Source organism: Citrus clementina, unplaced genomic scaffold, assembly GCF_000493195.1.
Source record: "Citrus clementina cultivar Clemenules unplaced genomic scaffold, Citrus_clementina_v1.0 scaffold_9, whole genome shotgun sequence".
Classification (NCBI taxonomy): domain Eukaryota; kingdom Viridiplantae; phylum Streptophyta; class Magnoliopsida; order Sapindales; family Rutaceae; genus Citrus; species Citrus x clementina.
The window spans coordinates 25,254,003-25,326,091 of NW_006261964.1; the positions used below are offsets into that span (position 1 = coordinate 25,254,003).

At 33.6% G+C, this 72,089-nt stretch overlaps 6 protein-coding genes across 8 annotated transcripts; 1 reads left to right on the forward strand and 5 right to left on the reverse strand.

The window, feature by feature from the left end:
* Positions 1–1,728: 1,728 nt before the first annotated feature.
* On the reverse strand, positions 1,729–5,090 carry LOC18031442 (wall-associated receptor kinase 2). The gene is made up of 3 exons (XM_024184625.1): positions 4,184–5,090; positions 3,917–4,081; positions 1,729–2,878 (listed from the first exon to the last, which is right to left on the reverse strand). Exons 1-3 carry the CDS (start codon positions 5,088–5,090, stop codon positions 1,734–1,736), a joined length of 2,217 nt encoding a protein of 738 aa, XP_024040393.1. The 3' UTR covers positions 1,729–1,733.
* A 13,523-nt stretch (positions 5,091–18,613) lies between these two features.
* On the reverse strand, positions 18,614–21,962 carry LOC18031635 (wall-associated receptor kinase 2). Its single transcript, XM_024189841.1, has 3 exons — positions 21,053–21,962; positions 20,792–20,956; positions 18,614–19,818 (listed from the first exon to the last, which is right to left on the reverse strand). The coding sequence occupies exons 1-3, from the start codon at positions 21,960–21,962 to the stop codon at positions 18,614–18,616; spliced, it is 2,280 nt and encodes a 759-aa protein (XP_024045609.1).
* A 9,169-nt stretch (positions 21,963–31,131) lies between these two features.
* LOC18031945 (G-type lectin S-receptor-like serine/threonine-protein kinase SD3-1) lies at positions 31,132–34,416 on the reverse strand. The gene is made up of 2 exons (XM_006421372.2): positions 34,208–34,416; positions 31,132–33,833 (listed from the first exon to the last, which is right to left on the reverse strand). Exon 2 carries the CDS (start codon positions 33,820–33,822, stop codon positions 31,498–31,500), a length of 2,325 nt encoding a protein of 774 aa, XP_006421435.1. The 5' UTR covers positions 33,823–33,833; positions 34,208–34,416; the 3' UTR covers positions 31,132–31,497.
* Positions 34,417–51,941: 17,525 nt separating this feature from the next.
* On the forward strand, positions 51,942–55,938 carry LOC18031399 (zinc finger CCCH domain-containing protein 30). Of its 2 annotated transcripts, none has more exons than XM_006421373.2 (2): positions 51,942–52,143; positions 53,320–55,938. In XM_006421373.2, the coding sequence occupies exon 2, from the start codon at positions 53,345–53,347 to the stop codon at positions 55,538–55,540; it is 2,196 nt and encodes a 731-aa protein (XP_006421436.1). In that variant the 5' UTR covers positions 51,942–52,143; positions 53,320–53,344; the 3' UTR covers positions 55,541–55,938. The 2 variants fall into 2 exon arrangements, with proteins under 2 accessions (XP_006421436.1, XP_024036574.1); XM_024180806.1 differs by having other exon boundaries at positions 53,344–55,938.
* A 3,750-nt stretch (positions 55,939–59,688) lies between these two features.
* On the reverse strand, positions 59,689–65,217 carry LOC18031637 (protein DETOXIFICATION 42). Of its 2 annotated transcripts, XM_024179975.1 has the most exons (13): positions 64,816–65,217; positions 64,535–64,656; positions 63,598–63,807; positions 63,246–63,421; positions 62,896–63,031; positions 62,077–62,173; positions 61,894–61,994; positions 61,153–61,316; positions 60,788–60,859; positions 60,575–60,691; positions 60,379–60,474; positions 60,098–60,219; positions 59,689–59,935 (listed from the first exon to the last, which is right to left on the reverse strand). In XM_024179975.1, exons 1-13 carry the CDS (start codon positions 64,854–64,856, stop codon positions 59,893–59,895), a joined length of 1,497 nt encoding a protein of 498 aa, XP_024035743.1. In that variant the 5' UTR covers positions 64,857–65,217; the 3' UTR covers positions 59,689–59,892. The 2 variants fall into 2 exon arrangements, with proteins under 2 accessions (XP_024035743.1, XP_024035744.1); XM_024179976.1 differs by lacking the exons at positions 59,689–59,935; positions 60,098–60,219 and having other exon boundaries at positions 60,377–60,464.
* Positions 65,218–66,759: 1,542 nt separating this feature from the next.
* LOC18032796 (putative pentatricopeptide repeat-containing protein At5g52630) lies at positions 66,760–68,716 on the reverse strand. The gene has a single exon (XM_006421375.2). It carries the CDS (start codon positions 68,691–68,693, stop codon positions 66,861–66,863), a length of 1,833 nt encoding a protein of 610 aa, XP_006421438.2. The 5' UTR covers positions 68,694–68,716; the 3' UTR covers positions 66,760–66,860.
* Between the last annotated feature and the right edge of the window lie 3,373 nt (positions 68,717–72,089).

The following is a 72,089-nucleotide window of genomic DNA, read 5'->3' on the forward strand; positions in this document are numbered from 1 at the left end:
AAACCCGAGGGGGCTGCAAGTTTATGCGTGATTGCATTAGAAAAAATATGAAACAAAATTCCTTCTCTTCAGAACACGATCCTTCCCTTCTCTTCAAAGCATGAAATCTTTCTTCCTCACCTAATCCATCTCCAACACCAGAAAAGCCGTCGTCAAGGACTCCGGTGGGACGCCAGAGCTATTGCTCCACCACCTCTGCCGTGTTACTGCACCATCATCTCCTCGCCGCGCGACATCAGCACTATTATTCTAGCTTCATCGCACTTTATCTTCACCACCAGAATCATCAAGCAAAAGGTTAGTACTAGATTTGTGATTTTCTGAATTAACTTATGATTAGAGTTTGTTATGGAACGTATCAAGGTTAGATTTGAATTATTGCTTTGGGTTTGATTTTAATTGTTGACTTAATTCTAAATTGAAATTTAATTGATTTATAGTGTTGGTCCACGTCTTTCCCTTCTCAAGCTTTAGAGCCCAGGTTTGATGTTCGAACATATACTCTATTTTGATTGGGGGTCTCATTTATAATTATTGCTTTATTTTATCTTGATAAGTTTAGTTCATTTGGTTCATTAGTAGTTATATCTTATGGCTTAGGTAGAGATGACATTTTGGGTAATTATCTTGCAATTGGCAGTTAAATGGTACCAGTAGCAACGTGACTAAACAAGTAGAATTTCCCAGAAGTTTCTATCTTGTCCTCTGTTCTGCACATTTTATACTTCTCTCTATCACAATTGTTTCTATTTTCATGTTCCTATTCGATTCAGAAGTTATTTATCATTTCAATCCATATCAATACATTCTGTTTATTCTGTATTTTGTATGTTTGATGCTTTTTATTTTGTGTGTTTTGTTATTAGATGTTTTAGAATCTTTTGTTGGAAACTTAAGGGTGTCATGTTATGAATTTCTTCACCCTTTGTCTACTTAATTGTGATTTCTTGAGATGCCAAAACTAAAACATAGATGCTAGATCTTTTTGAATTGGCAACAACATTGATATGCATTCATATAGTATACACGTGCTAGGCGTTTAATATTTTTTTTATTTAATATATTTCTAAGTATTAAATAAATATTCTTTTCTAAATATGTAATTTAAAATAATCATGAAAAAAATTAATACAACTTAGTACAGCACTAAATATAATATAATTAAAAATTAATACAATATAATATAGCATCAATCACCATACACATTATTATATTACAATATTAATGTAATAACATATAATATGATACACCTGCATTAAAATAATATATTTTTTTTATTTTTGACCACGAGGTATCCTGGGGAGGGCCCCGACTGTGGAAGGCATCTTTAAGCCCGTACCATTTTATTTTTGACCACGAGGTATCCTGGGGAGGGTCCCGACTGTGGAAGGCATCTTTAAGCCCGTACCACAACCCAGAGTAGAAGTCCCTGCTCGAATCGAGAGGCACAGGTTCGCCCAACAAAGACGACTTCCTTGGTTCGCCCAACAAAGACGACTTCCTTGGTTCGCCCAACAAAGACGACTTCCTTGCGACTCGAACTGGGGAGCAAACCCAGTTAAGTTACTTAAGGGGACTTCATTGCCAGTGGAGCCAACACTTTGTTGGTTGCATTAATATAATATAATATAATGTATCCAACACTCCTCGTTTTTCCAAGTACTACATATTTACGTTACTTATTAAATCCTTAAAGACACAATAGAGTAACCAAAGACAGCATGCAGTACCAATCATCTTCCATCATCAAACGCCATCAGTTCGAGTTGCTGCATACTGTCGTATCCATCTGTCGGAGTTGTATGGCTACCAATACCATCTCGACATTCATAAAAAGTAGAAGTAAAGTATTCAGTCTCTTGGGCACCATTGGATTCAACATTATCCCGCAAGTAGTACTGGCCGTTCGACATCAGGCTCAGTCGTCCTTGTAATTCCAACGCTACTTCCTTCATTGTAGGCCTTTCCTCACCTCTTACATTTATGCACCTGGCCGCTAGCTCGGCCACTACCTTGAGCTGCTGCTTATTGCCATCGTTTACAATACGATTATCAAGAATCTCAAGCAAACGATTCTGTTTCAATGAAGAAAGAAAATTCATAGCCAGACTCCTCTCCTCCTCAGGCTTATCTGACAAAAGCGCCATCTTTCCTGTCAGCAGCTCCACAAGAACAACCCCAAAGCTGTAGACATCACTTTTGTCTGTGTAATTTTGAATTGCATCAATTGGAACCAATTTTGAAGCACCAAAATCAGAAACCTTTGGGGTGTAATTCTCATCCAAGAGTATGTTAGCAGATTTGACGTCTCTGTGAATTATTGGAACATTAGTTTCAGAATGTAAATACGAAAGCACTCCTGCAGTTTCTGCTGCAATCCTCAAACGCCTTTCCCAGGAAAGGTTCCCATTCTTATGAATATGCTCAAAGAGGGTGCCATTTCCGACAAATTCGTAAACTAGTAAAGGCACTTGTGTCTCCAAACAGCAACCTAATAACCTCACCACATTCCTGCGGTTGATCTGCGAGACCACAACCAGTTCATTGATGAATTCATCGATTTTTGTTTGATCAACGATTTTGGACTTCTTTACGGCAACTGGAGTTCTGTCTGGTAAAAATCCTTTGTATACGTTGCCAGAACCTCCGCAGCCAATCACGTCGGCATAGTTGTTTGTCACCGTCTTGATTTCTTCTTCAATGAAAATTTTTGCTTTTTCAGAAGATCGACCTTGCAATTTAGACAGCTCCTGTCGTAGAATACTTCCACCATTTTGCTTAAAGAATTTTTCTTTAAGTTTCATGTGTCTTCTTCTCGTCCACAGAAAGTGAAGCCAAGAGATGCTCATAATCGCAACTACAAAGCTTATGCCAATCCCTACATGTAAAAACATGCAAATTCAAATAGTAGCGAGCAAGAGAAACTAAATTTAAGAGTATAATATACAACCTTAATTAACACTCGTGTCCGTGGCTGCTTAAACATGCACTTAAGCTACATTTTAGGCAAACAATTATGCTTCGAATTAGAAACATGTTCTTGAAACCAAAACATCATTGATTATGTATATAATTCTAGAGCACAGGATTAAAGCTAGCATAGACCAATTTTGATCAATTCCTCCTCAAACCAATCTTGAAGGGATAAGTAATTAAATTTCTCAAATTTAAAAGACAAAATTTAATATTTAAGGACAAATTTTAACCCCTAGTATGAAACTTGCACCCGGATTGTTCTATTGGACCTAACTGTAAGGCCAAGTTAACTTAGGGTCAAAACTGCATTTAAAAAACTTCGAATGCAAGCTGAATATAAATTTAGGTGAAAAGTACAATTTTAAAAATTAGAACCTGGCCTTAACTAATAAAAGAATGACATAAATTTGGATCATACAAGTTCCAATAATCGGAATTTATCTGGTTAAATCCGGCCCACTCCTGGGGATCAATATTGGTGCCGCCACACACAGTACACCTTGAAACTATTCAACACATCTCTCAGTAATGGTATTTGTACAAAATTTGGACATGCTTAAAAGCAAAAGATTTTACCTACCCTAACCACAAAATAAATAAATATTTAATTACAATCATATGACTTTTGAATTCTGTGTGACTTCAACAAACTCAGGAGGTGTGCCAAAAGTACCCAGTTATTAGTACCTGGCTTTTGTTTTTAGTTTAAAATATATTATCATTTTAAGACCTTACTCAAAGTATATGAAAAAGAAAACAATAATTTTTTTTTAATTTAAATATTTTATTCTCTTAAAACATCATCATTAACTACAGTTGGATTTTGTCCACATCTATTAAAAAAAAAATAATAAATAAGATGTTAAAGGCCAGCAAATTATGTCAAAAGGTTCTCAAACATGCAATAAAAAATATAGGAGAAGGTGTGTGTACTAATTACCTAGAGCGACTTTAATCACAGTATATTGATTGGGTGTACAACCTCCTCCATCTTTTCTTCCGTCTCCATGAAACCCCTTGCGGCAGCGACATGTGTAACTTCCTGGTATGTTATCACATGTGTGCGTGCAGTTATTGAGGCTTGGGTCTTCGCATTCATTAATATCTGCAATTAAATAATTGTTTTAAATATTAATTAATTAAAAATGATTTTAAAAATTAGAAAACGAACATCCGCACGTGAGTGAGAATGATTAAAGATTTATACCTTGGCAACCATCAGAGAGGTATGGATTGCCTTCGTAACCTTTGTTGCATTTGCAATGATAGCCGGAAGAAGTATTGTTGTTATCCTTGGGTTTATCGCAGGATGCATTCAGCCCACATACTTTTGCTTCTTCACATGTTTCATTTGTGGTTATTTCCCAATCGAGCACTATAGGAAGCTGCTCTGGTATGCCCCCGGCTTCAAGATAATTGGAGGCGAAATGGAACTGGCTTTGATCAACAACAAACGCATAAGTGCATGGATTGAATGATGACACGTTTGTGTGATTGTTATAGCTGTGTGCAACCACGTCGAGTCCTTTCAGCCCTGTAGGAATCTCAATCTGGCAACATCCAATGCCGACGCAGGATCCGTTGGTGACAAAGTCAAAGCTGTCGCACAAGGACATGCAACCGGCTCTGTATCTGTTCTCACCTAAGTAGCCGCGAACGTAAGCGTAACTGTCACAGCCAATGACTACAAACCTGTTTTCTGTGTTAGAGACGGTGAAATTGGACAAAGTGATGGAAGGCACGTTGCTGTCTACCGAATATCCCTTAGCATTGTAGCAGTCTTTCGCGGTGTATTGCAGGACATTCAAGTGACCGTCGATGGATATGTTGACAACGTGGATATTTGACTCCCCTAAGAATGGTTTGGGTGGGTTGAATGTGTCGTTACAAGTGATGAGAAAGTCTTTGTTCAGAAAACAACCACGCTTTGTACCGAACGGATACGGGATCTCGACGTCTCCACAGCGGTTGGGGCAGCGGGGCTTGGCCTGAGCATGAGCAGCAGCTGCAGTGCTTGTTCTTGAAGTACTGCATAGGCAGCCCATTGCTAGTAGTAGCAGCAGCACTAGCACCACCAGCATAATAAGTCGGATTAGCATTTTGAGGAATCCCATAATTATTTCCCCGGTAGCTAGCTAGTTTGGTTTATAGGAAAGATCATTAGGAATTAAATTGGATTTTATAATGATAGAGGAGTTCAGCTGCTATAGTTTACTTTGAGAATTCTTAAAACGCGTTCTTAAATAATGTTTCGTATTCATTAACTATAATTTAAAAGTTAAAAGGAGATAATCAAGCAGGTTAACTCCCAAAGGAGATAATCAAGCAGGTTAACTCCCATGAAGAGAGTTGTGCTGAGGGTCTTACAGTTCTCTTCATAAAACTTAATCACGACCACGTGGCTCTTCTGACTAAAATTTTAAAAAATATAATATTAAAGTATTTATTAAATATGTACAAATTATAAATTAAAAGTTGAGTTAATTTATTTTTACATTTATACAATGAAAAATTATAATTGATTAATTATTCTTATATTTAAAAATTATATTTATTATATATTATTAATTTTTATTTTATAAATATAATTTTTTTCTATAATAAAGATGCCACAAAACTCAATTCCAATCAATGCCTCCAAAGAGTATCAAAATAAGCGCACCGTCAAACACTCAAAACCAATAAATGGATTTGGTCAACTCATTATGACTCAATCAATGAAGTCTTCCTGCTTTGTCCAAACATTTTATTTTTCCAACAGTAACAACAATAAAACAAACCCATCAATGAACCCCACCCTTCCATCTCTCAAACGGATCGATCAATTCCTAGTCGGGGGTCCCACGTAAATTTATTAATTGTTTTGACAAATTCAAGGAACACTTTTCTCCAGAAAATTATTAGTTGTTAAGTAAGGAAAAAAAATCCAAATATTGTCCGAAGACATCTACATTAACAAATATGATAACGAATCTTAATGGTGACACAATAGTAATCAAAATAACCATAAAATTGTACAGCATTAATTTTTTTACTTAATATTAAAATACTATATAATTTTATAATTATTTTATCACCATTATGTCAAATATTTCGATTCAAGTATCAATACTCTTGTATATTTATTTTATTCTCTAGCAAAAAAGCTTATTTGGAGAGTATTTTAATTTTTCTTACGATTTTGTTTTATTAATTATATATTTTAAGTAAATACGATTCTTAACATACAAATTAATATTAACTGCAAGCCCACATGACAGAGGAGTTCAGCTGCTATAGTTTACTTTGAAAAATCTGATGATGTAGTCTTAAGTTTTGTTTGGTATTCATCAAATTAGATAGTTGTATCTTAAAAGTTACAAAAGATAATTAAACGTTGTTAGCTCTCATGAAAAAAGCTATATTGTGAGTCTTATAATTCTTTTCACAAGAGTTAGCCACGTGGGATTGACTCTCCTAATTAAAATTTTAAAAGGTACAATATTAAAGTATTTAGTAAACACTTACAATTATAAATTGAAAGTTAAGTTAATTTACTTCTACATTTGAACAATTAAAAACATGTAATATATTAATCATTTTTGTCATGTTATTATTTAAAAATTATATTTATTATATATTATAAATTTTTATTTTATAAATATATTTTTTTTTTTATAATAACTGTAATTTAAAAAATATAAAAAACTCAATTCCAATAAGTGCCTCCGGAGAGTATCAAAATAAGCGCACCGTCAAAACACTCAAGTCCAATAATAATGCATTTGGTCTACTCATAAAGAGTCAGTCAATGAGTCTTTGTACATTGTCTAAACGTTTTATTTTTCCAATAATAACAATGATGAAACTAACAGATCAACGAACCCCACCCTACGTCTCTCAAATGGATCGATCAATTCCTAGTCCCAAGTCCCACGTAAATTCATTTAATTGTTTTGACAAATTCAAGGAGCAATTTACTCAAAAGAATTCTTAGTTTTTTTTTTAATACTGTTATACAGGACTTTTACTGATATGACATCAGATATTACAATTAATATTTATAAACAGACTCTATAATTAAGATCTTCGTCATGGCATGTACTCCTCAAAAGAGCTGCCCAAATTCTTTAAACCCTCTCAAATATTCGAGAGCTGTCTACTCCACTCACATTTCGTGAGGGATTTCGTGAGGAATAGACTGGCTTCACTCAATTATTTGATAATTGAGGGAGGATTGTAAATAACCCTCATAAATATTTTTATGAAGACTCAAACTCTTACACTCAACATTGTAAGTGTAAGGGCTCTTCCACTGAACCAAATGCCCATTGGTGAATTCTTAGTTGTTAAGTAAGCAAAAAAGAATCTAAATACTGTTCGAAGACATCTACGCCTGGCCGCCTGCGTTTGGGGCAGCAGCTGCAATTATTCTAGGAGAACATTCCCTAGAATGTAGGGATGCAGAGTAGCTGCGCTGCCCCCAAACGCTTTCTACATTAAGAAATATGATAAAGAATATTAACGGTGACACCATGGTAATAAAAATAACCATAAAACTGTGCAGCATTAATTTTTTACTTAACATTATAATATTATATAATTTTATAAGTATTTTATCACCATTGGATCAAATATTTCAATTCAAGTATCAATGCTTCTGTATACTGGTTTTATTCTCTCAAAAAAAGAAAAAAAAAATTGGGGGGAGTATTTTAATTTTTTCTAAGGATTTTTTTATTACTTATATATTTTTAGTAAATACAATTCTTAATATACAAACTAATATTATAAAAAAAAAAGGAACTTGCTCGGAGATTTTTACCCCACGTGAAACCCGAAACCAATGTAAATTTTGCGTGGGGTTGGCTCAAACAAAGTACAAAGAGTAATGTTACTTGCATACAAAATTACAAGTAATCGCCAAAAATTAAATAAATAAATTCATTTACTTTATTAATTATCTTTATGTAAAAGTATCGTCGTGTGTAACTTTATGTACGAGTGCCGTTTTTTAATTGGCTTAAAGAGACAAAATGCAAAATTTAGGTGCGTTTCGCGTTTCACATGGTTGTCATAGTAAGACCATCACACATAATCAAAATAATATTCGAAAACATCTAGTTCCATAATATTTATCGGTTTAGTTATATTACAGTTTTTAGATCTATTACAAATTTTTTCTGCTTCTGAGTCGACACATTTATTCTCTTTCTTATTTGATAATTCTCCTCAAATAATTGAAACAATTATTAATTTCCTTGTTTCAATTTCTTCCACGTCTCATAGTTACAATTGCGGTGGGAAGTAACCACTCAATAAGTGATGGTGCATGACTGATGTTTTTATTTTTTATTTTTTCTTCTCCCTCCTTTAGTTACTTTTTCATTTTTGGATTTTTCTTTGTTCTCTTTATTTTATATGCTAGAGATTTATTGTTACAGTATGTTATGTACTCTCACCCAAAAAAAAAAAAAAATTCATATTGAACTTATTTCTATAAGTATTGTTAATTGTCGTGAAAACAAAATTTTGGTTTAAGAGAGTCAAACTAAATAAACTGCAAATTTCATAAAGTCACAATAAAATCCATAAATATAAGTGTCAAACGTAAGCTTTTTTTAATTAAATGGCTAAATTTCGATTAGGACTCCCAAGATTTTCCAAAAATTCTTACTGAGAAAATTTTATCCAGACATCATCAAAATGGGATCAGGATTCTCTCATAATCTGATCATGTCCTAGGTAAATAATGCAATTGTTAATTAGTAGTTAACAAATAAAAAAAATAAAAGAAGTTGAATCTTACCCGTATACTACTATTAAAAAAAGTTGAATCATGTCCTAAATAAATAATACAATTATTAATTAGTAGTTAATAAATAAAAAAATTAAAAAAAGTTAAATTTTAACCGTATACTATTACTAAAAGAAACATGAAAAAAAAATCTTGAAAAACTCATAAAAAAACTCAAATCGGTAAAGGATCATTTCCATCAAAATGATGTGTGGGTCCCATACTTTTACTTCTCCCCCACAAATACCAATTCTTAGCTATAAATCATTGTTATTATTATTATTATTTAATTGGAGAAGAAATTTCTCACGTGCTTCCTCTGAATGTTCAGTCACCTAATTAATGCAGTTCTTTAAGGTTGTCTGAAGCGAACCACAAAAAGATATTGTCTCCAAGACTCCATGAATTGGCAATACCATATGCTACTGGGCTTGCATGGAAAATGGTATCTTATAGTATTTTATAGTATGAATTGGCGGTCCTGTATGCTAGAGATTCGTTACCATATATAGTATTTTAGTCGAATTTTGCAAATGAAAAACAAACAAAATCACAAAGAAGCTTTGTACCTCGGCAAGACGGCAACCCAGCCAGAGAGGTACAAGTGGATTCCCCTCATTAGCTCTTGTTGCTTTTGGCAAAATGATACATTGACGATTGACCCCCAACAAACTCAACAATTAAATGCATTTACTCATGAAGACTTAAGGACACTGCGACAATTGACGCACGCCACTCCACACGTTAACAAAGTGGAATCTTATCATTCAATTATACCGAGTTTCAGCTTTATTTTATCTAGTTGATCTTCATATTCGGCTATAAATAATAACATTTTGTTATATTCCAATTATTTTCTTTATTTTATTATTATTATATCTTTGTTTTTATTTTTATTTTTATTCTTTGTTTTGGGAAATTCTAAAAAGAATTTTATCAAGTTGATCTTAAAATATAAGAAAAGTGATTATACCTTAAACCTCGACAAAATTCTAATAAAAGCACTCCCGAAACGACGTTAAATAAAAAGAATTAAACTTATCTAAAATAATATCGTTTTGAGTTTATTATTTCTATCAAAATATTGTTAGGATTTAGTCCCATATTGATTCTCTTGTTTTATTTACTTACTTGACGGCCATAATGGAAAAAGAGAAAAAATGAGTCACGTAGCTAGCCTTCTTATAACTAGCGAGAAAATAATGGTTGACCGTCGACCTCAAGTCATCGCTTAGTTTCTACTTGATTAATTTCCAACTTCGATACTTGACTTCATTAAAAATGGTTTGGGTGGGTTGTAATGAGTTTCGTTGCCAGTTATAAGAAAGACTTTGTTCAGAAAACAACCCGGCCTTGTACCGAATGGATACGGGATCTCGACATCTCCACAACGGTGGGGGCAGCGGGCTTGGTTTGAGCATGAGCAGCAGCTGCACTTGCTCATAGCAGTACTAGCAGCAGCGCCACCAGCTTTATTATTATAAGTCGGAAAGGCATTTCAAGATTACTTGATTAATTGGCCAGCATTACCACAAGGGTTTCTAGCTAGCTATTTTTCTCTATAGGAAAATTAATTCACTACAAACCGATAATTTTTAAAGCATTAGATATAATAATGAAGGAAAAATAACTTGAATTTTGGGATGAGATAATATATGATAGAGGCGTACTTCGTCAGTTTATTAGTTAACGCGGTCTTAGAAAACGTGCATACCGTCAAACAAACTCACTCTCAATAATTTGAATGCATTTATTCATAAAGATTTTAAGACCCGTTAGACACATCGGTCTAAGTCCAGAAGAAGGTCTTTCATACACATGGAAGATTGCATTTTGTTTATTCATTACATATATGTTATCATGAATAGTTGAAGATTACATATGACAAATTAAGAATGAATGGGAAAGTGGGTAATTTTTAAAAACCTCCCCTAAGGTTTGGACTTGTTACAAGTAGATGGCGAGAATTTATTTATTTGTAAAAAACCTCCTACCGTCGGTTAACTTTAACATTGACCGTTAGTTGACTATGCAAAGACAATATTACCCTTAACAACAATTTGTAGACGGAAATAACTAAAAAAAAAATTAAAATTGTTGGCTATTTTACCCTCTTTAAATTATTGATATTTTCTTAAAGTTCTTACAAGAAAGATAAAATTAAAAATTTGAAAAATTCTCTTTAAATTATTGATATTTTCTTAAAGTTCCTACAAAAAAGATAAAATTAAAAACTTGAAAATGAAATAGTTATAATCTTTACCTATGATAGTGTAAATCTTTAGAATTGACAAGGATAAAATTGTCAAAAAATAGGGTTTGTGCTTTTCGCGCCAACAATTTTAATTTTTTTTTTAGTTATTTTTGTCTACAAACTGTTGTTAAGGGTAATATTGTCTTTGCACAGTCAACTAACGGTCAATGTTAAAGTTAACTGACGGTAGGAAATTTTTTATAAATAAATAAATTCTCGCCATCTACTTGCAACAAGTCCAAACCTCAGGAGAGATTTTTAAAAATTACCCATGGGAAAGCAGCAGTACTTCAGAAACACCCTCGACTTTTCCCTAGTCCACACGTTAACAAAATGGATATCTTATCTTTATGTGTAAGGACGTTTGAACTTTATTTTTGTTGATGCGAGATTCTGGTTGTCCTCGTTCTACGACCAGGGTCTCTGCTCGATCAACTTCACCACGACCAGGATCTCTCCTCGTAAAACTTCTTCTCCAGAGGTTCCTGCGCACACAGACAGGTCAGAGTACGCCGGTTGTTTTCCCGGCGCAAACCCTCCGACGCTTAAGTCAGATATGAAGGTTCGGGGAACGCTTGCCACAAATCTTATGGCTGTTAGGTTGTTTTCTCTCTTTTAGAATTGCTTTTATCTCTCTTCTAATCTCAAAATCGCTAACCCTTTTACCTTCGTTGGCTACCTTTTTATAGGCTTCCTCTGAATCCCAGTTTTCCGCAGTCTACGCCCGTTATCCTTCCACCTCTCGAACGTGGATTCCCCATTTCCGTAGTCGTGGGTGGTTGCGTGGCCTTCGTGCCTAGATTCTTGGGCTGGAGAGCATGCCTCGCCAATTGTCGTTGACCGGGTCTCCTCGAATCAACCCTTAGCAAGAATACAGCAGGAATGGCTTTACGCTTCTTACAGGAAATTGGCCTCGCGGATGACATGCTCGTGGATGAGCAGGATATTCCTGCCCCTGTTCCCCTGCTACCTGGCTCTTACAGGACACACCTGCTCGCAGACTTCTGCCACCAAACATCTGCTCATCACGTCTGGTCTCGTAGGAGTATTTCCCTCAAACAATTTTATCAAGTTGAATTTCATTTTTGTCTATGAATGGTAAGAGTTTTGTTCATATTCCAATTATTTTCAAAAGTTTTACGAAGTTCCTATTAAGATGTTTCATTTACTTGACGCACACGATTGGAAAAAAAGAAAAGAGAAAAAGAAAAATGATATAAGAGAGTAGAAAGTTAATGGAATCTTCGTCTGTCGAGAAAATAATTGTCAGCCTCAGGTCATCAATCAATCCTATGCCTCACGCCAGGATTAGTTCAAACAAATAGCAATATTATTTCCACATAATAAATTCATTCGCTTTATTAATTGTCTTTGCGCAAAAACATACTCATGTGCAATTTTATGTATGGATGCCATTTTTTGACTTGGCTTACAGAGACAAAACGCAAAATGTGGATGCCCTTTTCGTTCGAACAGAGGTTGATTTGGTTGTTTTGGCTGGTTGATCACGCTTAATGAAAGCCGGTGGCTCTGAGACAGCAAACAAGGATCAATTTTCTACAGAGAAATTATTAATTGTTGAGTAAGCAGAAAAGAATTCAAAGACTATGAGAAGGCATATGGGAGTTTATTTTTTCATTTCTGAAAGGGAGATTTCATGTTTCATTCCTCATATATGTCATATTTATCATTTCTATTTTTATTAAATTTGTAATTACTTATTTCATCCCTCCAGTTGAGAGATAACAAGATTTATTGTAAAAATAAGGGCAAAACAATCATTCAAAATGTGATATTTTAAAAACTAAATTAATATCTGACACAACTTACTAAGATTAAAAAATAAAAAATGCAAATGCTCTCATCTTTTCTTTAATTTTGGTGCCAAACTATTTAGAAATGTCATAAAATTCTCTGAGGATGGGTAGAATAGTAAATGAATAAAAAAAATGTCAACTTTATATGTTATCTCTTAATTGGAAGAATGAAGCAAATAATTAAACATATAGTAGGGATGTAAGTAGTAAATATAACATCTGTTAGAGATGAAATATGTATTCTCTCTTCTAAAAAACAGTTAAATTCATTTGGAGGGGACAGTGACTCGTTTTTTTTTTTTTTTATTTATCACTTAGATCTTTCCAAAACTTTAATATCGTATGTAATTCCGAACATTAAATTGTTAAAAGAAAACATTTAGGGTTCAAAGAGAAAATTGAGTTTTAACAGAAAAATTGATATAAGAAAAAAAAAAAACAGCATTGTTTGCAAATTAAAATCGATTACACAAACATAGTATGTCATTGGTTTTAGCAACAACGTCTTTGTTGTAATTTATTCTATTAACAGAGTGGGATTATACAAATGATTAGGAGAAAGTAGATTCAAATTGTGAATCCTATTCAACATAAAAGTCTATTATAACATTTAATAAATTTGAAGAATGTAGAACCAAGATGAGTTGTTAAAATTTATTAATTTGAATCATTCAATCCAGCAATGCAAGATGTTAGCGTCCACTATAATGTATGAGGTTGAGATGTTTTTTTTAAATTATGATTGTAACATTTAATATCTTGTCAATTCATTTAGTTTTTTCTTTTAATGAAAATAACCCTTATATAGCTGAAAACATCAAGTTACAGTAGTTCAGCTACATCAAGTTACAGTAAATCATTCGCTGCGTTGCAATTTTCAAATCCATATTTGACTTATAATTTCTTTCTATTTCTGAGATGATACATTTATTCTTCAGCTTGATAATTTTCCTCAAATAATTGAAACAATTATTAATTTCTTTATTTTAATTTCTTCCACCATCTCGTTGGCTACAATTGCGATTGGAAGTAACCACCCAATAAGTGACGATGGCGAGTGACCGATGTTTCTATTTGTTTTTTCTTCTTCTCCCTTTTTCCTTGCTTCTTTCTTTTTTTCTTTTTTTTTTTTGTGCTATAAGATTTTATTTTTATCTTTTGTTTTCACTCTTTATTTTATATGCTAGATATTCATTGTTATAGTATGCTATGTAACTCTGACAGAAAATAGCTACCCACTGTTCGTATTGAGCTTATTTCCGTAAGTACTGTTGATTGTGGTGAAGCCAAAATTTTGGTTTAACATAATTGAAATAAATAAACTACAAATTTGATGTGCTCATAATCAGTGGCAGTGCCAGAAAGTTAATTTAGGGGGGCTAAATTTAAATAATAATATAGTTCAAAAAAGTCAACAAGTAACAAATACTAAATTAAAAAATTCATTAATATATTTAATTCAATACATTTATAACTGACCTCGACTTGTTTTCATATGTTAAAAAAAATTAAAGAACAACCTTATCATCAAGAATACAAAACAAATCTTTTTTTATATATACAACAATAATATCACTCAATCATTGATCTCTTATATGATTTCATAGATGATTTTTCACAAAATTCATAGCCAAAAATGCTTTTTTGACTATAGTGATGAGAACTAGTAAAAACAATAAATGAATTAATGAATATAATTAATCCTTTTTAGTATCAACTATTTTTCTTATTAGCTTATCAATTCCTTTCAAATTTCAAAAATTTGTTATCAGAACTCACTTCTATAATGTAAATATTAAGTTGAATTCTAAGTGCTATAAGACTCATTAAAGAAAAATCATTGGAATAAACTCAATGACGTGAAATAGTTTCTTTTTTTTTTTGTGTGTGTGTGATGAGAGTTAGGGCCGGAGAAACTTCAAAATACAATGTTTCTTTGTGGGTTGGAAGTATAAAAATAAATACTTAATATATTGTTTATTTTTTAATTTTAACATGGACTTTCTTAGTAAATTAAATTCAAAATGAGACAAATACCTAACTAAATTTGTAAATTTTAAAAAGTCAAGGGGGGGCACTCCAATGTGGCGCCGCCAGTGCTCATAATATAAAATCTAAAAATATAAGGGTCAAAATGATGGCGTAAATTATTGATATACTTCCCACTCTAATTTCATTTTTTTTTTAATTTTGTTTATCTATATATATTTTTTAATTAAGTTATTTTATTGGACACGGTACAAATTGAAGCATGACGTAAATGGTTTAAATCCAAAAGGATTCTTTTAATTTGAGTTGGTAAATGAAAAAGAATCGTACGTTTGTTTGGATAATCAATTTTCTCCAAAGAATAAGCAAAAAAGAACTCGAATACCGTGAGATGACTTTTACAGAATGGAAGTTTTTCATCAATGTGGCCAGTGGAATCCACCCCTGAAAATTGGCTAAAGATACAGCCACGGATTCATTGAAAAAGATTGCTGGCTTGGGGCCTATAATCAAGAATGCTGATGGAGAGATTATGGCGGCAATTAAACAAGCTCTTGAAGCATTGTAGAGTTCAAACGAAATGGTTGCCGCCAAAACTACTTCTTTGAGGCATTTCGTCGAACAGTATGACAGAACCATCAAACACCTTCATTTTTTAACTAATAACAAAAGCTATGCTTCCAGAAACCGCATCCTTTTAAATTAGCACTTGGCCTCGCTATAAGTACATCGATGTATGAAAATAATGTTCTGACCTGCATGTTACAAGCTAATTAAATAAGAAAAATCACAAAGAACACTTATACATAGAGACAGTTCTTTTTTTTTTTACCGTGCAAGTAGTACGTATTCATGTTACGTAATCTGTATTCCTTAACAATACAACAGCTTAACTTCTAAGAGAAATGCAGGTCACACAAACAATGCTTGCAGTACCAATCATCTCCCATCATCAAATGGCATCAGTCCAGATGGTTCTTGCACGCCATCTCTCTCCCGTTTCAGAGATGGGTTGTTGATCTCAGACATGGATTTGAACCTATGCAGGCAGCTGAAAGACAAGTGGGGATTCCGAATGACTGCTCGTTATGAATTATACGCAGAAATGCTGGCAAATTATTCGAAGGCAGATTATGAGCCACAGGTCATATCCGATCCCTTGTTACATAAGAAGTCTCCTTAAGTTCCCAATCATACGATCATTTAGAACCTGTAACCATTTCAAGTGCATAAACACAATCATACTCCGAACATAGTCTATTCAAAAAAGATTTATGCTACACTACAACCTCATATATACAAGCTACGATGGTCAGTGAAATTCTAAAAAAATGAGCTCTGTTATTTCTGGCAACACATTGGGAACCTAAAACCAGCTAGCAATTAACCACAGCCCACTGAACAAGGGCAATGACAAGGAGAATTTTCTTCTCAGGCTCTCCCTTTAACACGTGTAGGATAACATACTATTGAGTAAGAAAGAAATTACCTCAAAGATGGAATTTTGGAGATCCATTATCCTACAGCAAATGCCACTGCATGAAATGTCAAATATCAGAAGAACCAATTAAAGACCCTCTTGGATAGAATCTGACTTTGGTTGATTGCAAGAGGGCTACCAATGCACAATGAGGTACCATAGCAACAAATGACATCACAGGTCGAATAAAAATCACAACTGTTTTTGCATAAGCATTTGAGTCGAAGGCCACGAGCAACTGAACTAAAACAACCTGCAAAGTGACACCAAAAATTTCAAACATCAGGTGATGACCCAAAAGGAATGAACCAATTCAAGCATATCTTTCTGTCCTCCTAAAGCACTCATTACCTGGAATATTGACCTGGACAAGGAAACACCATCAACTGGCACAACAGAAGCAATAAGAAGGCCTATTAAAACAAGGGTTACGAGAACTTTCTAGCCACAGTCTTCAAGTAGCTTTCTCAGGACAATCAACATAGACAAATGCCATCGTGGTGTCAATTTCAGACAAGGAGCTTCCCCAAGTTCTCCATTTAAGATTCATAAGCACCAACAACAGTTCTAGAATTATGGGGTGTGGAATTGACAAATTACAAATAGTTATCCCTGTGAAAAAACAAAGTAAAGCAAAACGTACCCATAGATTAAATTTTCACGAGGGGGAAAGATAAACTAAAATAGATCAAAAAATGTGCAATATAACAACTGTGAATACTAAAAATTAACCAAAGAGGAGTCTACAAAAGTTCCAGAAAAATTTCATCATCAGGCAGGTTACATAAAAACTGGCCCAAATAAAAGAATAATAACAATCAAGGCCATCCATGCGTACAAAGTAAAATGTTAAAGTTTCTACTCAGGTTCATTTGATTCTTTTCACATGTGGCATTCTAGCAAAAGATCCTGCTTACATTAAGGTGAGAGGGGAAAAGGACGGGTATACAACATACTGCTCCTATTTAATCTAAAATAATAGTACCACCAGGAGTAGCACCAGGAATCGCCAAGGGATGGAGAGATCATATCCATCTGTTGGAGTTGTATGGCTACCAATACCATCTCCACATTCATCATAAGTGGAAGTAAAGTACTCGGTCTCTTGGACACGATTGGATTCAACATTATCCCGAAAGTAGTACTGGCCGGTCAGCATCAGGCTTAGAAGTCCATGGTGGTTGTTGTTAGTAATGCAAATGTGAACTCAGAATCTTTAAGTGCGGTGCAGCAGAAAATTATAGTGGATAAACTGCTTCAAATATTTTAATCCCCACACTAATTTTCTGGTCAGTCTTGAACATTTTCTGTTGGCTTTCATTTTATGGATGTCGACTAAAGTTTCAGTGGTTTTATGCAGCTTGTGAATTAAAATCAAGACGCTTTGTAGGGGTTCATTGCATTGGAGGAGGAGACTACCAAAATCCATGACCGGCAACTTATGTTCTTGTGAGAAACGTATACAAATCTCTCTGAATCAGTTTTGCCCTTCTGTTATATAACCGCATGCAAGAGTTATTAGAGACTTTGCTGGAAACACTATAAATTGTGGTTTGAAATGGGATTTTTGTACCAGATCTTTGATGTTGTGCAGCAAATCTTTGAGCTTTGAGTTGTATCAACTTCTTTGTAAAAAAAAAGAAGTTATTGTCAAAAAAAAAATTATTTCCCTTTTCACTCGGTAATTGACTGAATTTATTCGACCAATCACAATATCCAAAATGGTTCTTGCTCTCTCTTCTTTTAATTCTCTATAGTCAATTCTCATGGTACAAAACAAGTATGCGAACAAAATTACACACAAAAAATAAATGTTTGCAAATCTTGTTGATAAAAGTTGAAAATGAAATAATTATAGTCATAATGAATCTGTTATGCAGTCGAAAATTTTAAGAATTTTGTTAATTTTAAATTATAATTTTTTTTAATTTTTAATGAAAATAATGTAAAAGCTTTTAGATTTAAAACTTTTATATTTAGTATATTTCTAAGTATTAAATAAATATTGTTTTCTAAATATATAATTTAAAATAGTCATGAAAAAAATTAATACAACGCAGTGTAGCACTAAATATAGTATAATTAAAAATTAATACAGTATAATATAGCATCAAACAGCATACAATTTTATTTTATTACAATGTTAATGTAATACCACATAAGATAATACACCTACATTAAAATAATGTAATACAATATAATGTGTCTAATTGCACCATAGGTCGTTTTTCCAAGTACTACATATTTACGTCATTAAATCCTTACAGACACAGTAGGGTAACCAAAGACATAGGTGACACAAACACAGCCTACAGCACCAATCATCTCTCATCATCAAACGCCATCAGTTCGGGTTGCTGCATACTGTCGTATCCATCTGTCGGAGTTGTATGGCTACCAATACCATCTCGACATTCATAAAAAGTAGCAGTAAAGTATTCGGTCTCTTGGGCACCATTGGATTCAACATTATCCCGCAAGTAGTACTGGCCGTTCGACATCAGGCTCAGTCGTCCTTGTAATTCGAACGCTACTTCCTTCATAGTAGGCCTTTCCTCACCTCTTACACTTATGCACCTAGCCGCTAGCTTTGCCACTTCCTTCAGCTGCTGCTTATTGCCATCGTTTACAATACGGTTATCAAGAATCTCAAGCAAACGATTCTGTTTCAATGAAGAAAGGAAATTCATAGCCAGACTCCTTTCCTCCTCAGGCTTATCTGACAAAAGCGCCATCTTTCCTGTCAGTAGCTCCGCAAGAACAACTCCAAAGCTGTAGACATCACTTTTGTCTGTCAACTTGCAAGTCTGCAAGTACTCAGGATCTACGTACCCAAGAGTTCCTTGCACCACTGTGTAATTTTGAATTGCATCAATTGGAACCAATTTTGAAGCACCAAAATCAGAAACCTTTGGAGTGTAATTTTCATCCAATAGTATGTTGGCAGATTTGACGTCTCTGTGAATTATTGGAACATTAGTTTCAGAATGCAAATACGAAAGCACTCCTGCAGTTTCTGCTGCAATCCTCAAGCGCCTTTCCCAGGAAAGGTTCCCATTCTTATGAATTTGCTCAAAGAGGTTGCCATTTCCGACAAATTCGTAAACAAGTAAAGGCACTTGTGTCTCCAAACAGCAACCTAATAACCTTACCACATTCCTGCGGTTGATCTGCGAGACCACAACCAGTTCATTGATGAATTCATCAATTTTTGTTTGATCAACGATTTTGGACTTCTTTACGGCAACTGGAGTTTTGTTTGGTAAAAATCCTTTGTATACCAAGCCAGAGCCTCCGCGACCAATCACGTTGGCATAGTTGTTTGTCACCGTCTTGATTTCTTCTTCAGTGAAAATTTTTGCTTTTTCAGAAGATCGACCTTGCAATTTGGAGAGCTCCTGTTGTAGAGAACTTCCACCATTTTGCTCAAAGAATTTTTCTTTGAGTTTCATGTGCTTTCTTCTCTTCCACAGAAAGTGAAGCCAAGAGATGCTCATAACTGCAACTACAAAGCTTATGCCAACCCCTACATGTAAATTAACCCATCATTATTTTATAACTTTAGGCTTGTGTTTGGCTGCTTGAACATGCACTTAACTTATATTTTAGGCAAACAATTATGCTCTGAAGTAGAAACATGTACTTGAAATAAAAACTTCATTGATTATGTATATAATTCTAGAGCACAGGATTATAGCTAGGATAGACCAATCTTGATTAATTTCCCCTCACACCAACCAATCTTGGAGGGATAATTAATTAAATATCTCAAAATTAAAATACAAAATTTAATATTTAAGGACAAAATTTTAACCCCTAGTATAAAACTTGCACCCGGATTTTTTTTATTGGACCTAATTGTAAGACTAAGTTACTTATGGTCAAAACTGCAATTTAAAAAGTTTAGAATGTAAGCTTAAAATAAATTTGGGTGAAAAGTACAATTTTAAAAATTAGAACCTGGCCTTAATTATAAAAGAATGACATAAATTTGGATCATCCAAGTTTCAATAATCGGAATTTATCTGGTGAAACCCGACCCACTCCTGGGGATCAATGTTGGTACCACCACCCACAGGTGTAAAACTATTCAACACATCTAGACATGCTTAAATACAAAAGATTTTACCTACCTCTACCATAAAATAAATAAATATTTAATTACAATCATATGGCTTTTGAATTCTGTGCGACTTCAATAAACCTGAGAGGTGTGCTAGAAACACCCAATTATTAACACCTGATTTTTGTTTCGTTTACGTTAAAACATGTTATTCTTTTAAGACCTTATTCAATGTATATGGAAAAGAAACAATAAATAATTTTTTTTTGGTTTAAATATTTTTATTCTCTTGAAACATAATCATTAACCATAGTTGGATTTTCTCCCATATCTATTAGAAAAAAAATTAATAAAAAATATTAAAGGGCAGCAAATTATGTCAAAAGGTTCTCAAAGATGCAATAAATATATATTAGAAAGTTCGTGTACTACTTACCTAGAGTGACCTTAATCACAGTATGTTGATTGGGTGTACAACCTCCTCCATATTTTCTCCCATCCCCATGAAACCCCTTGGGGCAGTGACATGTATAACTTCCTTCTGTGTTTACGCATATTTCTTTGCAGTCATGAAGTTTTGGATCATTGCACTCATTAACATCTACAATTAAACAATTTTAAAAAAAAATTAATTAAAAAATTATTTTAAAAATTAAAAAATGGACATCCACCTGTGAGAATGATTAAAGATTTATACCTTGACAACCATCAGGGAGGTATGGATTGCCTTCATAACCTTTGTTGCATTTGCAATGATAGCCGGACGAAGTAGTGGTGTCATCCTTGGATTTATCGCAGGATGCATTAGGTCCACATATTTTTGCTTCTTCACATGTTTCATTTGTGGTTATTTCCCAATCAAGCACTATAGGAAACTCGTCTGGCATGCCCCCCAAAGCAAGATAATTGGAGGTGAAATGGAACTCGCTTTGATCAACAACAAACGCATAAGTGCATGGATTGAATGATGACACATTTGTGTGATTATTAAAGCTGTATGCCTCCACGTCGAGTTGTTTCAGCCCACTAGGAATCTCAATCTGGCAACATCCAATGCCGACGCAGGATCCGTTGGTGACATAGTCAAGGCTGTTGCACGTGCTCCTGCAGCCGGATTCGTAGCTGTCCTCACCCAAGAAACCACTACTTACGAAAGCGAAGCTGTCACAGCCAATGACTACGAACTTGTTTCCCTTAGAGACAGACAATTTGGACAAATTGAGTGTAGGCCAGTTGCTGTCTACCGAATTTCCCTTGGCACCGTAGCAGTCTTTTGCGGTGAATTGCATGACATTCAAGTGACCGTCGATGGATATGTTGACAATTTCGACATTTGACTCCCCTAAGAATGGTTTGGGTGGGTTGAAATGAGTGTCCTTACAAGTGATGCGAAAGTCTTCGTTCAGGAAACAACCAGGCTCTGTACCGAATGGATACGGGATCTCGACGTCTCCACAACGATTGAGGCAGCCAGGCTTGGCTTGAGCATGAGCAGCAGAGGCAGTACTTGCTCTAGAAGTACAGCAGTGGCAGCTCATTGCTAGTAGTAGCAGCTGCACTAGCACCACCAGCACAATAAGTCGGAAAGGCATTTTGAGGAATCCCATAATTATTTCCTAGGTAGCTAGCCAGTTCGCTTTATAGGAAAGATCATTACGAATTAATTTGGATTTTATAACGATAAGAGGAGTTCAGCTGCTATAGTTTACTTTGAAAATTCTTAAAATGCGGTATTAAATCCTGTTTGGTATTCATTAGTTATAGTTTGAAAGTTATAAGTCAGGTCAACTCTCATGAAGAGAGTTATGGTGAGGTCTTACAGTTCTCTTTATAAGAGTTAGCCAGGTGGCCGTGACTCTTCTGATTAAAATTTTAAAAGGTATAATATTAAAATATTTAGTAAATATTTACAAACTATAAATTAAAAGTTAATTTAATTTAATTTTATATTTATACAATGAAAAATAATAATTTATTAATTATTTTTATTAAATTATTATTTAAAAATTATATTCATTATATACTGTTAATTTTTATTTTATAAATATAATTTTTTCCATAATAATTATAATTAAAAAATTCAACAAAATCCAATTCCAATCGGACCCTCCAGAGACCATCAAAACATGCGCACCGGCAAACACTCAAACCCAGTAAATGCATTTGGTCGACTCATGAAGAATCAATCAATGAAGTCTTCGTCTCTCAAATGGATCGATCAATTCCTAGTCCGGGGTCCCACATAAATTTATTTAATTGTTTTGACAAATTCAAGGAACAATTTTCTGTTAAGTAAGCGAAAAAAAATCCAAATACTGTTCGAAGACATCTACATCAACAAATATGATAAAGAATCTTAATGGTGACACAAAGGTAATAAAATAACCATAAAATTGTGCAGCATTAATTTTTTACTTAACATTATAATACTTTATAATTTTATAATTATTTTATCACCATTATATCAAATATTTCGATTCGAGTATCAATACTTCTGTATACTTGTTTTATTCTCCAAAAAAAAAACTTATTTCGAGAGTATTTTAATTTTTCTTAGGATTTTGTTTTATTACTTATATATTTTAAGTAAATACGATTCTTAACATACAAATTAATATTATAAAAAAACTTGTTCAAAGACTGTTACCCCATGAGGATTCCAAAACCAACTTAAATTTTGCATGGGGTTGGCTCAAACAAAGTACTAAGAGTAATGTTATTTGCATAAAAAATCACACGTAATCACTAAAAATTAAAAAATAAATCATTAAAAAATAAATCACCTAGGGTTGCTCAATCATTAAATTTTCGGTTGATCTGATTGTTTTGATTGGTTGATCACGCTTCATGAAAGTCGCCGATGGTTTTAAGACATCAAACAAGAATTAATTTTCTACGGAGAATTATTAATTATTGAGTAATATGAGATATATCAAGAATGAAACATTCATTTTCTTTTCTCGAGAAAACGTAAATTTATATGGAGGGGGACAATGACTCATTTTTCTTTGATTTTTTTTATCACTTAGATCTTTCTAAAATTTTAATAACTTATGTAATTGCTAACATTAAATCGTTAAAGAAAAAAATGAGTTTTGACATACAAATTGATATTAGAAAAATAATTCAACATTGTTTTATAAATTGAAATCAATTAATCAAATATATAGTATGTCATTCGTTTTAGCAACATTGTCTTTGTTGTAATTTATTCTATTAATAGGGCGTGATTACACAAATGATTGGGAGAATGTAGATTCAAATTGTGAATTCTATTCAACATAAAAGTCTATTATAACATTTAATATATTGGGAGAATATAGAACCACGATGACTTGTTAAAATTTATTAATTTGAATAAGTCAATTTGCTGAGGCAAGATGTTGGCGTCCACTATAAAATATGAGGTTGTGATTTTTTTAATTATAATTTATAACATTTAATATCTTGTCAATTCGATCATTTAGTTTTTTCTTTTAATGAAAATAACATTATATAGCTGAAAACATCAAATTACAGTTTTGTGTGGAGATCTATAATATAAAATCTATAACTATAAAGATCAAAATGACGGCATAAATTATTGATAGATTTTCCATTCTAATTTCATATTTTTTTTAATTTTCTTTTATTTAAATTTTTTGTCAATTAAATTATTTTATTGGGCAGGGTACAAATTGAAGTTTAAGATGTAAATGTGCATAAAGAATCGAATCCTGAAAGAAATAAAGATAAAATGGAAACAAATGAAATTGATGGGCACGGATAGGGATGGCAAAAATCCCCACGGGGACGGGTACCCTTGGGGATTTTCCCCATTCGGGGAGGGTATGAGAATAATTTCATACCCAATTTCTTATTCGGGGAAGGGACGGGGACATTTTTTTACCCAATTTCTTATTCGGGGAGGGGACGGGGATGAGGTTGAAATACAAGTATGCAACCCAATAGGGGGGGTGAATTGGGATTCTAAAAAATTATTCAATTTATAAAGAAAAACTTAAAGCAAATATAATCCAAGTTCAAAGCAATAACAATTAAGTTGATCACAATGTAAAAAGATAAGGGAAGAGAAATTCAAACACAGAGATTTTTACGTGGTTCGGCCAACCTCGCCTACGTCCACGCCTCCAAGCTTTCCGGGCTTGAGGATTCCACTAAGCAAGCCTCCAAGGCTTCAAATGCTTACACTTGACTTCCAATGTGTCAATAACCTTTACAACAAGAGATTATCTCAATCTCTTTAACCCAAGTATATCCCAACACTTACAATCACTCAAAACAAAAGATTTCAAATTTGTTTTGCCTCTCACAATATATAAGATTACACAATGATGCCCAATATGTGAATAGATGAAGCAAGAATGTGTTCTAAGCTCTATGAAGATTGTATTCTCGAATATAAGCTCAATAGTCGTGTTGTGATCAATCTTCTTTGAATTTGAATGAGCTTATTTATATTTGGAGCTGAAAAACTAGTCGTTAATAACTGTCGGCCCGAAAACGGTTCGCCGTTAACCATTAACGGTTAACCGTTTAGGGTGGTCAAAAGTTACCGTTGGGCCAAAATTCAAATAAACGGTGTGCCGTTTATGGTTACCCTTTCGCCGTTAAATTCCAGAGACCTGCAAGATGAACATCAGTTATCCGTTTAAATAAAACGGTTAAGGAGTTGCATGAAGTGACTTCTCTGGATATTATCGGTTAACCGTTTGTAATAAACAGTTCGCCGTTTGTTTCCAGTAACCTGCAAAATAATTTAGTCTTATCCGGTTTTGTTAATCAGTGCCAGAGGAGGACAACCTTCAATTCTGGATGTTATCGGTTAACCGTTTAAATAAACGGTTCACCGTTAAATTCCAGTAGCCTTCCCATTTTTTTTGTGTTTTCAGTTTTTCATAAACGGTTAGAGCTTAGGCAATATGTTGTTCTCTAGTATTAATCGGTTAACCGTTTAAGAGAAAACGGTTCACCGTTTATTTCCAGAATCACATTTTAAACCAGATTTTGCAGAGAATCTTTTTCTAAGTTGAAAGTCCAACTTTTATGAATAAGAATGGAATGATTGTTAAGGCTTTCGTTTATTAAGGAATAGCTCCAACATTTTTATCAAACAAAAACCATTTAAAATTTGTTATCATCAAAATCAATATTATTAACATATACATGTTAACAGAGGTAGAATCCCCATCCCCTACCCATTTCCCCATTTTAATTTTAAATTTTATTTTTATTTTTTAAAATTACTAGTAAATAAATTATAAAATTTGAATTATAAAATTATAAATATTGGTAAAAATAACAAATATCAAAATATTTATATTATTAAACTTTTAGGCCTAATTAACTAATTAAAGTTCTAAATTTTTATTTAGCACATTAAAAAAACCGGGTAAATTCTATTAGCCCAAAAATTTTGTTTTAATTTTAATATTCATTAAATGTTTTAAACTTAAATCTATTTTTTATTTATTTTTAGATGTTATAATTGCCCACAGCGAATCACAATTTTAATATCTAATCTAATCTAATATAATCTAATTTAATCTAATATTTGCTCTTGATTTGCTCCGACTTAACTATTGTGCTGTAAAGGGAATAGTCCACATTTATAAAGTGCCCACGCCACCATTGAAAAAGTTAATTTTGAATCTAAATTCGATTTTATTTGTAACAATTTTGTATTAGACTATTAATTTATTCACGATAGTTTGTAAAAGAAGTTTATATCCCGTACATGCTGCGTTACTTACTAATTTAATGTATGTGACTTTTGTAATGAATATTAATGTAAGATATATTTCAAACTTTACTTTTATTTAAATTTTTTATTTAAATATGATTAACTCAAAATCGAAAACAAAAAAAAATATTAGTTATTCGGGGATCAGGGACCATCGGGGATCCCCTGTTATTATTCGGGAAGAAAATGGAGATTCTCTCAAGTAATTATGACGGGGACGGGGAGGGGACGGAGACATACGTAAAATATCAGAGATGGGTACAGAGAGATTGGTCCCCTCTCCTCCTCTCCCCATTGCCATCCCTAGGCACGGATTGGGAAATTGTGTGGAGAGCGTAAGAAAATATGGAAGATTTGGTGGTCACCGGCTTTGTCATTCATGAAGCGTAAGGAAAGCCACCGAGAGGGGTCAAGAAAAATAAAAGCAATTAATGGTTAAATTACGTTATTTTGATGGAAATGTACGCAAGTGAATTAGAATTTAATAAAGATTTGTGGCTTAACACGCATGGCGGCTGACTTCTAACATATATAAAAAATAAATAAAAAGCCATTGGCTTTTGAAAGGGGAAGCGGACCAAAGTTGGGGAACCACCTTTAGCAGAGCAGAAGCCACGGCTTGGAGAAGAGCCAGCCGCTTCGATTAATTCTCATGATTGGTTTTATCTTTTGTTTTTTATTCTTAGTAACTAAACTTCTGTCCTAGAGTCAAGGATCGTACCTTATTGAATGAGATAAATTACTTTCTATTCAATTAATTCCTTATATGTGTGTTTTTAATGTTTATGATTCTTATTTCACATGTTTGGTTGAATATTATTAAATATTTTTATTAATTTTATCATGTATTATTAATTATTAGGATTAATATTTGATTGAATTTATATTTGGATCCATGAAGTTTGTATATGATTATTTTTTTATTCTATATCTTTTATTGAATTGTTTACAAAGAGTACTTAAAAAATTTTTGACTCTTTGTTATTTAATATTTTTTATATGGAATGCTTAGATAATGTATTATTAAACAAAAAAATAATATATATAAGATTAATTTTAATTGGACTCAATTGTTATGTTCATGAGTGGACTTAAATTGATATCTAGCTATCATTCTAAAATTAGGAATTGATTGGTAATTAGATAATTGATAAGTTAAATTATGGTGGATTTTGAAACCTCAATAACTTCAATCTCTTGAGTTCTTGCATTACTTTACTCATTTTAAATTTACTTGCGTCTGAGTTTTAGTTTTCTCAAACAAAATAGTTTTCTTTTTAGTTAGGATAGAGTTATAATTAACTTAAATTAGATTTTATTTTCTAAAATTGACAATTTCTGTAGATTCGACCTCATTATTCATAATCTATACTTCAACAAACTCATGCGTTTATAAGTACATTAAAATTTGCACAAACATAAAACGTAAAACTTTTCTAAATTAAATGGCTAAATTTCATTTGGGACTAATTATTTTCGGCTTGGGGTTTCTCAAATCATATAACCTGTAAAGTTTCGCTCCAATGGAATTGGCTTCAGTCATCAACAAATGCTTTTAATGCTGGGATTGAAAAATGATACATTGATGATTGATCAATAACAAACTTAGTATTTTTTTTTTTAACAAACTCAGTACTTTTTTATAAAAGGTAAAACAAACAACAAACTCAAGAATTAAATGCATTAATTTGGACTGATTTAGACAATAGGCACACAACACTCCCCACATTAATAAAATGAAATATTATCATCTATGTACCAAATGAAATATTATCATCTATGTACCGATTTTTACAATTTTATTGTATCACGTTGACTATAAAAAAAAAAAAAGTTGATTCTCACGTTTAGTTGTAGCTCATTGGTAACCCACGCGCCCAATAAATAGTTTCATCTTTTATCAATTATGGATTGATAATTAAATAATTGGTAATTCATGTTTTGCCACTTATCAACCTTGGGCGCATGGTTGTTAAGACTCAACTCCTCTCTTATATATGAGTTTATCTGTCTCTCTGTATTTGAAATAGACTAGATCTCTCTCCAGTATTAATGTAAGGGTAGGTTTTCCTTTAGAATTAAGTGAGGGTTGACTTTTGGACTGTGCCATAATAAAATTATTAAGGAAAGTTCCGACCAAATTCTAATTGTACATATCAGTTAAGCTCTTATTGTTATATATCAGTGTATCAAAAAATTTTTATTCTCATATTCGGGCTATTGTATATAAATGGTAGCGTTTTGTTATATTCCAATAATTTCCTTTCTTTTTATTTTGGGAAATTCTGTAAAGAATTTTATCAAGTTGCCCTTAAGATGTAAGAAAAATTATTAGGAATCTAAACTCCGACAAAATCATGAGAAAAATACACTAAAACAAAAAATTAAACTCCCCCAAAACGACATTATATTATATTACGTGTATTTTTATCAAAATTTCATCAGGATTTAATTCTCATATCAATTCTCTCGGTCTATTTGCTTGACCGTTGACCCCAAGTCAGCAATCGTGTCTACCCGTAGCTTTGTCTGTCCATAGAATTGAAGGCTCATTTGATTGTTCTGATTTGATCATCACGTTGAAACCCAGTGCATGTCTCAAAGTTCATGCACAGTTAAAAAAACAATTGGCTGAATTCTTGAAGTTGAATTTATGTTCTAACGATAAAGAGAGTGAAAAGATAATTAGGGACAAGAAATGAGGATCAATTTTCTTCGTAGAATTAGCAGGGTCAAGTGAGGATTTTTCTCTGTAGATTCGATCTCATTATTCATAGCTATACTTCAACAGGCTTGTGCACTTACAAATACATTAAAATTGCACAAACATGAAACGTAGAACTTTTCTAAATTAAATGGCTAAATTTCAATTGGGACTAATTATTTTCGACTTGGGGTTTCTCAAATCATATAACCTCTAAAGTGTCGCTCCAATGGAATTGGCTTCAGTCATCAACAAATGCATTTAATGCTCGGTTTGAAAAATGATACATTGATGATTGATCAATAACAAACTCATTACTTATTTTTAAAAAGGTGAAACAAACAACAAACTCAAGAATTAAATGCATTAACTTGGACTGATTTGGACAACATGCACACAACTCTCCACACATTAATAAAATGGAATCGTGTCATCTATGTACCGATTTTCACAATTTTATTGTATAAGTTGATTCTCATGTTTTGCCAATCCATGCACCCAATAACTAATTTTATCTTTTGCCAATTATGGATTGATAGTTAGATAATTGGTAATCCATATTTTACCGTGTATTAACCTTAGGCACATACTTGTTAGGACTCAACTTCCCTCTTATGTAGAGGTTTACCTGTCTCTCTGCATTTGAAATAGAATATATCTCTCTCCAGTATTAAAATAAGGGTAGATTTTCCTCTAGTACCAAGTGAAGATTGACCTTCAGGCTATGTCATAATAAGATTATTAAGGAGAGTCTCTACTGATCTCTGATTGTACATATTAGTTGAGTTCTGATTATAATATATCAGTATATCAAAAAAAGAAATTAATTCTCATGTTCGGGCTATTGTATATAAATGGTAGCGTTTTGTTATATTCCAATTATTTTCTTTCTTTTTATTTTGGGAAATTCTGAAAAGAATTTTATCAAGTTGCCCTTGAGATGTGAGAAAAATTATTAGGAATCTAAACTCTAACAAAATCATGAGAAAAATACACTAAAACAAAAAATTAAACTCCTCCAAAACGACATTATATATATTACATTACGTGTGTTTTTATCAAAATTTCATCATGATTTAATTATCATATCAATTCTCTCAGTCTATTTGCTTGACCGTTGACCTCAAGTCAACAATTATGTCTACCAGTAGCTCCGTCTGTCCACAGAATTGAAGATTCATTTGATTGTTCTAATTTGATCATCACGTTGAAACTCAGTGCATGGCTCATAGTTCATGCACAGATTAAAAAAAAAAAATGGTTGAATTCTTGAAGTTGATTTTATGTTCTAACGATAAAGAGAGTGAAAAGATAATAAGGACAAGAAATGAGGATCAATTTTCTCCGTAGAATTATTAGTTGTCGACAGGGGCCAAGTGAGGATTTTTCTTTTTGAAGGTTGGGCTAAAGACATTTCACTTTACTATAACTATGTATTTATTTTAAAGGCCTAATTACTACAATATTTAACTAATTAAATTTCAAATAACGTTTCATTAATAGGTAAGAAAAAGAATATGCACTTAATCTAGGAAGGATATAGATAATATACATTACCCAACAATATTCAATTTTTATTATACAAATACAAATACAAAACAAAATTAAGTACTATCGAAATTACGCCTGACATTACTCTAAAATGTAAAACTGATGGGTCTTGATGCGACTTCACAAAATATTACAAGAAGTTAAATATTTTGTGAATTTAACTTCTTGAATCAGAAAAGTAATAAACTAAAAATAAATAGATTTAAAATGAGTAGTAAATTCTTTGCCCTCACAAATTCCATGAGAGAAATGAAGAGAAAATTGGAGATGAAGAAATTATAGGAAAGGGATGAAAATTAAATTATAAAATTAGAAGAACAACCCTCTAATAAATTATGTGGCAATTTTGTAATAACTGGAAAAAAAATAGTAATTGTGTAAGTAGCCATAACTTGAAAAAACGACAGGTCAGTTGATTGTGAAAATAATTCCAACTTGTGACATATAATTTAAAATTTTAACAAGTCAGACAGGCAACAATTAAAAATAGAGCATCATAACACAGATTTTATAGAAAATAAATGTATAATATAATAAGGTCCTTTTGCATAATTTTTGGAGTTAAGACAGACATTTCACTCGGTATATCTTGATATTCATTGGAGGTCATTATTCATTTTGTATGCCTGGCCGTAGTCCTATTGCTACTTCATAGTGTTCCCACAAGCTACAATAGATATTGCCGAAACTTTTTTTTTTTTAATTTACAAAAGGAAATCAACAACAATAAGCTAAAAATTAAAGTAGTATGGTAAATCGCAAAACTTTTTAATTCAAACCTATGAAGAGTACTTGAGGTTGCTGCTTCAATATCTGTAGTTCTAAGTTTGGCATCACAAATAGCTGTCACAGCTTCACTGTCAAGTGCGGTCAAAACTTCACTAATGCATACGCATAGCGAAAGAAGGCTGGAAATGATGGCCAAAACTTAAGTGAAGAGTATTGGACAGATGAATGAGGATACACGATTGTGCATATGGAAATATATGTATTCAGGAAAATTTCACTCAGAAATAGATTTTGCATTCGCATCAATAGGAGGTAAAATGAACAAATGAGCAGAGGCCAAGTTGTCAGTCCCAAGCATGGTCAGTTCTACTATTCACAAAATGAGATTGAAAAATCAACAAAATGTATCAGGCTTTCAATGTTCAGTTGCACTATATGACTCCAAGCTTGACTCGTATGAGTCTTCTTCCTCCACTGGCCTTCGGCATGCAAAAGGAAATGGAGGAGGATCAACTGTCAATGTGCCCTCTAGTACATTCAGTACCTCACCCATGGAAGGTCTCATTCGTTCATCATTTTGAAGACACCAAAATGCGATTCTCAGAACACGCTCCAACTTCGCTGGATCCACCCCACCAACGATTCTTTTATCTATTATTGTCTCTGGCCGCCCCTCCATCCACTCATTGTATGCCCATTCACAAACATCTTCAACTTCTCGAGACCCGTTTACTAATATCAACACCATCTTGCCAAAATCTTCTACGTCTTTCCCTGCTGAAGTACCATAGATTGATGCATCACCATGAAAAATCCCAAGGCCAAAATCAGTAACTTTGGCTTCAAAATTTTCATCCAAGAGCACATTTTCACATTTCAAATTCCCATGGCTTACAAATTCTCTACACTCAGTGTGCAAATAACAAAGTGCCCTCGCCACACTTGTGCATATATCAACTCTCTTTTTCCATGTCAGCCTCTTGAATAGCTTAGAATCTTCTATATATCTGTCAATAGAACCATTTTGGGCAAATTCATAGACAAGGTATCTGTGACTGAACTCACAGCAATAACCTTCCAGCTTGGTCAGGTTTTTGTGATGAATGTTCCCTATCTTTGACACTGCACCACGGAACTTTCTCTGTTCTGTGGTTGTATCCAGCTCTTTGATAGCAACTGGCTGGTTGTCAATGTGCGGTAGCATGCCTTTGAACATCTTTGGTCCGATTGGGTACTTGAAATTCTCCGAAAACTCCTTAATTTCACAAAAGGATAACATAATCAAACCCTTTAAGTCGGGCCCTTTGAAAGCTACTGCAGCTTTCCTCCTTAAAAATTTTCTTTTTCTGTGCAACCAAAAACCAATCCATATGTGAACTACAATAAACACAACAAATGCGCCTGAAGCTGCCCCGATTAGGCAAGGAATGCAGGGCCGATAAGATTGCCTGAGTGGAGAAATTGGTGCAGAGTTCATTGGGAAAGTGAAATCAGCAGCTAACGGGTCAGAATATGGACACTTCTTGACAAAAGAAGCAGAACTAATAGAGGGGTCTGAGTAACCACTCACATATTGGGTTGTTATCATTCGGCATTCTGCAGCCCTATTATTTGTGAAGGTTACAGCCATACACAGTGAATCATGCAGACACATGTCTTTGCATCGTTGTAAACTAGATTGCGAAATTGAATCGTTTGCTGGGTACATTCCATAGAGTAATGTGTGCTCGAGTTCAACCCAAGTGGAACTAGATTTGCACTGATTCGGAAGCAAACATTTCAAGTTAGAAGCAGAATTGTACTTAAATGGGCACTTGCAGTCTGGGGATCCAGATGAATTGAATACACAGATGCCCCGTTCACCACAGGTTGCAAAGACATTGCACTGATTTTCAACAGCCTGCCAAACTGATCTCCATGACCGTGAAACTTCAACCCACGAATACAGGCGCAGATTGCCATCCAGATCTAGCCTAAGGAACCGGAACTTCACTGATTCATGATGATCTGCTCCAGAGACGGACCAGACTGGCTCCAAATTTTGATCAAGAAACTGCAGGGTTCCATTAGAGGTGAGAACAGCACTAAGATTCAAATGGGAAGGTCCACCACTCTTCCAGTAATTAATACTACTTTCCCATCTGAGTTCTAATTGACCCAAATCACTCATGTAAAGAGTATAGTAACTTGATACGGGGTTTCTGCTAGTAGCTCTGAGACCTTCAGAAACAGATAATTTCTGCCCTGGAAGAAGTGTATCTGTTGGAGTATCAAAGCTTTGCCATACAATTTCTTTCTTGTCATTCAGTAAAACAAAATTGCCATCATCTCGGAGGACTGCTGAAGCAACAGACAATTGGCTTGTTTTGGTAGTCCACACAGGGACTCCCCCAGAGCCATCAAACAAAAGCAGTTCCCCATTTTGTGTAAGCTGAAAAAAAGACCTACTACTATTACCAACTGCAGCATCAGCTCCAGCAACCCAAACTACCGTTTGTTTGTCAACAGGAATAGATCTCGAATTGAAACGAATCCCAATACCAAACTGATTAGGCTGATCAGAACGGTTGAAGAATCCAAGAGCAAAATCACCATTTGAAGATAACCACAAGTCATTTTCCACTAGAGAGAGCTTTGAACCCAATGGAATTTCAGAAACAACGACTTGAAATAGCAACAACCCAATAGAGACACACAGCATGAAAAGTGAACCGCAAAAGACCGTATCCTGTTGAAGCATATTTGAATATGCTTTGGAGATGCAACAAAAACAAAACAAATGAGTACGCTGACTCCCTTAAACATCTATCTCAGATAAGCACATTGGAGTTATTGAACCACATTTAGCATATTTTCAGGCAATTTACATGTGAAAAAAAAGTAGTCAAGTGTCAAAAATTTCAAGTCCAAGCATGATACAGCTTATGAAAATAAATTAATTACATTCAAGACAGTGACCGTTTCAGTAGAGACCAAAAGATTTAAAACACATTTCAAATTTAGTAGGTAAGAACAGACTAAAGCGTACGAATTTCAAGAATAGCATTTAAAATCAACTAAAGCAATTGAAATGAAGATGAAACAAATAAAATTCAAGAAGGAAATTAATATTCATTGTTTTGTACCTGAAAGAGACAGCCAAGCTAAGCTTGCAGAAATTCAAGAAGCCAGCATAGAATACCACCATGGCTATAACATAAGAATCCCATGTTCAACTTTGACAATAGCAGCAAACAGTTAAGCAGTAGTTGATGGTTGAGTAAAGAGATTAGGGTATGATTTGAACCTAATTAAAAAACAAAAAAAAATGGGTGACACAAATGACCTGTAAAAGGGGGGGGGGGGGGGGGGGAATTTCCTGTGTGTGTAGGTGGAGTAAAAGGAAAAATGGATAATGATTTTCAAAGTTGAAACTTTTAGGCAGAAAATGGGACCCAAATCCAAACCAGGGCCAATGATATTCCGAATGTGGGCAGTGCAATCGCTTTCACGAATTAATATAGGCAGAGTCTAGAGTCTAGACATTGAAATTACAAAGACGGATTCTCATTGAGTGAGGATCAAAAGCTGTTAGATTTATAAGATATTCATGAATAAACAAACTTGGTTGGTCTTCAATTTGAGTGAAACGAGGCCAAGTATCTGAACTTTCCTCGTCTCGTACAATACTTGGAAACCATTTCTTTTTTTCCCGGGAAACAAACGGATTGATAAGCTTTGGTGAAGAAAATGCGTCAAGTGGGATACTGAAAGAGATTGGTTCTTTTGAAAAAGTGATTTTGAAGACAGCTGAGCTGTGGGTTAGAGCGACAGAGCAGAGAGTGTTTCGGAGGAAGAAGCTGCCTTGGTGTGGAAACAACACTGGAAATGATTCTTCAAAATAATTTAATTCCTTCTTTCAGCCTTTCTACCTTATTTAAATAAGAATATAAACAGAATCCATCGTGTTTAAAAGGAAAGAAAATAATTGAGGATCTTAAAAAATTATGTGCTGTAAAAAGGTAAATATGATTTTAAATCGGTGTCTACGAATTAATTCTTCAAAAATCACTGTTGATTTTTTTTCTGGAACTAATTAAAATTTTATAAATATTCAAGTGATTAAATTAAGTTCAACTAGCTTTATTATTATTTTTTTACATTGGTATATAAATTTTTATGATTATTAATATTGAAGAGATATTTACTTTATTCACCTTAATAAAGATCTCAGTAATGATCTCACCCATATTTTTTTAATTATATAACTGAAAGAGAAATAGGGTCCAACCAACTACTACTCTCAAATTTTGAGAGCACTTGTGGAACAAATTTTGAGTGCATTTGACTTAATAATTTTTAAGCACCTTTTTTAACTTGATTATTTAGTTCAAATAAATAAAAATAGCGGGCTAAAAAATGGATCGAGGCTTTGTTTAAATTCTTGATTCATCCTTTTTAAAAGAAATTTTTTTAAAATATATTTTTTTTTAATGAAAAATTCTCATTAAATAAGGATACAAAAGCTTAAAGCTAATAATTAAATTCTTGGGGAAAATTTTCGATCAAAACAAAAGAGAGGTGGGCTAGCGACAGCCGCCCATAGGCTCGGTCGCTAGCATCCTTTACTGACACATGTCTTAATCTTTGGTTTGTGTATAATTTTAAGTTAATGTCAAAATATTAATATCTTTTAGTTTTATTTTAATATTATTATTTTGTGCATACTGAATTTACCACAATATCCTCTTCCTCTCTCTCGCGTCAATTTTTTTTCGTGTTCTCCTGCCGCTGCAATTTGCTTCTCTTCTTCTTCAATTACTTTTCTCTCTTTTCTTCTTTAATGAAAGCTTGGAAAATAGAGATAAAGAGAAAAAAAATTATAAATAAATCCTTTTCTTGACGAAATTTTAAAAATATTATATTAGAAAATAAATAATAAAAATTATCCAAATCATGTAGATCCGACTACATGTTCAAAACAAAATATCATATTAAATATGAAGTCAGGACAAGTGGAGGAACGATAATCTTTCTAGTAAAAAGAATATTTTGTTATTTATTTTCTAAAATAAATATTTATTTTACATTTCCTAGGAAGACTTTGTTTTTAAATCTTTTTTCCCCTTTATCTCTTTTTTTTCAAGCTTCCATTGAAGGAGAAAAGGAAGAAAAGAAATTGAAGAAAAAAGAAAAGCAAGCTGCAGCGGCAGACTTGGCGAGAGGGTGAGGGGGCAAGGATATCATGGTAACTTTACTATACATAAAGATAATTCTAGTAAAACAATACTAAGAATTATTAATATTTTAAGGTTAATTTAAAATTACACGCAAATCAAAAAAGTAACACATGTGTCAATGAAGGAAAGCCAGCGAGTGCGTCAGTCTTGATAGCGAGTCGCCCATAACTCCTCAACAAAAGAACTATTAATCTACAATGTCTACTAGCAAATCTAACTTAATTAAATGATTAGCAACTTAATTACAATTTATTAAGATACGCTGAGTCCTAAAAAAGTCACATCCTGGCATAAAATAATTTTTATACATCAACTATCATCCAAAAGAAGCCACTCTGCCTTTTACTGGTGGTCAGATTAGATGGCAGCAATTCAAACCTCCAGAATTTTTTTTTTAGAGTAATTCATTTATTAATTATAGTGTATAATGAAAACGTTTGTGAGAGGGGAAGAAATATGTATCGCCATTGTATCTTACACGGTTATTCATATATACATCTATACCCAAAATCAAAGATAGCTACGAAATTTCTAAATAGTCTCCTAAATATGCTCATTCTATTCCTAATGGAATACAAATGTTATACAAAGAGAATATTACAACAGTTACTGCACATGCACACGTTAGTTGCTCCATGCACACGTTAGTTACTGCACATGCACACGTTAGTTACTGCACATGCACACGTTAGTTGCTCCATGCACACGTTAGTTGCTGCACACGTTCCCAATACTCCCCCTCAAGTTGGAGCATGAAGATCACGAATGCCCAACTTGCGAAGGATATTCTCAAACTGGTGTCGACCAAGCGCCTTTGTGAAAATGTCTGCAAGTTGCTCTGAAGTACGAACATGAGAAGCAGCAATATTACCAACATGGATTTGGTCCCGTACATAGTGGCAATCAATTTCAATGGGCTTAGTGCACTCATGAAAAACAGGATTGGCAGCAATATGAAGCGCTGCCTGACTATCACAGTAAAGACGCATCGGTACAGAATGTGAAACACCAAGGGACTTTAACAAAGCCTTCAACCAAGCTAATTCACAACAAGTGAAAGCCATAGACCGATACTCTGCTTCAGCCGAAGAACGAGAGACAGTATGTTGTTTCTTTGTCTTCCAGGAAATGGGAGAACCACCCAAAAAAAATGAAATAACCAATAAGAGAACGACAGGTAAGAGGACAAGCGCCCCAATCCGAGTCACAATAGGCAATAAGTTGAAGGGCACTATTCCGTCGTAAGAAAATACCTTGACCTGGATGACCTTTTAGATAACGCAAAACACGAATAGCGGCCTCCCAATGAATCTCACGAGGACATTGCATAAATTGAGCTAGAACATGAACTGAATAACAAAGCTCGGGACGAGTAATAGTCAAGTAAATTAAGCAACCAATGAGCCTGCGATACCGTACAGGATCAGAATACATAGGACCATCATCAAGAGTAAGACGATGATTTTGGTCAATAGGAGATCGAGCTGGTTTTGCACCAAGAAGACCGGTTTCAGCCAAAATATCCAACGTGTATTTGCGTTGAGATAAAACCATGCCCGTAGGTCCTCGAGAGATCTCGATGCCCAGAAAATACTTAAGAACACCCAAATCCTTCATGTGAAAACAACGGCTTAAATAGGCTTTAAAAGCAGAGATAGCAGTAGTATTATTCCCCGCAATAATCAAGTCATCAACATAAACAAGCACATGAATAGAAATATCATGACTCGCAAATGTAAAAAGAGAGTAATCGGCATATGATTGGTCAAATCCAAAAGATTTCAAGGCACCAGCAAGCTTAGCAAACCAATTACGAGGGGCTTGACGAAGACCATATAAAGATTTACGAAGACGACATACTTTACCAGAAGAAGTAGTCGAAAAACCGGGAGGAAGTTGCATGTACACTTCCTCAGCAAGGTCACCATGAAGAAAAGCGTTATGTACATCCATCTGATATAACTCCCAATCTCGAGCAACGACAACAGCTAAGAGAGTTCGAACAGAAACCATTTTAGCAACTGGTGCAAAAGTCTCATTATAATCCACCCCTTCAATCTGGTTATTACCAAGGATAACTAGTCGAGCTTTGCACCTCTCAATACTGCCATCAGAATGGTACTTGATGCGGTAGACCCATTTGCAACCAATAGCCTTTTTGCCCGGAGGAAGATTGGCTAGTGTCCAAGTCTCATTTTGTTCGAGAGCGTCAATCTCCTTGGCCATGGCTTCACGCCAACAGGGGTCTTTTACAGCCTCAGAATACCTAGTGGGCTCAGTAAGAGTAGTAATAGCCGCTAGGAAACGAGAATGATTTGCAAAAAAAATAGCACAAGTCACAAAATTAGCTATAGGATAAGGCGTACCTGAGGACAGTGGTGGTGCAGGGGATAAGGAGGCGGGGTCTATAACTTGAGCTGTATGACACACAAAATCACGCAAACGAGTGTTGGGAATTTTCGGCCGTGTACTCCGACGAACAGAGATACCAATATTCTCATCAGCAGATGATGGCAAAGAGAGTGAAACATCAGAAGAAGAGCTCCCCCTGTCATGGAGGGCAGCTAAATCAGAGGACAAAGCAGACACTGCATGAGGGGAGGATGGGCTCCCCCTATCATTAGACTTCGGTTCCTCCTGAGCGTCATTGGAAACGTCTCTGTTACTACCAAGTGAAGGAAGAGGAGACTCAACATGTTGCACTCGTAAAGAATCATGTGTGACGTAAGGATCATGATCAGGAGAGCAATCCAATGAGATATCATGATACAGAAATGTATCCTCAAAAAACACCACATCACGAGACACAAAAAAATCATTGGTTTCCAAATCAAAGACTCTCCAACCTTTCTTTCCATGGGGATAGCCGAAAAATACACACCGCCTACTTCTAGGATTAAATTTATTCTTGTCACGAGGAACATAACGAGCATAGCACAAACACCCAAAGCTACGAAAATGAGCATACGGAGGAGGCTTACCATGCAATAATTCATAAGGAGTTTTTCCATCAAGTAAAGGAGTGAGAGTGCGATTAATTATATAAGCAGCACTTAAAATACATTCTCCCTAAAAATTGAGAGGCAAGTTGGCTTGAAACCTTAAGGCACGTCCAACATTGAGAAGATGACGGTGTTTCCGTTCGACATGCCCATTTTGTTGAGGTGTATCCACATAAGAAGCTTGAAATTCAATGCCATTTTCAGCAAAAAAAGAATTCAAAACTTTAAATTCTGTACCATTATCACTTCGTATCATTTTAACTTGCCTATTGAATTGAGTCTTGGCCATAGCACAAAAATTTTTGAAAAGTTGAGCCACCTCAAATTTATGTGCCATTAAATAAACCCAAACTCCTCGTGAATAATCATCAACAATGGAAAGAAAATAATGAGCACCACAGAAAGACAGAATACGATAAGCACCCCACACATCACAATGCACTAGAGCAAACATATCATTGGCTTTATTCATACTAATAGGAAAAACATTTCGAGTTTGTTTTGCTTTAAAACAAATATCACATGGTTCATCACGAAATTTCTGACATTCCATTTTGCTAACATTAGGAAGTAAAGAAATAATCTTATTAGAAGCATAACCTAAACGCTGATGCCATAGATAATAATTTCCTTCTATAGAGACATGACACACCTTTGCTGATGCCGGACTCCGAAAAATATAGACCCCGTCTTCTTGCTCACCCACACCAATCAAAATCCTTATAGTGCGATCCTGTATCACACATAGTTTGTCAGTTAAAGTGACAAGGCACTGCAAATCATTAATCAAGCAAGCCAAAGAAATTAAATTGCAATTAAGATCAGGTACATATAGAACATGATTCAATCTCAAATTGTTTCCAAACTCAACAGTGCCCTCGCACTGAGCATGAGAGCATGTACCGTTTGGAAGACCTATGGGCGAAGGCCCAATATTTTGCAGATCAGTCATTAATTCTCTGCTTCCTGTCATATGTCTCGAAGCCCCTGTATCAAGAATCCACTTACCAGAAAGCTTCTCTTTTGAAACATCCTTATTTTGTTAATTAAGCATATTCACCATAGTTGCCCATTGATCATCCGTGAGAGTAGCTGTAAGGGCAGCTCGATCTTGTGCTGACAGAGTTGGTCTAGCCTGGTTTCCTCCTCCACCAGTAGGCATAAGAGCAGCGTTAGCCACAGCAGCATGCGACTTACTATGCCCAGCAGAATTATTTGTCTGCCCTCGTTCGCCTGTGTTACCCTTTCCACGATTAGCAGTCCACCACTCCGGATATCCAATAATCTTAAAGCAAGATGATATCTCATGACCGGTTTTGCCACAGTGTTTACACACTGATTTTTCTCCATTTTCATTTTTCAAAAAAGACGCAGCAGCTCCTTGTTGTGCCTTGGGTGCTTGGACAGCAAAGCTCACGGCTTCGACACGCACATCACGTGTCCTTGTAATGGTTTGATGTCTTTCTTCTTGTACCACCAAGGCATAAGCACGACTTTGTGAGGGAAGAGGATCTTGAGCAATAATATTAGAACGAACCGTCCCATAAATCGTATCATCAAGTCCCATCAAGAATTGGTGAACACGTTCTTCTTCCCTTTGTTTTTCCCACAGCGTTGACAGATTACAGGTGCAGTTCCCGCAAGAGCAGACAGGAGGTTGAACATAGTTGCTGAGTTCATCCCACAGAATCTTGAGACGTCCAAAGTAGGTTGCTACTATCTGCCCGTCTTGTCTACATTTGGCCAGATTGAATTGCAACTGCAGCACTCGTGGTCCATTCCCAATTGAGAATCTCAATTTTAATTCATCCCAGAGTTCCTTAACAGAATCATAGTAGGTGATTGTTGAACGAATATGCAGTTCAAAAGATGTAAATATCCATCCTACAAGCATTGAATTCACACTCCACCAATCTTCAATTTCAGGAGCTTCTTCGGCAGGTTTCTCAATCTTGCCATTAAAAAATGATTGTTTTCTTCTTGCCCGAAATGCATTACGCATCAAGCATGACCACTCTTCATAATTCTCACCATTTAATTTCACCGGGGATATAATCATGCCCGTATGATCAGAGGGATGAAGATAATAAGGTGAAGATGAATTTATCATATTTCAGTTTTCCTTTTCCCTTTCAACCATGGTGCTTAGCTTCGGCGCCGGCTATGGAAAAATTTTGATTTATTAGAAGGTTTGGCTCAAGGCTCTGATACCATGAAAACGTTTGTGAGAGGGGAAGAAATTTGTATTGCCATTGTATCTTACACGGTTATTCATATATACATCTATACCCAAAATCAAAGATAGCTACGAAATCTCTAAATAGTCTCCTAAATATGCTCCTTCTATTCCTAATGGAATACAAATGCTATACAAAGAGAATATTACAACAGTTACTACACATGCACACGTTAGTTGCTCCATGCACAAGTTAGTTACTGCACATGCACATGTTAGTTGCTCCATGCACACATTAGTTGCTGCACACGTTCCCAATATATAATTAAGTGAAACTAATTTTTTCTTTATCAATTATAAGTAGAGTAAATAATTAAAAATTTAATCAATATTGTATAAGAATTAATGTAAATTATTTTCAGTAAAAAAAATTATAATCCAAAAGAGCTTAGATTGAGAACTTTGTTGCCCTTAATAAATTGTGTAACGTATAAAAAAATCCGACTCAATGATTAACGAAGACAAGCCAATCACTCCAACAAGTTATATGACGAGACGTAGAGTTTCCCGCTTCTGCCGTATTGACATCGTCGGTAAAGAAATAAAATCTAAAAGAGTAATGCTACACATTCTAAATTTTTTATCTTAAAAAATTATCTCAAATGATGTGTCATTTATCAATTAATTAGTGAGATAATATAATTAATTCATTTAGATTTTATAAAAAAATTATCAACCACTCAATTAATGACACATCATTTAAAATAAATTTTTAAAATAAAAAATTTAAAATGTATAGTACTATTATTAAATCGGACCTGTCTATGTTACAGATTCTGTAACAAACATCTCCCGTCATCGCACCATCCGATTTTCTTTTGTTTAGTTTCTCACTCCACGTCCAACCACATCCAACGGCTGATGCTGCAGTCTGTACCTTACAGATTCTGTAACGTAGTTTTGTCCTATTAAATCTAAAAATCATCATCGGCTCTCGCCAGCGTAACCGATCCCTCATTATTCCAAATAGCTGATTAAAAAAATATTTTAAATTATACAGAAACTGTATCTGAAAAGCTTTATTGGAAAAATAATTTTATGTTACATTTTTCAATGACGTGGCTTTTAATGAAAGTGGTGCACACGTGACGAGCAGCGTTAAAAGTTTGATAAAAAATGTAAGAGAGGCAACGTGTCCGTATCTGCAAAGCTATGATTACAAATAATTAAAAAATTAAATCGGTCAGACTTGGACAAAATTTTGAACCTAACCTCAGACCAACCGACTCATCTCCTTCGTCACGAGGAATGTCGGAGATAAAGATACCCTTACGATAATGCCCCTAGTTTCCCCCTTTTTTTTCTTTTTTTCTTTTTATTGGAATGATGATATTACAACGACTATTATTGACTATTATTTGAAGTAACTCTGCCTCACTCACATGCCTCACTCACATGATTTGACTCAATTATTTGATAATTAAATAAAATAAATTAAATCTTGATAACGAGTTTGAACACTTGTTCGAGCGCATTTTGAGAAAAAGTATTCTTCTACTAAGTTAAAAGTCTATTAATCCCTAATTTTACATCTTAATTATTACTTTTTATAAGAAATTAATTTTAGGTCGTATTTGATATGTAATATTATAACTTAAAAATTATATTTATTTTTTAAAAAAATTATAATTATAAAATAAAAGTTCATAATTTGTAATAAATATGACTTTTAAAAAATAAAAAAAATATTATAAGTTTTTTATTATGTAAATGATAAATTAAATTATTTTAATTTTTAAGTTGCAGCAACTAATATTTACCTAATATTTTATTACTGTAATTTAAAAATTACACCCATCCAATTTTAATACCACACAAGCCCTTAGATTGAACTATGAAGTGCGATTAATTATTTAATAACTACAGAGGAGGTTGAGTTAAGGATGACACAAATTTACCCCTGAGCAAAAACCCTCCCATTTGAAAAATCGAGGATCAAGAATGAAAAAATCATAAAAAAAAAAACGTAAAGAAATGATTACAAAAATCGAATCAATCATTTTTCTTATCTGTCAGGGAGGATTCGGTGAAATCCTCGTCTCTCCCCATGTAATTATAATTCATTTATTCATCCCCATTTTAGGATCTTTGAAATTGTGCCCTAGACCATGTTATCATTGGATTTATTTATAAAGAAAATCAAAATATGTGGATGAAGTTGCGGTCCATCTTGTGGGCGTTCCAATCCATGCAACCGGATTCAGAAATCAAATAGTCAATTCAAACTTTATAATGAATTACATATTGACAAAATCACGCACCGTAAAAGATGCGACATTTTGGCTCTTATTGTTACATCCAAAACACAAAACCAGCCCCCACTTACATCCATAATTTTATATTCACTCTCGTCAATGTCAATGATAGTAGGAGGTACCGACTCCCCAATGTTTGATAACTCTAAGGTGGACTAATTTATGATGGCCCTTCAAGTAGTTTGATTTGTAATTCAAAATCATTTTATCTTCAAAAAATATAAATATTAAAACTAAAAACTAGTTGATTATCTTTAATAAACATTGATTTTTTAAGCATAAGTTTTTCAAAGTTTTCTTCAACATTTTAACAAGACAATAAAATAACTCAATCTTCTTTTCTTCTTTTTTCCCCCTTCTTATGCCATTGCATCTAAATTATATCAAAGATTAACTAAGATAAAAATGTAAATTTTGTAGCAAACTACTCTTTGTTCGAGTGGTGGCTATCTCATTATCTCATTATAGAGATCGGAGGTTCGAGTCTATTTATTATGGATTATTCAAGATTTTATAATAAGGTAAGGAGGTGTCCATCATTCGACTAAATAGTAGTTTGTAAATTTTATTATTATTATTTTTGAAAATTATCTTTTATTCTCATATCAAATCTCTCAAGATCAACACCAATCAAACTTCATTTTAAGTAAATTGTATTGCTTTATGGCTTTCAAAAAAAAATTTATATTTTAAAGCCTGTTATAATTTTAATTTGAGTTTCTAATGAAGTGTCCATCTAATCACACATCCAACCACTTCGTATTATATCTTTTTTTTTTTTTTACCTCACCGTTTTGGAGTCAGAATTAATCACAAGATTATGTCTAATTGTCTATAAGATCATTGAACTTCTCATGATGACTAATTTCTAAAAATTACCCCGTGACTTGACTTAATTTGATCATTTTTACTACAAATCTCATCTCAATTCTCAACTAATAGTTCCCATTTCGGCCTATGCTACCATAGATTTCCAACTAAACGATGAAGAAACCTAGCTGTCACTCCAATAATTTCTTGCATTATATGATAAACAAAACAAAATTAACATTATGTTTATTTGCTGTAGTCTTTACGGCCATAAAGGGAAAATAGTAAATTTGCTTTTGATGATTGCTTTCCGGTTAAAAGTTCAAAAGTTTAAAAAGCCCATTTCGGTGCATGCAAAATGCAATGCAATAAAGTAGCTTTATTTCTCCCTCGAATTCTCAAAAACAAAATGGACCCACTTCGCTTATTGAAAGAATTTTTTTAAAACGAAATAATAATAATATTTTGTTTGTATTTTTAATTAATTTTAATAACCATGTGCAGCAGCAGGTTTAGAATGGATCAGTCAATTGTTCGAGTAGTTCAACTACTCGCTTATGATTACAATTGTTAATCCAAATTAATGAGCTTAATTTAACCAATAAATAGGAAATTTCTTTAAAAAGGAATGAGTGATGAAAGGGAAGAAATTGTAGCAAGTGGAATCTTTTCAATACAAGAAAGTTGGTAGGAAAGAAAAATTAAGAAATAGATGTGACAATTCATATTAAAAGAATTAACATATTAATAATACTAGATAATGATGATGATGATCATCGTCATCGTCATAAATAATAATAATAATAATAATAATAAATCGCCTTAGACACGACAATTCATGTTAAAACTTCAGTTTATTAAAAGCAAAGAAGTCTTTGAAATTATTTAATGGCTCTTTACTTTGTGACTTCTAGTTTTGTATGGTTCTGGATCATAAAACACACTGGCTTTTAGGCCAAGGCTAGAGAATCAATTCTATTGGGCTAAATGCCCATTAATTATGGAAGGAGTTAGCTTTAGCTTATACCCGAGGCCCATATTGTGTACAAGAGAGAATAATTCGATATATGCTAAGCAAATTTAGATTTATTCCTTTATGTACATACATGTACCAACAGCTCTTTAGTTCATAAACCTTGATGAAGAACATTGAATTCAAGGTCTTCTTATTAGTCTGGGAGTTTATTTATTTGTTATTTTCTTTATTTTAGATTTTTGAACTTGATTTTAACTTTGGTACGTCAAGGTAGGTTCTAATAAATATTAGACTGAGCTTCAGGTCTTAGAAAACATATTGGATTTATTAATTAATATTTATAGTGCACTCTCCTTAATGTAATATCCTCTATGTCTGCATATGCCGATATGAAAATTTGATTTTATTTTAAGCCGTCTGTTCATTTAGTGTCAAAAATAGTTGTGGATAGGAGTAAGAAGTCTAAACAACCCATGAATTTACACAAGTCTAATACGAAACTATATATTTAAATAGGACAAAATTGACATGATTACTAAATGGGTTGATCATTCATTAAATAATTATGTTGAGTTTTAATTTTGATATATTAAATTCTATTAACGGGTGATAAAATAATAAATAATAAATAAGTCATGTCATTTTTTGGGATTTTCACTTTATTATTAAATAATTTGAATAAATTTATGTCCTCTCAAATTTGACATAACACAAAAAAAAAAAAAATCAAGCGAATTCAAATGGTCATCCTCAAAAATTTAACTTTCATTTATTTTCAAATAAAACTATATGAAACATAAATGAATTATTGGTGACACGTGGTCGGTATTGATCATCCCATTTGTCAAAACTTTGACCAAAAGGGATATCTCTCAATGGGTCCAGTGTACTATTACTACCATTGATCCAAAGAAAAAACTTTGTTTGAATCGAGTATGAGTCCGGTTTTTATGCAACTTTCTTCCCAGTTCACAAGCCACAAAAATCTAAAATCGATTTTCTAGGAAAGTCCTGCAACCAAACACTCAAATTAATCCTATGATTGTTGCCGCCGGATCGACAAAAGAATGCCAAGTGTCCGTGATGCAAATTGTCGGGGCCCACTTGGTCCTCTTGATAGGGTGCCAATTAAGCCCTAGCCGGCCTTATTTTCCATGTCATATTCCAATGAGGTGTTAGATATGAGTCAATTTTAGCATCAATTTAATGAAAGTGAGAAATGTCATTTTCTTTTTTCTTTTTTCCCCTTCCTTTGAGGGTATTTTTATTTTTGAGATCCTCTATTTTTATTTTTTTTTATATTTATTGCTTATAATAGTACATTCTTTTTATACAAAAAAGTGATTTTAAAGGAGCAATTTTATCCTTACGTGCCCAAATAAAAATTTTTGGGACCATATTCTTGTCTTAATGCACAAAATACATGCAAAGCGATTGTGTTTGTCAAAATTCAACTTTGTGCTCATTTCATGTCAAAATCAATCCCATGAAAATGACATAGTGAGGGCATCCGGACAAAGTGACTCATAATATGACAAAAAATAATTGCTTTATAAGTGAATCTTATCTTTTTTTAAAAAAATTGAGATTTAAGTATTTTAGAGGGCATTTTTTTTTTCATATTCTAAAGAATAAGAATACTTTGGGATAGCCAAAATACTCTTTTCGTTATCTTACGGCTTGTTAGAATTTTAGAATTTAATTTTGCCAATAAGATATACTAATATAGTATTGGTGAAATTCAAAATGTTTGAAAATTAGTATATTAAGAATAAATTTTGCGAATAAGTTAAACTTCAAAATGCGTTCATGAAAGAGCTTTCCAAATTTATATATATACAATCAGAAATCAATTCAATACTGCCCAAGATTTTACTCTTATAAATTGCTCACAAATACATCATATTATTAACATTCAGAAATTTCCATGAGTATCACCATATGCCCAATCCGACAGAATATTGGCAGTTATCCATTCTTACGATGGGCTTGGAAAAATCCACCATTTTTATTGTTAATTATACCGTTAACTAATTACATAAACATTAAAATTAGTTGAAGGAAGGCTGCTTATTATTATTATTATTATTAGCAGCATGGTAGTTAAATGTCCAAGTAATGTGACCCATGCTTACCGAATTAATTAATAAAATGTTCATGATTTGAAGATTTATGCGAAGTTGTGAACATAATTAAATAATAAAATATAGATCGACACAGTAGTGTTTATGCTGACAGATTTTGCTATTCTTATTGACTGACAAATGATATATGATTCCAACTTTATGCAATTTATTAATGTTTGATTCTTTTAAGTGTTAATAGTATTTGTTAAATAATGTATATTGAATTCATTTTTCAAGCGTTTCTCTTCTCATTGGGATAATATTGGATAATGAAATTAAAATATTAAACACTTTGAATTTTCGTTTTGATGAGAAATAAAAAAGAATATCGATAATTTAAGTAGCTGAGAAAATGCATCTCAAGTACGCCAATTGATGGGTATGAGAAGATTAATGTTTGATCCCAATGATAATTTTAAAAAGTTAAAAATTAATATGTATATAATCCAAACTCGTGAGCATATTAAGCAATAAAATTTATTTCTCAATTATATATTAAACTTATAAAATTATTAAAGAAAATCACCACATCGTTCGTACAGCTATTCGTTAAAAATAATTTTCATACTTTTATTTCTCTCTAATTAATTCAACAAAAAAGATGTAATGGGATACAAATATCATTTATGTACAAATTCCAAATTGAAATACAATAGTCTAACAAATTATTAAGAACGTGTATATTTGATGCTTATTTAATTAATCACTTAATTTAACATGCAATGGAAGAGCATAGACCGCACCAAAAATATAATTTTCAAATTGGATTTGGGTCAGTAGTCATTTCCCCTAATGTTGATGGGTCAATTTATGTAATCTATGTCATGTAGCAAGCAATTCATTTCAATTTTATAATTTTCACAGTCAATATGATGGTGCCATGATAAGATCAAGCACCCACTAAGATTTGATTGGGGATTGAGGAGATATGAGATGTAGAATTTAATTTTTAATTTAATTTCTATTTAAATATACCCCTTAATTTATTGAAATAATCTTTTAAATTTTTAAAAAAGGATTTTCACAAAAAAAAAGAATTTTATTTCTTACGATAAATTGTTGTAATATTATTCTATATATAGATGAAATTCACTTCAGATTATTGTTCCCATCGCTGGTATAAATTCAATACAAAAAGCAATTGAACCCAAATTTATTAATCATTAACTAACCTCCCAAAAATAAAATTTTAAAGAGGATATGATCATTCTTTTCTCATCTAACGTAATTAAAGCAAATCTAAATCTACTAATTTGACTGAAGATAAAATTTCAAGAATTTCCATAAAAGCAATAACAAAAATTAGTAATACACTAAAATTATTGAGAGGATCAAAAATGAATTAAAAGGAAAAGAAATATAGACTTTTCCCCTTCCATAATAATAAATATAGCACTTATAATCAAACTTGAAGGGTATGCTTAATAACACGGAAATCTATTCCCAAATTTTAATATAATTATATTTTCTTTCACTTTGGTTTGCGGTCAACTAGGGCCGGCTCCAAGATTGCCCTGTTTACATTTTCTTTTAATCATATTCACATAAAATAATAAAATTATTATTATCTTTTTGTAAAGTCTGATGTAATTTACTATTTTCGGATGGGATCGCCAGATGGTCCGTAACCTTAAAAAAAAAAAAGAAAAAAAGAAGAAGATTTTTTTTTTTCCATTTTTTCTCGCCCTTTTCATAAATAATGAAATATCATGTAATATTTATAAAATATTAGAGGGAAACAATTATTTTTTAACAAATTATGACGACCCAATTTGTATGATTATTGATTACCACAAGTTTATATCATTATTCTCATAATTAATTTTTATTTTTAATTTTTACATACAAACAATTTTACATATTCCAAAAGTTAGCACAAAGTATTCAATCTAAAAATAAAATTTATTACGAAATAAAAATAGTGAAATTTATTATAACTTTTTTATGAATTAAAAAAAAAAAGATGAATACTATGTTACGTAGGACTTCAATTGATATTTTTATAAAAAGAATTTTGTATTATATTATTCTCATTTTATTTTAATTTCTTTATTTATTTTTTGCGTTGGGTGTTCCATGCTTTTTCTCCCCTTGTGATTTGACCCCCAACAAATTAACCAAAATTGACTCCTGCGTCAAGTCCGCTCTAGTACACCGGCCTTTATTGGCGGACGCCAGTCCTCTCTTAAATCCAGTTTAATCCCATCTCGCGCACGCCCGCGCGATGACCGGGGACCTCCGGTCGTGTCGTTTTTCTGACTTACCTAACCGGTCGCACTCGGTACCTTTCCACCTCCTCAACCGGTTCCCGAGAACTTCTAAAACTTTGTCTAGATTTGAGTACGTTATGTCGTCTGCATAAAAAAACCACTGGATACGATCCACGTGGCAGACTATTCTTCGTCAGATGTGGGATTGATTCGTCTTTCTAGAGTCTTCCTCGGTCATTTCCGGAATAAAATTAATCAAAATGGATAAGTTCAGAGATAAACCAATAAAGAAATGCCAGGTCAGTAGGTGGTGATTTTATTATTCAGAAGCTTAAAACACCGGATTTGCCGTTTCAAATTTAACTTTCATGTGAGATGAATTTGGATTGAATTTCCATAAAATTTGACCCTGGGACGAGGTTAAATTATTACACACCAATATGGGTTGTCGTTTATGCGCTACCTCACTTACACGAAATCAACCAATAGTTTCCTGCCACCTAAGCTAATCAAACAAGAGATGAATTTAAAATAACATATTTATCCCTAGATCGTACCGAGAAAAAATGACGCGGCATGATGTGACTGGAAGTTAAAAAGCGGAAGAATAATTTTAAAATCAGAAAAACGATTTCTCAGTGCGCCTCTTTTATAATTTTCTCTTTCTTTCTACCATTGGATAGGCGATTTTATCAAAAACCAAAAATAAAATTAAATAGTGTAATTATTTTTTGATCCCTAATGTTATCGGTTTTCTTAAATATAGACACAAATTGTTCATCTATATAAAATACGTATCCACGCATTTTTTATATGACCAAATCACCCTCATAACGATTTTTTAGTGCCCCCAAGGGTGTATCTTTTCTACCGACCAAAAATATTATTTCCCTCCAAACAAATGATTTTAATATATGTAATTTTTTTTGTGTCACTTAGTTAAAACTAATGTGGAGCTGCTAGAGAATTAAAATAGTTATTTTATTATTATAAAAAATAAAATTTGAGAATGAAGGTCGTGAATTTTTTCGAGGGTTTATTTACGATATTATTTCATTTCGCTGTAATGTAATATTAAAATACTTATTTATTAGAGGATTTATATGTAGCTAAAAGCTATAATTAATGATTAAGTAACTATTTTTTTTATTTAAAACTCTAATTGAACAAGTTCTCATTAAAATGTTATATCAACTCTTATCTTTTATGATTATATAGTAGTTAATAATACAATTAAAAATTTATCAAAACCTTATAAATCTAAATTTTGATAATACAATATGAATATACTTGCCTAGAATAAGTTGAATTTATTTATAAATATTTGGAACCAAAACAATTTGGATTTACTTGTAGATATTTGGAAGAAAATGGACTTCCATATTATAAATTAAATCCCATGTTTGGTTGAAATAAATGAAAGAAGAGAATAGAGATATAAAATTATGAAAAAAGAGGATCAATTTTAACTTGATTATTTGATTTGACATTAAATTTATCTCTTTTTCTTTTATTTACCTCCTCTCTTCTCCTTCACTCTCCTCTTCTATCATCTTTTCAAACCAAATATGCTAGAAAGACTCAAACAAAAAAATGAGGCGAGGATAGTTAGTTAGCAATAGACCACCTTTTAAGTTGAACAATGTAATTATGAGATTATTTCAATATAAATTTTCTACTTGAAATTTCTAGTCATTGATTTCAAATAATCTAATAATAGATACTAAAAGTCATAGTAATAGCTAATGATGACTATTCACCCATCATTAGATTTCTTAAAATCAATGACTTAAGAATTGTATCCAAAATTTGGGTAAAAAATTGAAGTTGAGCGCCTTATGGTATGTAACTAAAGGTATTTTAGTCATTTTATCAGCTGTCAGTGACTTATTCAATACAAATGAAAAGACTAAATCCTTAATTGTAAAATCAGAGACATCAGGGATCGAATTGTTATTACCCCAAATAAAAATAAAAAGTTTTCATTTTTTTAATTTTATTTTTCTTGTGTTCATGAAAGAAAGAGAAAAAAAAAAAGAAGAGGGAAGAAAGCAGAGCATTACATAGGAATTAGAGAGATGATGGAAGAAGAAGAAGCTCCTCACTTCACTTCTCTTCTCCATTACTTTGTCTTCTCAATCTCATCATCAACTTTCTCTCTTTCAAACTTTAATCACTCCTCTAACTAGATCTATAACTGTGAGATACTACTCTCTTTTGTTAGCTGGTAAGATTCTCTTGCATCACTTCCAAAAAAAAAAAAAGATCTTTCGTTTACTTCTGATCGCCCGTATATATAGTTGTTGCTTAGAATGAGTATTTTTCTTTTGTTTATCACATATCAAAAGATCTTTAATGGGTTTGTATTGTTTTTTTTTTTTATTTTGTTCACTTAAATGGGTGCGATAGTAAGTTTCTTTGTATCAGATCTTTTACTAGTTGACTAGTATATTATACGATGAATGGATTTTATTTAATCTGTATTTGGTGTGTTGTGTGATGTTGATTTTGTTCGTGTTTGATTTTTAATGTGATGCTGTTGACTTCATTTGTTTTTTTGTCTTGATTGATTGGCTTATGATTCTGTTTGGTTGCCGAGAAAATGGAGGAAACCAAAAGATGAAGTATTCTCTCTTTCATTTTGGGGGAAAAATGAATGTTTCTTCTAGAACTTAGCATCAACTAAGCTGATGAGTGTTTCTTAATTTTTCTTTTTTTTTATCTACTTAATATTTGTGAAATGAAATTAAAGATAAAATTCCTCATAAATTTCAACTCTTTTTTCTTAATTGATTTGTTATTTTCTCTCTAGTTATTTAAAAGTAACATTATATTTCTTATTTTTCTTTTTTTTAATAATCTGTTTGCTTCCGGAAAGTTGTGTAAGGAAGCAAAGGAAAACGCCTGATTAAGTTAATTAATTTGTTTTTGCTAAATCAACATATAGATTGCTTACAGAATCTAAGAGAAGAATTGCCTGAGTTATTTTCTTCTCCGGTTTTCTAGGCTGAATCTGATTGTCCTTTTTGGATTTTGTGAGAACTGGAAACCCACTTCAGTACTTTTTGTGAATCCCTTAATAGAGAAGTTGTTTAATTCTACATTTGGGTTCTGTCATTTACAATCAATTTGTCCCAATCTATAAGTGGTATTTCCGATCCAAGATTTTGTGTTACCTCTTATGGTAACAACTCATCTGTAGTATTAGCATGACTGCTTTGCAATCTTTATTGTTTTCAGTAAGTTCTTATACTGGCTAGGAATTTGGTTTCCTTATATTGTTCTTCTGGTTTTGGGTTGTGTTAGCTGTTTATTTTTTGTCTTGTTTATTTCCCGTAGTTTTTTTTTGAACTTATTGTTTATGCACTGGTAGATTCTAATGGATGATTATGGTCAATTTCAGCTAATTATTTTTTGCAAATGAAAGCATGTGCTGTGGACCGGAGCGGTTAAATCGTACGCCGTCTCCAAGATCACCTCATATTTCTTTTGACGAAAGTAGACACACCAACGTAGATATGAATCACTTGACTGTTGAGACTGATGATGCTTTTGCAAGCTTGCTTGAGCTTGCTGCTAACAACGATGTTGAGGGCTTCAAACGATCAATTGTGTGCGACCCATCAGGTGTTGATGAGGTTGGATTGTGGTATGGTCGGCAGAAGGGCTCAAAGCAGATGGTTAATGAACAGAGAACCCCGTTAATGGTTGCTGCTACATATGGTAGTATTGATATCATAAGACTGATTCTTTCTGAATCAGGTGCTGATGTGAATCTGTCCTGTGGCAATGACAAAAGCACTGCCCTTCATTGTGCTGCCTCTGGTGGGGCTTTGAATGCTGTTGATGTTGTAAAACTGCTTCTAGCTGCGGGTGCGGATCCAAATTTGGTAGATGCAAAAGGTCATCGTCCTGTTGATGTTATTGTTGTTCCTCCTAAGTTCCAAGATGTGAGGTTGACTCTTGAGGAACTCCTTGCAACTGATGGTTCTGTTGAGCGAAATCTGAGGGTGTCAACTACTACTTCAAATTCAAATTCACCACCTCTTTCTCCTGCCCTTGAAAATGGATCCCCAACATCTGCTTCAGGTTCACCAATGAAATCCATGTCAGTCGATGCTCCCTCATTTTCTGTATCAGAGAAGAAAGAGTACCCTATTGATCCATCTCTTCCAGATATCAAGAACAGCATCTATTCAACAGATGAATTCCGTATGTATTCATTCAAGGTGCGGCCTTGTTCACGTGCCTACTCCCACGACTGGACAGAGTGCCCATTTGTCCATCCAGGGGAAAATGCGCGAAGAAGGGATCCTAGGAAGTTTCATTATAGTTGTGTCCCTTGTCCTGATTTTCGCAAGGGGGCTTGTAGACGTGGAGATATGTGTGAATATGCTCATGGTGTTTTTGAGTGTTGGCTTCATCCAGCCCAATATCGAACCCGGCTCTGCAAGGATGGCACAAGTTGTGCTAGGAGAGTCTGCTTCTTTGCGCACACTCCTGAGGAACTCAGGCCATTGTATGTGTCTACTGGTTCGGCTGTCCCCTCGCCTCGGTCAAGTACTTCTGGTGCTACAGCAATGGATTTTGCTGCTGCTTTGAGCCTCTTACCGGGCTCTCCTTCATCAGTAAATGTCATGTCTCCTTCGCCATTTACTCCACCAATGTCTCCATCTGCCAATGGTATCTCGCACTCAAATGTGGCTTGGCCTCAACCAAATGTACCAGCCTTGCATCTTCCAGGAAGCAATCTTCAGTCCAGTCGCTTGAGATCTTCTCTTAATGCTAGAGACATGCCTGTGGATGACTTCAACATGCTGCCAGATTTTGACGTGCAGCAACAGCAGCTCCTGAATGAGTTATCCACCCTGTCTCAACCAACTTTGAGTTCGTCCTTGAATCGTTCTGGTCGAATGAAAACTCTAACTCCGTCGAATCTTGATGATCTCTTCTCTGCTGAGAGCTCATCTCCTCGGTACTCTGATCAGGCATTGGCCGCAGCTGTTTTTTCTCCAACTCATAAATCTGCAGTTCTCAATCAATTTCAGCAGCAGCAGCAGAGCATGTTATCACCGATAAACACAAATTTCTCTCCTAAGAATGTTGACCACCCTCTACTGCAGGCATCTTTCGGGGTGCCATCATCATCAGGGAGGATGTCCCCCAGAAATGTGGAACCTATATCACCAATGGGCTCCCGGGTATCTTTATTGGCTCAACGTGAGAAGCAGCAACAATTTCGCAGCCTCAGCTCTAGGGAACTTGGCTCCAATTCTGCTGCCGTTGTTGGTTCCCCGGTAAATTCTTGGTCAAAATGGGGTTCCTCCAATGGGAAGCCAGATTGGGCCGTAACTACAGATGAATTGGGTAAGCTTAAGAGATCATCTTCATTTGAGCTTGGAAATGGAGAAGAGCCTGATCTGTCCTGGGTTCAATCACTCGTTAAAGAATCTCCAACTGAGGTGAAAGAAAAGCTGGCAACACCTGTCTCAGGTATTGCAGCTGCCTCTTCTTCAAGTGAGGGTTCAAACAGGAACCCCCAAATTGAATCAGTTGATCATGCTGTGTTGGGAGCGTGGCTGGAGCAAATGCAGCTTGATCAGCTTGTGGCTCAGCAAAATTGAAACCATTTTTGCTGAGCCCCGAGTTAGTAAAACAAAAGAAGGTTTTGGTAAATAATATGTTTTTTTGGGGTTGAGGGTGATTGGTGTATGTGGAAATAGAAACAAGAAAGGGGAGGAAGAAAGTCAGATTGACAAGAGAATTCATTTTCACCATTTATTATTATTATAACAGAAGTTAGACAAGGATGAGGAAACCACTGGGTTATAATTGAAAAGGCTAAACCCAGGCTAGTAGTTTTTTTTTTTTAATTCTAATATTTTCAAATCCAAATTCCTATTTTTCTCATTTTTTCCAGCTTTCAAAGATGAGCAGTATTTTCAATTACAATGAAACTGAAATTCTATGTTTGTTTTATCTTTCTTTTTCCTTGTATTCATTAGCATCTTTGGAGATCAAATGAGGATCATTCAGTTCTTTTCCTGAAGAGTTTCAAGTGTTTGGTTGGTTGGTTCATTTTCTGAGTATGAGAAACAGGAAATTTTGTTTCTTTTCTTGTAGTTTTGAAGTCAATAACTGTGGGGGGGAAATAGGAAGGATGGAGAACTAATGATCCTTTGAATCATGATGTAACATTAAACTACAGTTCATTACTATTGCTATTTTAAATTCTATTACCTTCATTATTGTTATTATTATTATTATTATTAGTTGCCTTTACTTTAAAGTTTCTTTCTCCAATTGTTGTGTTGTGTTATCTCTATTTTATCTCCTTGGTATTGGTTTTTTGGTTTTAAGTGGGTTCTCGGGATGGGACATTGGGAACCTATGCTATGGTGGATTCCAAATCTCATCGGTTGGATTTTTGGATAGTGTGTGGAATGTGGTGTGGGAAAAAAAGTGTTATTAATAGTATCAAGATTCTTCGATCTTGATAAGCAAGATCTGATGCAAATTTAAACTTCAATATTAATTTAGGATTATTTTGGGAATGTGGGATTTTATCTTAGGAGAATGATGGAACTTTTTGATAATGCATTATTCTTAGTGTGATGCAGACACATTCAATCCTCACACGTGTGTGTATGTGCGCGCGCGCGAGTATCCACTTTTTATCTATATAACACAGAAGCAAGAAAATTCTATCTAGTTTGGCTGGCTGTTTCAAAGATGAGATATAGTTGATGAAAGTGTGCTTTCTCTTTGTCCCCACTATTTGATAAGTTAAAAAGGAATTATGAATAAATTGTTTGGTAAATTCTCTTTTCTTGTTTTGCTTTTATCTTCCCTTTTCAGATCAAATAGAAAGTGTACGGTAATAGTAAGAGTGGGTGGTGGAAATTCAGCTTCCTTACCTTTCGGTGCCGCGATTGATACATGATTTCAAATTTTCCTTGGCTGCTGTATATGTATGTACCTCTTGCCAAACGTTGTAATTTGAAATACTTACAAGAATAACGGGTTTGTGAGAAGGGCTTTTGGCAAAAATGCAAAAGCATATGGAGTAGCCACGCAAAAGTTAAAAATGTAGGCAAACGAACAAGAAACTTTGATAAGAAAGCTTTGGGGTTTTTGGGTCATGACAAAACATGCTACTACTGTGGATGGTGGCTTGTTTAGGTTACAATAGTGAATATCTAAGCATGGTCTCCACAACAAATAAACTTTGTTTGGTGGGTGAAAAGGATTGATGGATTGATTTTGACCCTTGGAATTTTACAAAACAACAGCGTAAGCACAAATAAATAATAATAAACCAGAAAAAAAAAGCTGGTGACTTCTTCTTTTTGGTTTTACTTTCTGTCGTGGAGGAGTTCAATTATAGAAAGGTGATATTCTCCTTTGATGTGTTCTCTGGTTTTTTCTTTCTTTATTTTATTCTCTCCCACTTGATAAAAAAGAAAAAAAAAATCGTTAATGTCACTTCAAATGAGATATTATTATTTCGAGATACTTCCAATGATGTCAACCGAGTTCAATAGTGTAAAATATTGCAGGAGAAGGTATAGAGGTTTGGATGGGATTGGAACTTTCAAAAAGCAGGATTAATAATTCCATTAGGTTGAGGTTTGCAAGAAAAGTTTATTAGTTTGTGACTAATTATAAATATTATAAGATAAATCCACTAAACTCTAGTCAATGGTGGAGACGAAGGGACTAAAAATGTAGGTGGGCAAAAATAATCAAAGAGTATCTAATTTTTAAGTAAATTTGTAAATGCATGATCTTCCATGCAACCAACCCTATTTATTTTAAAATCCAAGCCTATTTAATTTAGAATTAAGTCCTAATCGAGATGAGTTGAGTAGATGGAATATAGAAGTTTGGTGGGTAATTTAGTTTGTTGGGTATTATAGATCCCCTTGGTCATCAAAACAAAGTGGTTGAAATTAGTTGGAAGATCTTGCAAAATTGGGTAATCACAAATGGCTTTTAAAGTAATTATTCATGCAAAGTTCCTTAACTAATTCGAAAATTCCTTAGTGGTTGCTATGGAGCTATATGAAAGGTGGGTATGAGTGCCCTATCTGTGTTGTTATTTGATAGATAAAGTTAGTTTGTGGATGTCCAATTTACTCCTCATTTTATTTGGGATTGTGAAAGATCTTGGCAAATGACAATCATTCTTGTGAATCGCAATCAATTGCATGGCATCAAAAGATAAAAGAAGTGAGGGTTACATGTTGTCGCCGAATAGATCACTGTAAATAGCAAGGGTAGATAGGGGTTTGGACGTTTGGTTTGGTGGAACCAATAATTAATGAACATATGATAATATGGTTAAATTACAAAGTAGGTTTTGTTAACCTAATGAGTGTCCTTAAAAGCACACTAGTGCCTAATCTCCTTATCCTCACACATACTTTATTAATTTATGTGTTATATATTGCCATTTTTTTTATATGTGCATCTTAAAATAATATGATAGAATATTTGATTTTATGATCAGTCAATGTGGATTGCTTAGTCTATGTGGAATTATTTTGTTCTTCTTCTATAGAGTGGGATGTCTCACGGGTCTTTCATATAAAAATCTATACATGAAAATGCATGGAGTTTGCATAAGTACTATTATGGTGTATAAGTAATATTAGGGATACAAATTCAAGTGACAATATTGTATAATTGCAATCGATTTACTTTCATTATTTTTATACTAGTGATATAGGCACAAACTTTTTACAAATTAAAATGGCGCAACTTCATTTGTTAAAATAAATCATGTGTGCTATGTGGAGTTTTTATCTAACCAATAAAGTGATGTCACATCTATTTGTATAAAGTTTGTGACTGTATCATTATTGTTTTAATATTTATATTAAATCAATGCTCATGGAATGGAAAGAATTAGGGGAAGAAGGATTGTCAGTGTGAAACAATAATATAAATATTATTGTTTTAATATTTATCTTAAATCAATACTCATATGTAATACCATATCCTTATTAGAATGGAATATTTATCTTAAACCAATGCTCAAATGCAATACCACATCCTTAATAGAATGGAAAGAATTAGGGAAATGATCTGTTGGTATGGTACATATAATAAACAAAGAATCTTGAATATTACTTTTGTTAATGTACATAGAATCCTGAATATTATTCTTCTTTATATTGACATTTTTAATATATAATTTGATCTAATTGATTTTCTTTTTCCACCGATGACTGTAAGAAAGATCTATTATGACAAGTATGAGAGATCAAAATTAAAAGTGATTATCATCACTATTTGGGCTATAGTGAAAAGCAAAATTCTGAAAGGACTTATCAGCGTAAAGCCCAATCTAAAATGCTATTTGGGCTCAATCACAAGATATCTGTCAACTATTTCTTGATCCATTGTTTATTCTTCAAGTCTTTGTGTCTCCTCCATTGGTATTAGAGAAAAATTTCTTCTAATTTAGGATTAAATCTTACATTATGAGTTTCTAATGGACTATCTATCAAGACAGATCCTAATAGAGTTTTCATTCTATCATTAATATAATTGTGCTATAATATTAAAAAAAGATATCTTTAAAGAGTAAAATCTCCATTTTTCAGCGCAAGAGGATGCCATCAAAGGTTTATTCACATCATTGCTATGAATTGCATGGCATAAAAAAATGGCCAATTCTTGTTTCTTTTACAGTGTCATGAAATGCTATACCTATGTGATGGTTTACTTGCTTTCTCTCTAACATGCATGATTCTATGCAACGGTGTAAAATAAAAATGACTATGAGCTTTATACATTGTTACTTGTATAGTTTCGAATAAGCAGAACTGAATACACAAATGAATCCTTCCAACTTCTTTTTCAAGTTTTTCAGCTTAACCCAGTGAGGCTTTTCTTTTGTAAGACATGAATGTGAATAACATTGTTATTAGAAAGATATAACAGATAGATAAACATTTCCTGGTAGCAATCAGGCTTTGAGAAAGCTCCAAGGTCCCGATCCGGACCCTATCCTGCAGATGTAGTAGATGTTTCTAGTGTTAAAATGAGTTCTTAATTCTCCATATTAAGTGGAAAAAAGGAAAATTGGTTGTTTGAGCGTTTACGCAAGTGTTGCGAGCTTTTTAATCTAGGAGAAAGGAAAGGGATGTTAAGGTCTAAACTAGTAGTATTACCTCAAAAACCCAGCAATTGCTCGCAAACTCATGTACATAGATAAAGCAACCCAGATACCAACATAACCGTGACTTGAGGACAGTATAAACAAGCACAGGATGCTCACTACTGCCACCGAGACCTGGAAATGAAGAAAAAGTTAAACAAAAAGAAGAGATGATTTATCATTGAGACTTGTAATGATCATTATGTACATGAAGGAAACGAAAATAAAACTCTCCTAAGCACCGAATTTCTGGGGAACTTGTTACTTAAGGTAGATAAGGCTAAGTAGACTTACCATTGAGTAGGCAGAATATGCAAAATCTGATGCTCCAAAGTTGATGCCATCAAAGACAAAGGCTAATGCATTAATAGGTTGAGTTACTGCAATAAACTAATCAGCAAAATGGACAATTTAGTTCCGAAATGATATAAACTCTGCATTTATGGTAAAACATAGTATGTGTAGTTTGGGGAAAGTTAGAGAAGAGCACCGGTATGCCCACGCCTATAAGTTGCAGAACTTTTAAGTCCTTTGTAAATAATCTGGAAGAGAACGGTAAACCAACTAGAAGATTGACTGTGAGTACTAGTCCCAGAACCACACTCAGCTGTGTATAGAATCACAAGCAATTTAGAAATGATGAAAACAGAGAAAAAGTAGAAGACCCAAAAAAGGGTAATGATGTGTCAAAATATTTACATACCTGCAGTACACGAGATGCAATGGTTGTGGCCTTATCATAATCCTTCTTCACAAATGCACTTGCAAGGATTGTCTGAAAGAAAAGGAAAAAAAAAAAGAAAAAAAAAGTTGAATTTATTTGGAATCCACCATGTAGTTCGAATGTTAAACTCAGACACTGCCAAAAATTTTGATTGGAACAACCGAACAAGAGATGATGAAATGGAAATAACATAAGCTGAGAGGATAGCATTATAGGGTAACCTTGGAACAACTGTCTGTTGATTCATTCTAATTTTAACACTGCCTTGAAACAAAAGCATTTGGATGGTGATAGTGCAGATTACTTTCATTGTAGTTGCATTCACTAGGGAAAATCATTCTTACTTGTGCAGCAACAGCAAGCCCGTCCGCAAGTAAAGAGGTTGCCAGCCAAATCTGCAGGCAGACCTGGAATGCAGCCATTGATGTTGATCCTTGCCTTGCAGCCAATGATGCTGCTAGGGTCACACAGAATGTCACAGCTATTACCCTCACCATTAGTAGAAATCCTGAAGTAAATCACGCAAAATATAGTTACAAAAGTTGGTATGATAATAATGTCCAGTTGATTTGTGTCTTAGGTCTGTTGTGAAAAATTGAAGAGTAGATGCAAAAGGAAAAGGATAAGATAAATTAAAACACCAATCCGTGCATTCATTGAGGTCAAGTTTACATTGATCAATCGACATGGTAGAATATTAGTAATAAAAATGGCCACACAGAACTCATATGGCCGACTGCAAGAGCAAAAGCTACAGGGTAAAAGTTTACAGTTGATATAAACTGCCTTTTCTTAAAAAAAAAAAAATACGTATATAATTTGATAGTTGGAAATTATGCAAGCAAAGAATAACTATTACGAATATATTTTAGGTTGAATTTGAACTTGACCAGAATATGACATTGCTAGACATCTCCACTTAATAAAGATAGCTCGTCCTTTATGAGTTTTGAAGTTGCAATTATACAAGAAGCATAAATGGAAACGGTAAACTATATCCTTAATGAAGTATCCATTGATCATTCTGAGAATAGCTATAAGTATTTCATCATTCAGAATTACAAAAGAACAATTTTAACCCTCACCATTTTTAAGAAACTGGCCAAATTTTAAATCTTTGGAACTTGGAGGTAACAGATCAACTTCTTCGATCAATTTCCACAAGAGTATCAGGGAAATCAAATACCTGTCGAAACACACACTAGGTGACTTGCTGAGAAGTAAGAAATGAACAAATGACATATTGTTAGCAGAAAGATAGAACTTACTGGGAAATAACATGGGCGATGGCTGCGCCACTGACACCCCAGTTGAATAAAAATATGAATATAGGATCTAAAATCAAATTTGCTAGATCTCCCAAAACTACATCAAAACCAAAGATAAATTGAATTATATATTAGAACAAATTAGCATACAAAGTTGCAGTAGAAGGAAAAGACTAATATTAGTGCCTTATTCTGGTCATCAAAAGGATGAAAGAAACAAAGAAGTACACATATTTTAGTTAAATAATTACATATATAATGATTGTAACATGTAATGGTTACCATATGATGTTCAAAAAGATGTTAAACACAGAAATTTGAAATTTGAAATTGGAACTGTGGATATTTTTGTGTGGAGTATAGGATAATCATTTTAACTTGATAGAAGAAGAGAACCAGAGAGCAAGCAAATGACAATATTAGAACAAAATCATCTCTCTTCAAATTCCTATTTAATGGTCAATTTGACCCTAAACTAATAGTGTGTCTTCCTTGATCAGATTTCACTTGGAAATCCCATGTGGAAAAATGATTGCTCTATTTCTCCGAAAATCTGAATAAAAACGCATCCCCTTCAAAGAAGATATGTGAAATTCAGAAAACCAATCCTTGGAAACATTGTCCAAATGCAATGCATAAACCCTTTTCAAAACACTGAAAATACGACAGTATGATAGAGCTTGATGAAGCAATTCCTTTCTTTGGGATGTTCAAATGCATAATCATGAATAACTGAATGTCTAACAACTGAACAAAAACCTAAGAGAAACTTAATTAAACGGACAACAAAAGTGACTGGGGAGAGAATTTCCTTCTTACTGGTAGCATAAAATGGAGTTTTGGTATCCTTAAAGCCTCGAAAGATTCCTTGCAAGGCCAAAGAGAGAAGAACAGCAGGAGCACCAAGTGATCGTAGTGTCAAGTATTGTTGCGCCGGCTTTATCATAGGAGAATCCTACATGACACAGAAGTCCCATACTACCGTTATTTATTCTATATTAGTAATTAGAGAGAACATATAAAGCCAAGATCATCAGATCAACTTTATCAGAAAGATAAGCTAGAAAGCTACTCTTGTACATCTGAGGCCTCAGGTTACTAGCTAGCTAATAGAACACATCCCAAAATGTCAAATGAGTTTAGCATTAACTACAGCAAGAATTACTTACAGAGTTTACACCCATGTAATTTAAGATGGGTTTAGCATACGCAATGACGAAAAATGCTTGGATGAGTCCAAGCACACTACCAATAACCAGAGCTGAAGAAGCAGATGGAATATGTTTTCTCTCATGTCCAGCTTCCACCTTTGCCGAAATATTATTTAAGGCCATTGTCTTGCACTCTAGTTACCAAAATCAAACAGAAGGGAAAACATGTTCAAATGGGGCAGATAAATACAAAATCGTTTGGAATTTAGAAAAGGAATTTGAAACTCATTGGACTTTTAAACAAAAGGCAATCTACACAATTTTGGTTGCCCTTCATTAAGTGTTGAGCAAAAGAAAAGGGAAAGCATACCAACTTCTGATATCAGTTCTTCCGTTTCCTCACTGGTAGCAAAACCCTTTTCAAGTTTTTCTTCTTCATGTGCTTCTACTCTCAATCTCTTGATGGTATCTTCCTCAGCAACTAAAGACGTCGTAACACTAACAAGTGGGAATATTGTGATCCTGGATACTTGATTAAAAATAGCTATGGAAACTCCCACAGCAGCAAGCTCCACAGGTCCTTTATGCATGAAAAGTTAAAAAGAAACCAAATATTACATAATCTACTGGCTCAGTATGAGCTCAATTTTTGATAACTAATGAAAAATTTCATAATTAACTAAATGCTCATGGTATTCATGTCTACCAACTAATGAAGAGGTACAAACGAAAATGAACAACTGATAATGACTGCTTTGTAGGAGAAGGGCATTGTTTGTTCATCTATTAAATGCAATCTTTAATCAGTATTTTAAGAAATTAGAAAGAAAACAAATCTTGTTATTTTTATGCCACTTCACAGCTTTTACTTGATTGCTTAAAAAATAAATTATGTCAAATCTCACACTATTATGTATACAGCAAAAAGAAACTTAAATAACATATTAAACTTCATTGTTTCTCGATGTGATACAGTCATTAAATTACCTTGGAAGCAACAGAACCAAAATTTTATGATGATTTTAGTACTTTGACATGCATCTTAACTTATAAGCAGCTAGTTCAACACTATAATTAGAGGGAATAAAGTTCTTATTTTGTAATCGTCTTTGACACTTTCCGTGTTCATTTAATTCTTCATGTTGACATTACCACAGAGTAATATAGATGCAGTGGTAATAACATCATCAGTCAGAAAGGAAAAAAACATTCAGTGTTACATATCCAAAATTAGTCACGTATTTGAATTAAGATCAAATATGAAGTATAATGTTTCAGGAAACTAGGTGGGTATAGCAAACACAAACCTATCTGGCCAATGAATGCTGTGTCAACCAGAGAAGCTATTGGGTCTGCTGCTAAAGCCAATGTTGCAGGAAGTGCGATCTGCGCTATTTCAAGGCCTATTTCATCCTTCCTGAAGATATTCCTGGTCACCCCATTATGGGCGAATCATTAGTTAGTGAATTCTTATTAATTATTCACCATAGAGATCCTCATTTCACATAATCACAAAACACGAAAAAAAGTGAGGGAGAAAGGAAAAAGAGAAAAATGCAAAAAGAGTTAAATTTGCAGCACTGAGTACCCCGTGTTCTTGAATAATGCAAAAAGAGGCATCTTGCCCATGATCTTCCACAGGTACAGAACAGCGTTTATGGCCAAGAATAGAAGGAGGTTTTCCAAAAGCAGCAAATGGAATGCATATATAAGGGCCTTGATAGAGATATTTAAAACAGTGAATGTGTTTTATAGCATCTTAGAATCACAATGTGAAATGCTTTGGATCCAGAAAGCAAGCTTCAGCTAGCAAACAATGACAGTATATAAAGCAGAAGGTCCGACAAGAGAATCACAAGCAATGGTTGCCCAGAAATTATGAAAACATAAGGACATAAATTCACAAAAAAAGGAAGAAAAAATTCAAACTACGAAATTTGGTTAATCGAGAAATAATCGATTCATGCATTTCTCCATATCTGAAAAGAACGAATTTTTCATTAAACCAACCTTTCTGCATGAGACCTCCCTTAGTTGTTGCTAGCCCAGATATCGAAGTACTCATTCACTTAAAGTTAAAGGCGAAGAATTATCTGAATACAGATACCACCTGTCACAGATGTCACATAAAATAAAATAAAAAACAAAGAATCAAGACAAACCTAAAATAATAATAATAGTTAGAAAATTTGTATCAGCAAGAGCATCGGTTTCATGGTCATATGGAAGCAGGTTGACATGCATCGACCCACCATGAGTCATGACAATTCCGAACAGTCTCTGAGGCGCTTACCAGATTCAACATGAGTTTGCAAAAATGATAATCTTAGTGCTGAGCACTGCAGAGGTGATTAATATAACAATCTGCAACGAGGATATTTTTTTAGCTATCAATACAAAACATAGACAACAGATATGGAGATAACTACATCAGACTTTGCCTGTTTTCAGCGAGTTGTATTATTTACGTTTATATTTATTCATTCTCAACGTTCAGGCAACCATAAACTCTTTTGAACCATCAGAATGTTCGGTTAACAAAATACACCCAAATTATCAATTAAAAAGAAAAATTAATTCAACCATTTTTCAATTTTCAAATTTCTTCTCATACATTGAATGAAGTTCAATGAACTTGTACTTTGTTGTCCTTCATTGTTCTCATCCCTTTGAACCTCACTTTTACTTGGTCGAAGCAAGTCCTCATCATATTCAAAGGTTGAAATCTTGATCCTTATCTGCATGTTTTCTTACAAAATTGAGAACAACCATTAAAACGATCCCAATTTCACTTGCTTACTAAAAGAGAAACTAACCATTTGGTGTAAAATTTTCCATGTATCTTTTCAAATACGAACAGCCCTCCACGTATACATCTAAAAGAAGAATGAGCATATAATTAAATATTTCTTTTTTCTTTTTGATTGATTTCCACGTTGAAAATTTGAAAGATGATACCATTCATATTTATGATGATACTCGCTAATACTTGTACAATAGATAACTATATAATTAAACAAATAACTTAATCAAAATTATATACGGATGTAGTATAAATCAATAACTATCATTAAATTATAACTAACCAATTGGTGGATGAGGAAAGTACAAATTATCTCTCCGAAAGGCCTCCAAAAATATGTGCGTATCATGTGCATAGCCTTCTCATTCAGTCCATGCATATAAACTACTTATTAAAATCACATGCAGCCATCACATTTCACATAAGAATCTCTTTTCTTCTAATATAAGGTTTTTGCTATTGAAGTAGGCACCATAACTAGTATATGTCCCATCAATTGTCCCACAATCTTTAAACTATGGCTAATATCATCCATTATCCCTAATTTTTTTGGGAATTCTTTTAACCTTGGGTATGATGGTTTCAGAAATCAAGTGCTACATGACAAACGATATTTAACAGGTTGATGGTTCCTTTAAATTATGCTTAATAGAATGATTGACATATAATGCAACTCCAGTTTATACCATTTACAATAATTTGTATTCAGCATAATACACTTTACAAGTTGTCTTCCAGAAGCAACAAATATATATATATTTTTCCTTTTCAGTTTTACTTGTAGTGTATGAAACAGTTTGGTCAGAATACATAAATTTCCTACAATATAATCACCAATAGTCACCACATGAACATTTGCCATCCTCAAACCGATGGAAACGGTTGTTATCTCTGACAATTATCACTCTTCCAGAACATTTGGACATAAACTTAATTGCAGTGTGACAATCACCGCAGACTCGCAAGTTCTTCATAATCCTTATTGGCCTATCAGGTGGGAAGGTAATCATCCCAAAAGCAATGGCCAGTCTCTCACTATGATACCTAATTGTTTGATTCTTCTCATCGCCATCAACCTCTCTCAACACAAAACTTGTATCAGGAACATAACCAGCTTTCTCCATTTCTTCCCCTAACTCTTCTAACTTCTGATAAATCTCTCTGGTTCTTACATGGCACCTATCTCCTGCAACAAAAGTATGAACTCTATTTCCCTCCTCGACCCAACTCAAACCTGTTTCCTTCTTTACCCCTTGGTCCCTAAGCATCTTCCTAGCTTTGGCTGCATCTTCCCACCTTCCAGCAGCAGCATAAGCATTAGATAACAAAACATTCATGCCTGGGCTCACGATGCCCAACTCAAAGACCCTATCTGCAGCATAGGCTGCCAATTCAGTGTTTCCATGAATTCGGCAACCTGTCAACAAGGCTCCCCAAACAGATTCTGTAGGTGCAATGGGCATTTTCTCAATAACTGAAATTGCTTCCTGCAATTTCCCCGCTCGACCTAGCAAGTCCACCAAAGAAGCAAAATGATGAGCTGCTGGATCAACTCCATACTTATTCATTAGCTCAAAATAATATTTTCCTTTTTCAACTAACCCTGCATGACTACAAGCATACAGCACACACAAAAATGAAATGAAATTCGGTTTCAGCCCAAACCTTTCCATTTCTTTGAACAAATCAAACACTTTGTTCATATGCGAGTGCTGGGCGCAGGCAATCAGCATTGCATTCCACATTCCAAGATTCCTAACGCGCACTTCCTCAAAAACCTGATAAGCCGGTTCAATTACTCCGCACTTAGAATACAATGAAATCAGAGAACTGCCTACAAAGCTTGATGAGTCAAAGCTTGTTTTCACACACAACCCATGTATTTGCTTCCCTAATTCAAGTACTGTCGTGTTACCACAAACATTTAAAACACTTGAGAAAGTAAAATCGTTCACATCTAAGTTTTCATACAAAGCTTGCTTAAACAGGCTCAAAGCCTCCCCAGTTTCACCCGACTGAGCATACCCATAAATCATCCCAGTCCAAGAAACCACATTTCTCTCAGGCATTTCATCAAAAACTTTCCTCGCAGTCTTTAGCTGACCGCATTTCGCATACATATCAAGCAAAGAACTATTTACAAACACATCAAAATCATACCCAATTTTCACCACAAGACAATGTATACTTGCGCCAGCACTAAAGTCTCCCAAAATCGCGCAAGACTTAGTCGCGCTGGGGAATATATGATCATCAGGAAAACGGCGCTCACCAATCATTCGACGAAAGTACTCTAAGGCAAGACAAGGAAGCTCATTCTGGGCAAAAGAGGAAATGACGGAGCTCCAAGTTGTGGCTGATTTTAACGTGGCTTCATCGAAGACTTGGCGGGCAAACAAGGGTCGTTGAGTTTTGGAGTAGAAGTTGATGAGGTGGTGAGAGACGAGAGGGATGGTTTGGAGGCCTGATTTGATGATGTGGGCATGGAGTTGAAGGCCCTTAGTGAGGTTCCTTGCGTAGGTTAGAGAGAGGAGGAGGGTGCAAATTTCTCTGTAAGTTAGTTCAAAGCTAGATTGGTTTAGAGGGTTTTGTGGGATTTTATGGTTTGGGATATGAGGGGACGGTGATGGGGACGGCAAGGGTTCTGCGGCGACTTGAAGCATTAGAGGGTCAACTTTTCTGTCTTTCGCGGAGCTGGGTAGAATATGATTTATATGACGCACGTGCAACTGTTATTAATGTTACGGCAATCCGCATTTTACATGCACGCACGTAAAATATATTTCTCTCACATGAATAATATATGTGTGAAGTTCCCGTATTATTCATGTGAGAGGGATATATCTTACATGCATACAAGATAGGAAGATCCTAATATTATTATATATTTTGGGTCTTGACAAGTTATTGTAATTTATAACTCAATTATCACAAATTGGCTTGTCTGATGCACCTCCCATATTATTTATTTTTACATATTTTAGTTAGATGGTAAGTTATAACAAATATACGTTAAGAAAACTTTATTATTTTTATTTAACGATACCAAAAAAAAAAAATTGTGAGACCCAAATGTTTTATTAATTTTATCACCCAACACAAAATTCACGTCTGATGATATCTCTCATCCAAATTTTATTTTTTACTATCCTAAAATATGAAACTCGCTTGAAATGTATCATTTGAAGTCGAAATTTATTTATATTTTCTGTTGCTCCTATTGTTTTTATGATATTCAATTCAATTTTTAAATATTAGAGGAAACTAAACTTTTATCATCGTTGGTCTCTTCAATACATAATTTGTGTCAACGGATTAGTTCGATCCAAAAACTTGAGATAATGCATATGTTACTCTCTATTTATTGGTGAGTTGTTTGGTAATAATGGTAATTACTAAGGCGAGTTCCACAATCAAAACCATGAAATAAATTTAAATTTGACTGAAGTTTAAATAACATGTTTGTATTTTTTGTTTAATATCTGAATATCTTTGTTTTATAAATAAAAAACATTTTAAACAATGATTAATTAATTAGCATTTATGTTCTCATAATTTGAAACGAATAAAAAAATCAAGTTTTATAGTTTAAAAAATAAATATATTTAATAGAAATATTTTTGGAATATAATGTTGAAGCATTCACCAATAACCAAAGCATATTATCCCCTTAAGTTAAAAAAAAAAGAGCAAATTTTTATAAAGTTTGAAATTAATAAAATTTCAAACCTAGTATATAATATCCTAGATATATATTGATTCAAGCCAGTATATAATCTCCCTAGATATCGATTCTAAGCGTCGCCCATCCATTGGATGTGAAACACTTTATTTATTTAATTAAGTAATTAATTAACCGCTTTATTTATTTATTTTTTCAAATTCGATTAGAAAGTCTATTTTAGAGGATTTATGGGGTAGTTAGATTCTCTATATAGTTGGGATTGTAATATTCTCTCTCAGCATTCATTAATAAATAAAAAAATAACTATTTATACGAAAAGCCAACTAAAATTGTTATCAATAAATTCACAAAATCATGGACTGAAAACACACAATTCCTTTGTTGATTTGCCTCAAGAAGCCTACTTAGGATGTTAAAAAGAAAAGAAAAGAAAAGAAATCCTTAAACTTAGGGATGGCGATGGGGAGGGGAGGGGAGGGGACCAATCTCCCCGTACCCATCCCCGATATTTGCATATGTCCCCGTCCCCATCAGCATTATTTGAGAGAATCCTCAATCCCTCCCCGAATAATAACATGGGATTCCCGATCCCCGAATAACTAATACATCTTTTTTTTTTATTTTAAGTTAATCATATTAAAATAAAAAATTCAAATAAAAGTAAAGTTCGAAATATATCTTATATTAATATTCATTACAAAAGTCACATACATTAAATTAGTAAGTAACGCAGCATGCAAGTGATACAAACTTTTTTTACAAACTATCATGAACAAATTAATAGGTTAATACAAAACTGTTACAAATAAAATCAAATTTATATTCAAAATTAACTTTTTCAATGGTGGCGTGGACACTTTATAAATGTGGACTATTCCCTTTACAACACAATAGTTAAATCGGAGTAAATCAAGAGCAAATATTAGATTAGATTAGATTAGATATTAAAATTATGATTCACTGTGGGCAATTATAACATCTAAAAATAAATAAAAAATAGATTTAAGTTTAAAATATTTAAAGAATATTAAAATTAAAAAAATTTGGGCTAATAGAATATACTCGGTCTTTTTAATTTCCTAAATAAAAATTTAAGACTTTAATTAGTTAATTAGAGCCTAAAGTTTAATAATATAAATATTTTGATATTTTTTGTTTTTACCAATATTTATAATTTTATAATTTATTTACGAGTAATTTTAAAAAATTAAAATTAAATTAAAAATTAAAATGGGGAAATGGGTAGGGGATTCCACCTCATCCATGTCCCCTCCCCGAATAAGAAATTGGGTAAAAAAATTTTCCCGTCCATTCCCCGAATAAGAAATTGGGTATGAAATTATCCCCATACCCTCTCCGAATGGGGAAAATCCCCGAGGATACCCGTCCCCATGGGGATTTTTGCCATCCCTACTTAAACTCTTTTGGAGACACACAAGACAATCTCTTTGGCTAAATTGCGCATTTTTCTTTCTAGCTCTTGCCAGTATCTTAACTTAGTTAGACGAGAAGGAAGGCTCACTTACTGTAATAACTTGGGAAGAGTTGTCTGCTCATTGGATGAGACTGTGTCTTGAATAAACTGTAGGCTTCTATATCACCTTCGGTCTTTCTCTTTGTTATAACCTTGCATATAACCCAACCAACCTAGATAGGATCATCAGATTCAGATTGAATGATGTTTAGTCCAATCTTATATTCCTCTATGATCCAACTAGTCTTTCTTGAATTAACTTGATGTAATTTGCCTTGATAAAAGACAAGTGTCTTCTTGTAGCCGAGTAGAGTTTTTGATTTGGATCCATAAATCTTTTCTGATGATCCTGGGGTAACCTTCCAAAATCAATTAATACCTGCGTTTTGGTTATGAGCACTCGATCCTATTTCGTACAACCTCGGATATGTGAAGAAGTACATAGTTGTCTGCCCCGGTCGTTTAAATATAACTGATAAATCATGAGGACCGTACATGTAGATATTGAGGGAGTTAATCGCATTAGCGTTGAGAGACAAAGGCCTGTTTAAAAGTTTGTTCTTCAAGTAAATAGTCAGCATCTCTTCATCGCTGGGACAGAAACTAAACCCTAATGGAATCACATTCGAGTTCAAGTTCCTCCTTATTATCGGTGGTCGCCTTCTATTCAAGTTCCTCCGCAATGGAATCGTATTCAAGTTCCTCCTCGTCATCGGCTGATCCATGGCCATGTTCATCATTCTTCTCATCATCATCATCTGCCGATCCATGTCCATGTTCATCTTTCTTCTTATCATCATCATCTGTCGCTCCATATCCATGTTCATTATTCTTCTTTCGAGATATCTGCCTCTTGCTGATCCATGTTCATGTTCATCAATCTCATTCTGAGAATAATAA

Coding starts and splice junctions, on each gene's coding strand:
- LOC18031637 (XM_024179975.1), bottom strand. CDS start 64,856: ATGGGCAAGATGCCTCTTTTTGCATTATTCAAGAACACGGG. Junction 63,032..63,245: donor ATTACATGGGTGTAAACTCT/GTAAGTAATTCT, acceptor TGTGTCATGTAG/GATTCTCCTATGATAAAGCC. Junction 60,475..60,574: donor TTATAGGCGTGGGCATACCG/GTGCTCTTCTCT, acceptor TTTGCTGATTAG/TTTATTGCAGTAACTCAACC.
- LOC18031442 (XM_024184625.1), bottom strand. CDS start 5,090: ATGGGATTCCTCAAAATGCTAATCCGACTTATTATGCTGGTGGTGCTA. Junction 4,082..4,183: donor CCTCTCTGATGGTTGCCAAG/GTATAAATCTTT, acceptor ATTTAATTGCAG/ATATTAATGAATGCGAAGAC. Junction 2,879..3,916: donor TGTGATTAAAGTCGCTCTAG/GTAATTAGTACA, acceptor TTTTACATGTAG/GGATTGGCATAAGCTTTGTA.
- LOC18031399 (XM_006421373.2), top strand. CDS start 53,345: ATGTGCTGTGGACCGGAGCGGTTAAATCGTACGCCGTCTCCAAGATCA.
- LOC18032796 (XM_006421375.2), bottom strand. CDS start 68,693: ATGCTTCAAGTCGCCGCAGAACCCTTGCCGTCCCCATCACCGTCCCCT.
- LOC18031635 (XM_024189841.1), bottom strand. CDS start 21,962: ATGGGATTCCTCAAAATGCCTTTCCGACTTATTGTGCTGGTGGTGCTA. Junction 20,957..21,052: donor CCTCCCTGATGGTTGTCAAG/GTATAAATCTTT, acceptor GTTTAATTGTAG/ATGTTAATGAGTGCAATGAT. Junction 19,819..20,791: donor TGTGATTAAGGTCACTCTAG/GTAAGTAGTACA, acceptor ATTTACATGTAG/GGGTTGGCATAAGCTTTGTA.
- LOC18031945 (XM_006421372.2), bottom strand. CDS start 33,822: ATGCTTCAACAGGATACGGTCTTTTGCGGTTCACTTTTCATGCTGTGT.